The following is a 72,089-nucleotide window of genomic DNA, read 5'->3' as shown; positions in this document are numbered from 1 at the left end:
AGGCAGGTAGACTATAAGTCACAAGGATAAAGGCACAATTCAGAGAAGGACATTTTAGTAAAGCAATCCCATGTCATTTCAATAAGGAAAGATAATAAACAATATAATGCTTTCCTTGTCTCCCTGTGACTTTCTTTGGTTTTAAAAGGGCCAGAATGTTTTCCTCTGAATTTTTGTTGTTGTTGTTGCTGTTCTGTTGAGAAAGCCTGCCTATCATCCATCATTCGTTTTTGACAGTATTCACGGATGCTTTAGTTGCATGTACGTCCCAGTGCTCCTCCTAATATATGCCACAACTCCTGAACACCCCTTTTCTGTAACCCTCAGCTTGGTTCTCAGAGTCCTGAGTCACTCCTGGTGGGTCTCATTCTCTGACTTCTTGCCCTTTAGTTTTCCCTTCCTTTACTAAGGGCCAAGGTATTCCTCCCGAGGCACATATTGTGGGAAGCCATATGACATTTCCCTTTGTCTGCTTGCCTTTTCCATTTCCCATCAGCAGGGCATGGGACATTCATGTCAAGGCAAGGTCCAGGGGTTCATTTTCTTCGACGGCTGAAGAATACTGTGTTGCCAAAATGGACCGAACCTTCCTTATCCACTAGTCCTTGTAAGGGCATTGTGGCTCACTCCAAAGGTCTGCTCGAATGTGCCTTGCAAGTCATCGGTATAGGCCGTCCCTTTCATTCTGACTAAAGAGACTTGGTCTGCATGTCTATACCCGTTACCACAACAAGTATAGGTAACTAATGATGACAACGGGTGCAGTCCAGGCCTCTCCCTTAAGAGTTAGCTGTGATGCTGAAGGTTAGTCTCCTCGAAGACTTTGCAAAGGTGATTAAGGGAAAACCAGGGAGACAGAGCCCTAATCCCTGGCCATGCATTTCAGAACACTAGGAGATGAGGCCACAGAAAGCACCGCTTATTGAAGCCCTCACCTGTCCTCAAAAAGGGACTTTCCAACCTTACTCATCACTGACCCGTAGGCAAAAGATGCTGACAAAGGACGCTCTCAACCACAAGATGACAAAACCCACGGAAAGCTGTTGATACACACGAGGTCTCCTGTGTCTTGAGCTCTCTAGAGATTTTAGTGAAAAGAGGACACCTTTCCGTATCTGGGGAAATGTTGGCTTAAAGGAAGGTATACTGAATGTCATTTTCTTTCCTCTTAGTCTAGAAAGGGGAAGTGGGACATTAACCCCCAAGACAACCTGAGTATTTCATGAGACTCAGAAGGCACTTGTTCTGTCCTTCCCGGGGCTTCCTACCTAAAGCCATAGAATACCAAGGTCATTGGAGAGGGACACCTGCTTCAGTGAAGCCAGCATGTGTGATGTCACAAAGCTTTGAGGTCATAGCAACCACTCCTCATTAACCCACGCCTGATCACTACACTTGGCTGGAGTAGTCACGGGTGGGACAAGAGGACACCAAGCCATCCCAAACTGCTGGAGCTGCTTGGGTCTCAAATCAAGGCAGTTTGCAATGCGAGTTGGTGTCACTTTCTCCATGGCCCCGTTAGTAGTGTTTGGTCGTGACAGTCAGCTCTAGTACTCTGGACTCCAGTGAAAGGCAAGCATCCACCATTCCATCTTAACCACGACAGGCCAAGAAACAATGAGGCCTCAAGCAAAGCCTCAGGGGAGGAAATCTGAGCTCAGCACAAGGGTCAGGTCCTCCCACCCTATCACGGTGCTTCAGAACAGGAAAATGGCCACCCAAGGAGAGCTCCAAATGAACCCCCGCAACCGTGCCAAAGACATGTCTGGAGTCTTCCACAGTGAGGACACGAGTACCTCGAGCGTCTCCAGAAACGGTGCCAACAAGGCCTCCCAATCTTCAAAAATGACCATGCATCAAGGCAGACTATACACCCTTAACCTTAGGTCCAGGATGGACTCATGTACTTGGAGTCCACAGGAGCAAACGGAGAGCATGTTGGAAGACACACAAAGCCCAAGTGAAGCCATCTGAAAGACTTCCTAACTGTTTCAGGAAGACAACTTTTATGTCCAAAAGGACGCATTGAAGAGGATTGTAATGTGGAAGAACCTTGAGCATTCCCTCAGGTTGGAGCAGCTACCCTCTGAGGAACTGCATGGATATGTGGCAGCACAAACCTTCCTTCACCCTCTCATGATCATCCCGCAAATTGTTTCATGAGATAAGCAAACAGTGCCTCTTGCGGAAGATGGGCATGTTCTAATTGAGCCCCGAGAATATGCGCAATTGTCATCAAGGGGTCAGTACAGCGCGACAGACAGCAGATGCTTCAGGTTGGTGAGAAGATCCAGGGAGACAAAGAACAGTAGAATAAATGAGGGAGCTCCAAAAGAAGGTCGGGCATTTTAGGATGGTGAGAGGTTCTCTGTACCTGGCTACCCTCCACAGGAACCTAGGTCCAAATTCAAGAAAACATCCTCTGGCACCAATCAATCAATGTACCCTGGTTTTGTTTTTGTTATCTTGTCAAATGATGCACATGCACGTATTGAACAGATAGAGAGATCGCAATCGGGGGTTGGAGCTGGAGAGGGAGAAGCTTACTGGCCCCTGAGCAGAGAACCTGAGACCAGAGTCATAGCCAAGACCCTGGAATCATGAGTTGATCTGAAGGCCGCCTCTGAACTGATGGACACAACAAGGGACCCAACCTTTGACTTCTGAATACCTCTTGGTTCTAGACAAGAACCGCTGCTCTTTCATTGTTTAGAAATGCAAGGGATAAGGATTTTGGCTTGGTCGGCTGTTGCTTGAGCTATCCGGCCTGCTTTGAGAGCTGGTATAGCTTTTCCTCTTGAAGTCAGTGACTGGGCTATAGACAAACTATTCTCCGATGCTTTTTGCCTAAAGAGAATTCCTCCATGCCTAGATTTTCCAGGGGGAAGGACACTATGTCTTTTGGTGCTCTGCTTCTGTGGAAGGTGATGGGAGTCCTCTGTGCCTCTGATTCTGGACCTCTGTTTCAGCTCCCAGATGAGGGTCATTGACAGCCCTGATTCTTAAATCCATGTTCAGCCCTCTTTTTTTTCTCTCACTCTTACTTATCCTACAATAGGCACCTATTACCTTTCTTTTTGGATGGTGATTCCCTAAGCTCATTGTCATGTTCCATCATTCTTCCTCCTCCTTTAGAATTTGCTTCCTTATTTTCTAGGCTTGTTCTTCCAGGTCACTAATTGGATCCTCTACTTCTGCCATGTTCCCAGTCTTTGCATCCAGTCTCCTACCAATCTTTTCTTCAGGAGCTCTTTAGGTTCTTTTATCTTTATCAGTTTTATCTCTGTGGTTCGAGACTCTCTGATATCTTCTATGTTTTCTGATGTATAGGGAGGATCCGTGCCACTGCTATCAAATCCACATCGGGCGTGTTATATGTAGAAGCTTCACTCTGATTTCCTAGCCGTGATCCTTTCTTGTTCTTTTTCATTGGCATCTATTGATCCTTCCATCTATATTAGATCTAGATCTCTGTATCCTCTCTGTATTCGAAATACTTATTCTGTTTTCTATCCTGTGGGTAATTTATTTAGGTAGAAGAGATCATTGAGTGTCCAAGGGAGGGCCCTTAAGGTTTGTCTAGTGTGTGTGTGTGTGTGTGTGTGTGTGTGTGTGTGTGTGTGGCATGCATGCCATCTGATGTTTGTGTTGTGACTGATGCTGTCCTTGAGACCAGCCATTGCGGTGGATCTCCTTGCCTGCCGTTTGGTGTGTTTGGGGCCTGGGCTGAATATGCTGAGGTTTACCTTGGTGGGCTCTGGTGTGCCTGTGAAAGGAGACATTCCACAAAATCATCAGAACGCAGGCCTACAGAATGCTTTGTTCAGAAGAGATCATGTGTTCAAGGCATTCTTCTCGTTTCCTATGGGAGAGTCTGTTCTCCTTGGACTAAACAACTTGGATTGAGGAAGGCTGTCCCTCAAGTGTTCCACGGTTGGGATTTCGTGTGGGCAGAGTAGGCAGTCTTTTGGTTCTCTGAATGAGGTGAGGATGCTCTTCACCATCCTGTATTGTCCAGTAGCTCGGTCTTGATGCTCCTCATGTGGGAGCCCAATATTCCTTATGCCCCCATTGAGACAACTCCACGAAAACTGCCTCTCATGGATGCACAGCCAGGACCCGCCATCATCCCACTGTGTGTCCTGGTATTGTCGCTGATCATGGTCTCCAGGTTGTCTGCACATGGTTGCTTGTTGGTGACCTATGCCGGAAAAACACGGAGTTCTTTCAACGTTATATCTGCCAAGCCTGCTGATCTGAAAACTCCAGCACTCAAGACTTGTGTTGTCAAGAACTCGTGCCCTTCAGACCCTCTTCTCGTCACAGCCAATGGCACTGGGAAACAGGTGCCTTGTGGTTTTCCAGCGTGCCCTGCTCTCCTGTGCCTTTGCCCTTTGCAAGGGATCACTGCCATCTGATGCATGAACCAACGAAATCTCCTATAAGCCATGTCTCCAACCTCTCCCTTAGTCTCTGCGACTACCTTTCTTCTTGTCGAGTTTCCCTTGTAGGCTTCCGGTCAATGTCCACTCCGTTGCAGTTGTTCTGGTCATCTTCCTGTTGCCTTCTTGGCTGAAGACAAGCACGAGGTTATTAGATACTACTACCATCTCACTGTCCTCCATGTCACCACAAATTCTTACTGAAACATAAGAAAGAATGAATTCTTCCACTTGCCACATGTGGCAGTGTTGCGGAGAGCATTGGGCTTCGTCACATCTATCATTCTCAGAAAGACAACAAACAGATGACTTCACTCCCTCATGACAGTCAAGAAACATATGAAAAAGCAAGGGGTATAGGGACAAACAATACGACACTAATGAGGCACCCAATCGTGGTGATTGTGTGAAGGCAGTTTTATGAGAATACGTGTTAATTGAAGAGGACAAAGCACCAAGGTATTCCTAATGAGGCACATATTGTGGGAAGCCATATGATATTTCCCTTTTTCTGCTTGCCTTTTCATTTCACATCAGCCAGGCATGGGACATTCATGTCAAGGCAAGGTCCAGGGCGTTCATTCTCTTCGACGGTCGAGGAATACTGTCTTGCCAAAATGGACCAAGCCTTCCTTATCCACTAGTCTTTGCAAGGGCATTGCAGCTCACTGCAAAAGTCTGCTTGAATGGGCCTTGCAAGCCTTCGATATTAGCCGTACCTATCCTTCTGACTAAAGAGACATGGTCAACATGATTATACCCGTTACCGCAACAAGGACAACTAATGATGACAACGGGTGCTGTCCGGGCCTCTTCCTTAGGTTTAGCCCTGATGCAGAATGACACTCTCCTCTAAGACTTTGCAAAGGTGTGTAAGGGAAAGCCAGGTAGACAGAGCCTTAAACCATTAGCCGTGTGTTTCAGAAAACTAAGAGATGAGACCACAGACAGCACCATATATCTATGCCCTCACCTTTTTCCTCGAAAGGGGACTTTCTGTCCATTAGTCATCACTGAGCCATAGGCAAAAGACGCTGAGAAAGGACGCTCTCAAACACAGGATTTCCAAACCCATGGAGAGTTGTTGATACCCATGAGGCCTCACCGTTTCTTGAGATCTCTAGAAATTGTAGTGGAATTAGGACACCTTGCTGTCTCTGGGAAAATGTTGGCCTAAAGGAAGGTATACTAAACATCATTTTCTTTCCCCTTTTTCCAGAAAGCGGAAGTGGGACACTAACCCACAAGACAACCTGAGTTCTTGATCAGAATCAGAGGGCTCTTGTTCTGTCCTTTGGGGGCTTCCTACCTAAAGCCTTAGGACACCAAGGTCATGGGAGAAGGACAGCTGCTTCAGTGAAGCCAGCAATTGTGATGTCACAATGCTTTGAGTTCATAGCAACCACTCCTCATTACATCACGCCTGATCACTACAATTGGCTAGAGTAGTCGTGGGTGGGCCAAGAGCACCCCAGGCCGTCCCGAACCGCCGGAGCTCTCTGGGTCTCTCACCAAGGCAGTTTGTTAAGTGAGTCGGTGTCACCTACTACATGACCCAATTCATAGTGTTTGGTCGTGATTATCAGCACCAGCCCTCTGGATTCCAGAGAAAGACAAGTATCCACCATTCATTCTTAACCACGACAGGCCAAGAAACAATCAGGCCTCCAGCAAAGCCTCAGGGGAGGAAATCTGAGCCCGGCACAAGGGTCAGGCCCTCCCACCCTATCACAGTGCTTCTGAACAGAAAAATGGCCACTCAAGGAGAGCTCAAAATGAACCCCTGCAACCGTGCCAAAGACATGTCTGGAGTCTTCCACAGCGAGAACACGAGTACCTCGAGCATCTCCAGAAACAGTGCCAACAAAGCCTCCCAATCTTCAAAAATGACCATGCATCAAGGCAGACTCTACACCCTTAACCTTAGGTCCAGGTTGGACTCATGTACTTGGAGTCCATAGGAGCAAACGGAGAGCATGTTGGAAGAGACCCATAGCCCAAGTGAAGCCATCTGAAAGTCTTCCCTGCCCGTTTCAGGAAGACAACTTTTATGTCCAAAAGGACGCATTGAAGAGGATTCGAATGTGGAAAAATCTTGAGTACTCCCTCAGGGTGGAGCAGCTACCCCTGTGGAACTGCATGGAGATGTGGCAGCAGAAGCCTGCCTTCTAACTCTCATGACCCCCAGCCAAATGATGTCATGTGATAAGCAAACAGTGCCTGCAGTAGAAGATGGGCATGTTATAATGGAGCCAGAAGAGAATGAACATGTGTCAACAAGGTGTCAGTACAGCGTGACACACAGCGGATGCTTCAGGTTGGTAAGGAGATCCAGGAAGAGAAAGAACAGCAGAATGAACATTGGAGCTCCGAGCAAAGGTATGGTATTTTAGGATGGTGGGAGGTTCTCTGTACCTAGCTGTCCTCCATAGGAACCTTGGTCCAAATTCAATAAATCATCCTCTGCCCCCAGTCAATTATTGTGTCTGGTTTTGTTTTTGTTATCTTGTCAAAGGATGCGCTTGCACTTATTAGACAGAGAGACCGAGAGTTCACAATCAAGGGGTAGAGCTGGCGAGGGAGAAGCTTACTTTCCCCTGAGCAGAGAACCTGAGACCACAGTCATTGCCAAGACCGTGGAATCATGAGTTGATCTGAAGGGTGCCTCTGAACTGATTGACACATCCTGGGGCCCAACCGTTGACTTCTGAGAACCTCGTGGTTCTAGACAAGAACCGCTGCTCAGTCATTGTTCAGAAATGCAGGGGATAAGCGTTGTGGCCTGGGCTGGTGTTGCTTGAGCTATCTGGCTTTCTTCGAGAGCTGGTATAGCATTTCCTCTTGAAGTCAGTGACTGGGCTATGGACAAACTATTCTCCCATACCTATTTGCTAAAGTGAATTCCTCCATGCCTAGATTTTCTAGGGGTAAATGGCACTATGTCTTTTGGTGCTCTGCTTCTGTGGAAGGTGATGGGAGTCCTCTGTGCCTCTGATTGTGGACCTTTGTTTGTGCTAACAGATGTAGGTCATTTTCAGCCACGATTTCTCAAATCCATGTTCAGCCCTCTTTTTTCCACTCACTCTTACTTCTCCTACAAGAGGCACCTCTTTCAATTCCTGGAGATGATGATTCCCTAAGCTCATTGTCATGTCCGGTCATTCTTCCTTCTCTTTTAGAATTTGCTTCCTTATTGTCTAGACTTGTTCTTCCAGGTCACTCATTGGATCCTGTACTTCTGCCTTGTTCCCGGACTTTGCATCCAGTCTCCTACCAATCTTCTCTTCAGGAGCTATTTATGTTCATTTATCTTTATCAGTTTATCTCTGTGGTTCAAGACTCTCTGATATCTTTTATGTTTTCTGATGTACAGGAAGTATCCAGGCCACTGCTTTCTATACCCCATCGGGCGTGTTCTATGTAGAAGTTTCTCTCTGATTGCCTCGCCGTGATCATTTCTTGTTCTTTTACCTTGGCGTCAGTGGATTCTTCCATCTTTGCCTTGGATATAAGTCTCTCCGTATTCTGAATGCTCATTCTTTTTCCATCCTGAGGTTAATGTCTTTAAGAAGAGGAAATCAGGAGTGACCAAGTGCTGGCCTTTAAGGGATGATGGGTGTGTGTGTGTGAGTGTGTGTGTGTGTGTGTGTGTGTGTGTGATGCATGCCATCTGCTGTTGTGTTATGGCTGACCCTGTCCTTGAGACCAGTCAACTGCAATGGCCCTCCTTGCCGGGCGTTTGGTGTGTTAGGGCCCAGGTTAAATATGCTGAGGTTTCACTTAGTAGGGTCTAGTGTGAGTGTGAAAGGAGACCTTCCACAACCGAATAGAATGCAGGCCTGCAGAATGCTGTGTTCAGAAGAGAGCATGTGGTCAAGGCATTCTTCTTGTCCCCTCTGGGAGAATGTGTTCTCCTTAAACTAAGCATTTTGGACTGAGGAAGGCAGTCCTCCAAGTGTTCCACGGTTGGGTTTTTGTGTCAGCAGGGTAGGCAGCAAATGTCTCACCATCCTGTCTTGGCCATTAGCTCGGTCCTGTTGCTACTGGTTTGAGAGCCGATCATTTCTTATGCACCCATTGAATCATTTCCACAAACACTGCCTCTCACGGATGCACTGCCAGGACCCACTCCCCTCCAACTACATTTCCTGGTATTATTTCTGATCATGGTCTCCAGGCTGTCTGCACCTGGTTGCTTGTTCGTGTCCCCTACAAGAAAACACGGTGTTCTTTCGAGTCAATTTCTGCCAAGCTCGCTGATCTAAAAACTCCACCCCTCAAGAATTGTGTTGTAAGGAACTCAGACCCTCTGTTCATCACAGCCAATTGCACTGGGAAACAGGTTCCTTGTGGGTTCCCAGTGGGCCCTGTTCTCCTGTGCCTTTGTCCTTTGCATGATATCACTGCCCTCTGATGCATGAACTACCCAAATATCCCATGAGCCATGTCTCCAAACTTCTCCCATACTTTCTGCGACCTCCGATCTCTTACGCTGTGGAGTTTACTGTGTAGGCTTCAGGTCAATTTCCACCCCGCCCCCATTATTGTTGTCATCTTCCTTTTGCTTTCATGGCTGAAGACAAGCATGAGGATATTAGACACTACTACCATCTCACTGTCCTTCATGTCACCGCAAATTCTTACTGAGACTTAAGCAAGAATGAATTCTTCCATATGTCTCATGTGACAGGCTTGCAGAGAGCTTTGGGCCCTGTCATATCTATCATTCTCAGAAAGAAAACAAACAGACGATTTCACTCCCTCAAGACAGTCAAGAAACATATGAAAAATCAAGGGGTATAGGGACAAACAATACGATTCTAATGAGGCACACAAAATGTGGTGTTTGTTTGAAGGCAGTTTTGTGAGAATACGTGTTTATGGAAGAGTACAAATGATGACATTGCTTGCAGAAGATGTTCTTGAAACGGATGGAATGTGAGTTTCTAAGGCATGTCACATTGAATTGCTAAACCTTAAGAGACCCAATTCCTACCTCTGGAATTTAATTATAAGTTTTTTGTGAAACACACACAGACCACGCACACATTAAGACATGCACATGCACACACAGACGAACACACAGAGAAGACACGAGAAAGAAGGGGAGGAAGTGAGAAATCGCACTAATGAAGCATCCCCAAAGAAAATACCATAAAAGGGAAAGGCACAGAGAATTCAAGTCAGAATTCAACCGAAATGAGAAAGTGATCTTCTTACCTAACAATAATTCATTCAGCATTCAGGACGAAAGTCTCCAGTCAATACAAACATTTTGTAGGTGTGGTTGAAATTAGAAAAAATAAAATAAAATAAAATAAAACAAACAAACAAACAAACAAAAAAACAGAAAGGATCCATCAAAAAACAACAAGTATTAAACAAGCTTGACCTCTGTTGCCCATAGGAGATTTCATTTGATTATAAAATACACATAGCTTGAAAGTGAAGAAATTGGGAAATGTACGTTATGCTCTTGCCAAGGAGAAGAGAGCCAAAGTGATTGTGCCTAAGTCATCTTGAGTGATTTTATGCCTTTCAGAGACAAAAGAGAGCGGAAGGTGTTTTGTCATAATGGAGCATCAAAACGTCAGAAACCTGGAAGAACTGCCAACATATATACCAGGACATTGCTGTATCTAAACGTTGGAAGCATATGATCAGAGAGGAAGGGAGATGGGGACTTTAATCCAATATTGTTGGGGACTATGATATCCATGTTAAGCACAGCACAGATCATTTGGTGGAATGGTGGTAAGGAATAACAGATGTCCACATGGTCTCTGGAGACCACCTGAACTTTGGGGATCCATGAGTAAGATTGCGTCTCTGAGGACAATAAGATATGTTCTTCCCAGCGGCGGACCTAACTTTGTCTATCGCAGGTCATGAGCTCGAGTCCAAATCCAGTCGTAATTCATGGAAGAGAAGTCAAAACCTATCCTGGGCTCTTATGATCATGAAGGTATGAAAACGGGAAGATATCACTTTCAAATTGGAAATACAGCCATACCCTAAAGGTTGGAAAACACAACACACTCACGACCTAGCAATGAATCAACAAAGAAAATCCAAAGGAAATACAGAAATAGCCATGAACAAAGGAATGTCAAGAAACTTATGGGGTGATGCAAAAACATTTTATTGGGAAACCATAAAGGGTTAAACGCATGCATTTCCAAAATTTAAAAAAAAACGAAAAAAAAAAAAGGAACCTAACTGGACGCCTGAAGGAGCAAGTAGAAGAAGAGCCTAACTCCAAAGTTAACAGAAAAAATGAAATCATATATATGATTATCAAAATAAAGGAAATACAAACAAACCAATAGAAAAAAAATCCGGAGATCTCACACTTCAGTTCTGAAAACATGAACAAACTGCAGAAGCCATTACTGGGATACAGCAGGGAGACAAGCTCACAGCTGAAAGTATGAAACCACATGACAACTGGTAGAAAGGAAAAAAGAATAACCTAAGAGGCACATACACACATTTATGCTAGCAAATCCAAGACCGGAGAGAAAAGGTTAAACTCCCAGACACATAGAAACTCCCACGATTAGGTCAGGAAACCTACAAAATCTCAGCTCTCTAGTAGTGACTGAGGCATTTGAAGCAGTAATCAAACACCTGCCAGCACACAGAAGGCCAGGTCCAAGTCATTTTCCTGGGCCACTCTTCTAGGTATTTAGAGAAGGCAATGTCATGTCTTCTCATCAATTTCAGAAATGGAAGAGGTGGGTAGACTCTAATTTACAAGGATAAAGACCCAATTCAGATAAGGACATTTTAGGAAACAAATCCCATGCCATTTCAATAAGGAAAGATAATAAAAATTATAATTCTTTCCTTTTCTCCCTGTGCCTTCTTTAGGTTTTGAAAGGGTCACATTGTTTTTCTCTGAATTTTTTTGTTGAAAATCTTAGAATTCTTCTTGGAATTGTTTTGTCATTTTTTTTGACACAGTATTCACGGATCTTTTAGTTTCATATGCGACCTAGTGCTTTTCCTAATATATGCCACAGCTCCTGAACACCCATTAAGCATTTCACTTATTCCCTGCATGTGTCTCTTCTCTGTAACACTCAGCTTGGTTCTCAGAGTCCTGAGTCACTCTTGGTGGGTCTCCTTCTCTGCATTCTTCCCATTCAATTTTCCTTTCCTTTACTAAGAGCCAAGGTATTCCTCCTGAGGAACATATTGTGGAAAGCTACATGATATTTCCATTGTTCTGCCTGTCTTTTCCATTTCCCATCACCCAGACATGGGAAGTTCATGTCAATGTAAGGTCCAGGGGTTCATCCTCCCCGATGGCTGAGGAATACTCTGTTACCAAGATGGACCACACCTTCTTCATCACTAGTCTGCAAGGACCTTGAGGCTCAGTCCACAGTTCTGCTCAAGTGGGCTTTGCAAGACGTCGATATAGGCCATCCCTTTCCTTTTGACTAAAGAGACTTGGTCAACATGTCTATACCCGTTCCATTACAAGTACAGTTAACTAATGATGACAACAGGTGCGGTCCAGGCCTCTTCCTGAAGAGTTAGCTCTGATCAGAACGTCACTTTCCTCGAAGACTTTGCAAAGTTAAGGGAAAACCAGGTAGACAGAGCCCTAATCCCTTAACCTTGTGTTTCAGAACTCTAGGAGATGAGGACAAAGGCAGTACCATATATCCATGCCCTCACCTTTTTCCTCAAAAAGGGACTTTCTGTCCGTTAGTCATCACTGACCCGTTAGGAAAAGACACTGACAATGGACTTGCTCACCCACAGGATGACAAGCCCCATGGAGAGCTGATGGTACCCAAGATGCCTCACTGTTTCTTGAGATCTAGAAATTGTAGTGGAAATAGGACACCTTGCTGTCTCTGGAGAATTGTTGGCCTAAAGGAAGGTATAATGAACATCATTTTTTTCCTATTTATCTAGAAAGGGGAAATGGGACATTAACCCACAACACAACCTGAGTTCCTGATCAGGCTCAGAGGGCTTTTGTTCTATCCTTCCCGGGGCTTCCTACCTAAAGCCATAGGATACCAAGGTCATGGGAGAGGGACAGCTGCTTCAGTGAAGCCAGCATCTGTGATGTCACAACGCTTTGAGGTCATAGCAACCAATCCTCATAAACCCATGCCTGATCACTACACTTGGTTGGAGTATTCATGGGTGTGCCAATAGGACCCCTAGCCATCCCAAACTGCTGGAGCCGCCTGGGTCTCTCACCAAGGCAATTTGTGAAGCGAGTCGGTATCACCATCTCCATGGCCCGATTCGTAGTGTTTGGTCCTGACTGTCAGCACCAGCCCTCTGGATTTCGGAGAAAGGCAAGAATCTACCATTCCATCTTAGCCAGGAAAGGTCAAGTAACAATCAGGCCTCAAGCAAACCTCAGGGGAGGGAATCTGAGCCCTGCACAAGGGTTAGGCCCTCCCACCCATTCACCAATCTTCTGAACAGGAGAAGGGCCACCCAAGGAAAGCTCAAAGGGAACACCCCCAATCATGACATAGACATGTCTGGAGTCTTCCACAGTGCAGACACAAGTGTTAGGGTTTTTAATCAAAGGAGCAAGACTGATACAAAGCGAAGGTCAAGCAAAGCTTAATTTCATTCCAAACATCGAGAATCATACTGACTGGTCAGGGCCTTCTCTTCCAAATTCGACCCCCTCCAGCATCACAGACTAACATGTATAGATGTAGTTTAGCTGGCCTTGAGATTGCAATACACAGAGAAAACTGCACAGTGGTGCTAGGTCTGCCAGACATAGAAAAAAACTGCTAGTAAGACACGGATGGACAATTGAATCTCAATTTACCTAGTAGATATAAGCTCCCCACTGACTGGATATCTTCATCTGCCCTGACCTGCCCTTATATCTAGGCTTTGAGAGTAAATACCTTTGGAAGGGGCAGTATCAATCTAAATTTACTGCATGAGGTCAATCTATGTATACTGCATAAACACAAAATGATTCCCTCTGGCCACCCAGGCTCTTACATTCCTCCCTATTCTTTGGAGATTAGTCCAATCTTTGACTTTTCATCCAGTTCTACAATCTCTGGTTATAAAGGGTTTATTGAGCATGTAATTCTAACATTTTTATCACTCTCATTTTCTTTTGTACATGACACTAGTGTACAGTCGGCTGTATATTTACACTAGTGTAAATGACACTAGTGCACAGTCGGCTGATGACTTACCCATTTACCGCTTCATAGAACCCTTTCCATTTTTTTTTCTAATTTCCTTTATCTAATTAACTACCTATACTTTACATAAACAGGTAAAAATAGGAGCAACAACAAACTCATAGTCTTTTCAGTCTTAGATTTAGTCCACAGTGAACGGGATCTTTGGCTGTGGCTTCCACCTTTTGGGGTCATCTTCATCCTTGGCTCGTTTGATGTGACATGCGTGAATCCAGGCCCTGATGCGTTCTACTTTTACTGCTGTGGTGTGGTCAGGGTAACAGTAAAAGGTCCCATCCAGCGAGGCTCCAAGCTCCCCACTTGATAATGTCATATCCAAACCAAGTGATTGGGCTGGAAAGGAAGTGGTTCCACCTCCGTCTCCATACCAGTGTGGGCAGTCTGGATCCCTGCATTTTTTTTTTTTATTACAGACTGTAATGCCTGCAGTGACTGGAGTACAGACTGATCAGTCATTTCTGCTAGGGCAACCTTTTGTAGCTGAAAACAGAGCGGGAGCAGGGGTTCTCCCAAACATTTCAAATGGGGTCACCCTGTTTAAATAGTGTGTACATCTTGCCCTGAGTAGGGTGAAAGAAAGCAGATCCACCCATCCACTGCCCGTCTCCAGGGTTAGTTTTGTCAAGGTCTCTTTAAGAGTCCAGTTCATTCTCTCTACATGCCCAGAACTCTAGGTCTGATAGGCACAATGTAGTTTCCAATTTGTGCCTAGGGCCTTGGCCAATTCCTGTGAGACTGAACTCAAAATGCAAGGCCATTGTCTGACTCAACCGTGAGAGGCAGCCCAGACCTAGGAATTGTTTTTCTTGTAGCTTTCTGGCTATCACTCCTGCCGTCTCATGTTTCTCGGAAAAAGACTCAACCTGGCCTGAAATGGTATCTACAAAAACTAACATATACTTGTCCCCATATTTTCCGGGTTTTATTTCTGTAATATCTATGTTTCAATAAATTCCTGGTACCCTACCTCTTTCTCTTTTCCCTCTTCCAATTCTAGTTCCTCCCACATTAACTGCCTGGCACTGAGCACATCTATCAACTATATCCTGAACCATACACCGTAATTTAGAAGCCTGGAAGTTCCTTGAGTTTGAGTGACCCCAGGTGAGTACCCTGATGTATCTGGTCTACTAATTTCTTACCTAGTCTTCGAAGAAGAATTAAATTTCCTCTTTTAGTCTTAGCCCAGTCTCCTTTATAATATAAATTAGCCATTTTTGTAAATACTTTAAATATTCCTCTGAATACTCCAGTTTATCTGGTAGGGATAGATCCAGGTGTGTAACCAGCTCTTGCATTGTTTCTCAGGCTGCTTGCTTTAAATCTCGATCTGATAATTGGTTTCCTTTTGAAATCAGATCAGTCCCCTTTTGGTGTCGCAAGACATGCATAACAGCCACCTCTTTTGGGTCCCAATATTTCTCTTCTGTTTTAATTCCTTTTCCTTCTGCTGTTAATAGGCTCCTTACTTTGTAAGTAGCTCCATGTATATGGAGAGTAGCAAAGACATACCTGTGGTCCGTATTGATGTTGGTGGTTTTACCTTTAGCCATCTGCAGTGCCTTAGTGATTTCAATCAGTTCTGCTTGTTGTGCCGAAGTTCCATGTGGCAGGGTGCTGCCCAGAATTCCTGCTCAGGATAAACTACCACAGCCCTCACATACCTCACATACCTCTTTCCATGAACAGAGTCATCTCTGCATCTGGGAAGGGCATGTCTCTGAGATCCAGTCTTATTCCTGTGACTTGGTTTAGGACCTCCGCACAGTTGTGTGGATGTTCAGCCAGCTCCTCTGGGAGCAGTGTGGCTGGATTTAGCACCACTTGTGGCTGTGAGATCACTCTTGGTTTGTTGAGGAGGGCCTGATACCCTGTCACTCGGGTGTTCACCATCCATCAGTCAGTTGGAGTCTACGAAGGTCCACGATAGCGTGTGTGGTGGTCAAGATGAGATTTTGACCTAATGGTCTAGCATTATATCTCATTTGGTTAAGACCTACATGTCCAACGAATTTAATTCCATTTGTCATTCAAGCAACCCTTCACAGTTTCAGGTTACCAAAGACTTTGGAAGCCACTTTAACAATTACCCATTAAAACCTTGAGACAGACAAAAAACTTTCTCCACTTCAGATGCCATGCTCTCCCGCCAACAAGGGGGAGGGGCTAGGCAGTCCACATCAGGCCAGAGAAGGCAAAGAATTCCCCAAAACAAAGGGGGTTTCGGCAGCTGCTGGGGAATATTTTATAAAGTCTTTGGCTCAAGGTCGGTTCATCCCACAGTGCCAGTTCTGCTTACCAAAAGTGGTCCATTAGGCACTCATATTCCATGCTCAGCTCCAATGAGCATCAGCATGGGCACCTTAACTCACTCTTAGACTAACCCCAGTTGGCTACAGTCATAGCCCTTAACACACGAAATGAGTGAGTGAGAAGCCTCACATCTATTATGAAGAACAGAGAGATGAAAGTCAGAGTCCCTTTACTCTCTGCTTGCCCCATTCCTTCAATCATAACAAACAATACAACAGACAACAAAAGGACCAGGCAAAGACAACCGTAGGCCCAATGATTCTTACCCATAACCTGCCACTGGTGGGGGCTTTCTTTATCCCCTGATCGCCTAGGAGGACTCGAACCCCCAAACTGCCCAGGGGGACTTGAACCCCCTGAATGTCTAGGGGTACTCGAACCCCCCTGACTATCCAGGGGGACTCGAACCCCCTGGAGTTCACCTAGGGGTATTTGAACCCCCTCTAACCACAAAGGGGAACTCGAGCCCCCTGACCATCTAGGGGGACTCGAACCCCCTGACCACCCAGGGGGACTTGAACCCCCATACGATCTACCAGCAGAGGATGGGGCATCTCCACATCCACACCAGCTCTGGGGAGCATGGCTGCTGCCAACTTCTACCAGTGGGCCATAGCCTGCAGCTCCATGCAGGATCCCATAATCTTACCTCCAGAGGCTTTTCCAAAAATTCCAATGCTGTTTCAGTTCTCATCATTTGAATTCGGGTGGCCCTCCAAAGATAGGGTCCTTATTCAAAGGAGCGAGACTGATACAAAGTGAAGTTCAAGCAAACGTTAATTTTGCACAAAGCATCGAGAATCATATTGACCGGTCAGGGCCTTCTCTTGCAAAGAGGCGACCACTCCCAGCCTCAGAGACTAACATTTATAGCGGTAGTTTAGCCAGGCTATGCAGAGTTGGCCAATGAGATAACAATACAGAAAAAACTGCACAGTCGTGCTAAGTCTGCTACACCACAAAAACAAAAATGCTAGGTAACACATGGGTGGACAATTGGATCTCAATTTACCCTAGTAGATATATACGTGCCCCTCTAATGGGATGTCTTCTCCTGGCCTGATTCACCCTTGTATCTAGGCTTTGAGAGTAAGCTCCTCTGGGAGGAGTAGGGTCAATTTAGTTTACTGCATGGGTTCAATATAAGTTTACTGCTGAAACACAAAATGACTCCCTCTGGCCTAGTGGCCCTTATAACGAGTACTTGTAGCGTCTCTAGAAATTGAGCCAAAATGACTTCCAAATCTTCAAAACTGACGATGTACCAAAGGCAGATTCTACATCCTAGAACCTTAGGTCCAGAATGGACTCATGTACTTGGAGTCCACAGGAGCAAGCATGGAGCATGTTGGAAAAGACCCATAGCCCAAGTGAAGCCATCTGAAAGATGTCCGTACCCGTTTCAGGAAGACAACTTGTATCTTCAAAAGGACGCATTGAAGAGGATTCAAATGTCAAAGAACCTGGAGCATTCCCACAGGGTCCTGCAGATACCCTCTGGAGAAGTACATGTAGATGTGACAGCACAAGCCTGCCTTCACCCTCTCATGAACATCCCCCAAATGGTTTCATGGGATAAGCAAACAGTGCCTCTTGTGGAAGATGGGCGTGTTCTAATGGAGGCAGCAGAAGATGAACAGTGGGACAACAAAGGGCCACTAGAGAGCCACAGACAGCGTATGCTACAGGTTGGTGAGGATATTCAGGAAGACAAGGAACTGGAGAATGAACATTGGAGCTCTGAGCGAAGGTCTGGCATTTGAGGATGGTGGGAGGTTCTCTGAACCTGGCTGCCTTCCATAGAGTTCTAGGTCCAAATTAAAGAAAACATCCCATGGCCACAGTCAATCCTTGTACCCCGGTTATGTTTTTGTCTTTTTGTCAAACAATGCACATGCACATATTTGACAGAGAGACAGAGAGATCACAATCAGGGTGTAGAGCTGGAGAGGGAAAAGCTGACTTACCCCTGAGCAGGGAACCTGAGAACAGAGTCGATGCCAAGACCCTGGGATCATGAGTTGAGCTGAAGGCCGCCTCTGAACCGATAGGCACAATCCATGACACAATCTTTGACTTCTGAATACGTCCTAGTTCTAGACGTGAACCACTGTTCTGTCATTGTTCACAAATGCAGGGGAAATGGATTTTGGCTTGGGCTGGTGTTGCTTGAGCTATCTGGCCTGCTTCGAGAGCTGGTATAGTTTGTCCTCTTGAGGTAAGTGACTTGGCTATGTACAAACTACACTCCCACGCATATTTAGGTAAAGAGAATTCCTCCATTGATAGCTTTTGCAGAGGGAATGAAACTATGTCTTGTTGTTCTATGCTTCTGTGGATGGTGATGTGAGTCCTCCTTGCCTCTGAATCTGGATCTCTGTTTCTGCTCCCAGATGAGGGACAGTTTTAGCTCTGAATTCTCAAATCCATGTTCAGCCCTCTTTTTTTTCTCTCACTCCTACTTCTCCTACAATAAGCACCTCTTTCTATTCCTTGGAGTCAATGACTTTCCTAAGCTCATTGTCATGTTTCATTATTCTTCCTTCTTTCTTTGGATTTGTTTCCTTATTTACCAATCCTTTTCTGCCAGGTCAAAAATTTGGTCCTTTGCTTCTGCCAGCTTCTTGGACTTTTCCTTCAGTCTGCTACCAATCTTTTAATGATGATTCTAAATGTTATTTAGAGAGACATTCTGTTCTTAATATATTTCAAATATTCTACACAAGGCAAAGTGGATCCAAGTAATCTGTAGGCAAAATAAGATTTTAGAGAAGTATATATTTCCAACAGTATTTATAAAATATTACCTTTATGTAAGGCATCATCCTGGACTTTATGGAAAACACACAAAGGAGTAAGAAGTGGCCCTTCAAGAAACATATACAATATCAAGGTTTAACATGAAGCAGCATGTCTTCTCTAAGTAAAAAAACATTGTACCAACTGACTTTACTGAAACTTTATATTTATTGCTCTCGTTTTAGGTCATAGTGTCCTTCTGCATGCAGGCTGCTATAACGGACATGATATAGACTGAATAGCTTATAAAGAACAGGAATTTATTTCTCACAGTTCTAGAACTGAGAAGTTCAAGATTAAGGAATGGGCAGATCCAGGGAGAGCCCACTTCCTCATAGATGGCTATCTTCTCACTGTAAACGTACATGATGAATGAATCAAGAGAACTCTCTGGGGTCTCCTTTAAAAGGACTGTAATCCCACTTATAACCTACTCACCTCCCAAAGGCCCTTATGTTTTAATACTATCACTTCCAGAGTTAGATTTTGTAATATGATTTTGGGAGACATAAACATTCACACCATAGTATATATAAACAAAAGAGACACAAAAACAACAAACAACAAAAATTATTTTAACTACCTATTATTTTCAACTATATAAAATTTTTATTTGTTTCTATATAATATTAAATAACTCATTTGAGTGATTCACTTATATCCAATGCATCTGAGTGCAATTAAATTTGCTTACCCAACATATCCAGCAGCATATTTCTTCAGACTATCCCATTCCCCACCTTACAGGATTTACCACAATTAGAAGACAGGGGATAGAGGATAGATAGATAGATAGATGTATACATAAACACACTTGTACATACACATATGCATATTTTTTCCTGTTAATGATACTCATGCAAATAAAATTTAAGCTCAAGGAAACCTGTCTTGTGTGTTACTTAATATCCAGTTTTTAGTCAACATCCAAAAACAAATAATCCAATAAAAACATGGATAGAAGACATGAACAAGTGTTTCCACAAAGAACACATTCAAATGTTCAGTAGATACATGAAAAGATGTCCATCATCATGTATCATCAGAAAATTGCAAAGCAAAACTAGAAAGAGATACCACCTCACACCTGTCAGAATGGCTAACATCAACACTACAAGAAACAAAAGGGGTTGGAGAGGATGTGAAAAAGTAACACTTGTGGGGGCTGCCTGGGTGGCTCAGTGGGTTAAGCCTCTGCCTTCAGCTCAGGTCATGATCTCAGGGTCCTGGGATCAAGTCCCACATTGGGCTCTCTGCCAGGCATGGAGCCTGCTCCCTCCTCTCTCTCTCTACTTGTGATCTCTCTCTGTCAAATGAATAAAATCTTAAAAAAAAAGAAAAAGTAACAATTGTGAACTGTTGGTGGTGATGCAAACTGATACAGCCATATTTGAAAACAGTATGGAATTTCCATAAAATTTAAAAATAGAAGTCCTTTGTGATCCAACAATCCTGTTGGTGTGTATTTACCCAATGAATTTAAGAAAACTTATTCAAAGGGATGCTAGCACCCCTATGTTTATAGCAGCATTATTTGTAAAGCTAAGATATGGAAAGAACCCAAGTATCCATCAATTGATGAATAAATAAAGAATAAGTGGTATGTATATACAATGGAATATTATTCTGCCATAAAAAAGACTGAAATCTTGCCATTTGCAATAACATGGCTGGAACTAGACAGTATAATGCTAAAAGTGAAATAAGTCAGAGAAAGACAAATACCTTTACTCATATATGGAATAAAAGTAACAAAACAAACAAGCAAAGGGGAAAATAATAACACATAGAAAGAGAAACAAAGCTAGAAACAGACATTTCATAACGGAGAACAAACTGATGGTTACTTGAGAGGATCTGAAAGGAGTGATGGATTAAATAAGTGATGGGGGTTAATTAGAGCACTTGTCATGATGAACACCGAGTGCTATATGTTATATTGTACACATGAAACTAATACAACCATATATGTTAACTAACTGGATTTCAAATGAAAATTTTTTAAAATCCCAGTTTTTAGCTCACATTCTGGCTTACAAAAGGGATTTAGTCAGGAATTTGGAGATTAGTTGATGAACAAATAAGGGGTGAACAGGCAGTTGTTAGATAAAATTACTATCCTTTCTGGCATGACTTATACCTTTTATCTAGAATTAATTTTAGCACTTTAGACTCTTCCTATTTTATTTTGAGTCATTAAACAAAAATTTCCTCAAAGGACCTTAGACTCCATCCAATTTGAGCAACAGTGTGAGAGAGGAAATGGTGTCCAGGAGGAAAAAAAATAAAAAAGATAAAACTACTTTTGTTTACTAGTGAATGCATAGTTCTTCCACAGAAGAAGCTCTAAATGGTCATGGCTCCAGCTTTATATGTGTTCAGTCATATGTTCAGAAGTAGGTAACACTATCAAAAAATATAAAGCATCTGAGATTATTTTCCCTTATTTGAAAGCTGGTGTATGAGTCTGCCGTGGTTTCTTGGGTGTTGATAGAAGACACAGACTCATGGTTCAGAAATAATATAGTTTATGGGGCGCCTGGGTGGCTCAGTGGTTTGGGCTGCTGCCTTCGGCTCGGGTCATGATCTCAGGGTCCTGGGATCGAGCCCCACATCGGGCTCCCTGCTCCGCAGGAAGCCTGCTTCCCTCTCTCTCTCTCTCTCTGCCTGCCTCTCTGCCTACTTGTGATCTCTGTCTGTCAAATAAATAAATAAAATCTTTAAAAAAAAAAGAAATAATATAGTTTATTATTCACAGCATTTGAGGTAGCCAGAATATTAACAGTATTTGTGTGTGTGTGTGTTTCTGTGTTTGTGTGTGTGTGCGTGTGTGTGTGTGTGTGTGTGTAGGGGTGCGAGTTATATATCAGTTCTGAGCCTCAGTTCCCACAAGAAGAATCAAAACAGAGGCAGATAATATTTGCAAACACAACAGGTTAAGTTAAAAAAAAAAAGATACTATTTCTGTCCTCCAAGTCTATTCAATACAACCATCTTCAAAGGATGGTCTAGAACAAATAATAAATGCAGAAATGTAAGCAACCAATTGAAAAGTGTCTCCCAAGAAACACACTTTGAGAGTCTTCCTTTGACAAAAATACTATAGGATATTACATGAATCAGGTGCATTGAATACTGGAAGGTTAAAATTACAAGGGACCAAATATTTTTAAGCAGACTGGCATCCAGTAGAGTTCAAATAGATTTTATAAGATTGAGGAAAGAAGCCATCAAAACCTGGGCCCAGGGGTGCCTGGGTATCTCAGTGGGTTAAGCCTCTGCCTTTGGCTCAGGCCATGATCTCAGGGTCCTGGGATCGAGCTCTGCATCAGGCTCTCTGTTCAGCAGGGAGCCTGCTTCCCTTCTCTCTCTGCCTCTCTGCCTACTTGTGGTCTCTGTCTGTCAAATAAATAAATAAAATCTTAAAACAAAACAAAACAAAACAAAAAACCTGGGCCCAATTTTCCCAAAAGTATGATTCTGATTCTAGTCTCTATGATGTTATCCCTTGAAGCCAATGTCTCTAATTGAGTTGAATTTGTTTACTAAAGAGCATACCCCCATTTGTTGTAGGAGATGAACAATATGCAAGAGGCAAAATGCCACATGGAAGCCACCTGGTCTTCAGTGCAATATAGATTCAGTTCCTTTGGGATGAATTTGTTCCACATTTGACTTCCCACTTAAGGGAAAATAAGAGTGCCTTCCAATAGATTTTAAATAGGAAATGACAACAGAAGCTTATACAAGATTATAAAATGGGAAATTTCATTTAGATAAGCAATAATTTCAAAGTCATCTTCTTAATATTACAGACTCTTCACATAATCATAATTTTATTTTGGTATTATATGGTAATTTCAAATATAGTAAATATAAAAAATTTACCTCTGTAATTATAGCGATTCTGGTTGTAGTTTAATGGCAACAAACTTCAAGTTAGAAGTATGGTCTACCAATTATGAATACATTTGGAAATGGTGTGTCATCTTCACTCCACTTGTCTCACTAAAACAGTGAGCCAAAAAAAGTAGGTCCAAGCTGTTTACTATGTTCAAAATGAGTTGCTTTTGCACTTGGTAAAGAAGCAGTCATATTTTGGAAGAAGAAACTGAGGCTATTAATATTTTCAACTTATTTTCAGAAAAGGAAAGAAAGGATAATCTAAGCTAAAGCCAAAATCTTACACAAGGTGGCAGGAGAATGGTCTTTTCCCAGAAAAAGGGTTTTTCAACTTAGCCATGTTAGGAGGAAGAAGAGATGAGACATTGTGGACTTGACTAACGTTTGTAAACTGTTCAAAAAGTTTTCAAAATAATGTGTATTATTTTTCTTCTTTTAGTTGAGACAAAAACAAACAAACAAACAAACAAAAAACCACTAATGAGCTTACTCTTAAAAGGAGGTAAACAAGAAACTAGCAAAGATTGAGTGTTAGGTATTGTCCCCCTCCTTTTTTTTTAAATTATGTTATGTTAGTTACCATATAATACATCATTAGTTTTTGAAGTAGTGTTCCATGATTCATTGTTTGTGTAAAACACCCAGTGTCCCATGCAATATGTGCCCTCCTTAATACCCATCACCAGGCTCACACATCCCCACATCCTTCTCATCTTTAAAACCCTCAGTTTGTTTCTTGGAGTCCATAGTTTTTCATGTTTCATTTCCCCCTCCAATGCCCCCACTTCATTTTTCCTTTCCTTCTCCTAATGTCCTCCATGCTATTCCTTAGGTTCCACAAATAAGTGAAACCATATGATGATTGACTTTCTCTGCTTGACTTATTTCACTTAACATAATCTCCTCCAGTCCCATCCATGTTGATGCAAAAGTTGGGTATTCATCCTTTCTGATGGCTGAGTGATATTCCATTGTATCCATAGATCACATCTTCTTTATCCGTTTGTCTGTTGAAGGGGATCTTGGCTCTTTCAACAGAATGGCTATTGTGGACATTGCTGCTATGAACACTGGGGTGCATATGGCCCTTCTTTCCAGTAAAATAGAGCTAGCCTATGACCCAGCGATTGCACTACTGAGTATTGACCTCAAAGATACAGATGTAGTGAAAAGAATTAGGTATTGTTAAAGCACAAATGCAGGGGATAGAAGTTATGGTACAGAAGAGGGAAGGGCAACCATATGGCAGAGTAGAATAAAGTAGCTCAGGAAGAAATTAGTCATATCCAGATATTGTAAGGCATGTGGGGTTGGCAGGGAGAGCATGAGAAATCATGAGAGAAGAGAGAGAAAATGGACCAGGCAGGAGGGTTTATAACATTTTAACATCTAAGGTAAGCATATGCAAAGCAGAATAGGGAAAGAAATAAAAGTTTTTATAAGACTCAATACATAAGGAATAACGTGGAGGACACTGAGAGATGGAGAGAAGTGTGCTGGGGGAAATCGGAGGGAGAGACAAACCATGAGAGACTGTGGACTTTGAGAAACAAACTGAGGGTTTTGAAGAGGAGGGTGGCAGATGGTTGGGTGAGCCCAGTGGTGGGTTTTAAGGAGGGAATTTATTACATGAAACACTGGGTGTGGTGCATAAACAATGAATTTTGGATCACTGAAAATAAATTAAAAGAAAAAAAAAGACTGACTACAGACATGGACCTCAGTGTAACACAGATATGGAACTCACTGGAATACCAGCCACTTCCCACCGACACACACAGACTATGATAATAATAAATAATAATTCAATTAAGAAAATTGCCTGCCAAATAATTTTTATGATTATTATTTTTATTTTATTTTTAAAGTTTTTATTTAAATTCCAGTTAGTTAAAATAAGGTTAATATTAGTTTCAGGTGTACAATATAGTGATCAACACTGCCATACAACGGCTTAAATATAAAAATGAAAAAAAATTTTTTTTAAAAACCTCTACACCCAAGGTGGATTTCAAACGTACAACCCCAAGATCAAGAGTTACATATTTTACTGACTGATCCAGCCAGGCACCCCAACAAATAAAAATTTTATAAAATTGTTGAGTTTGTGGGAGTCTCATTTGCTCAGTCAGTTAAGTGTCTGCCTTTGGCTCAGATCATGATCTCAAGAGTCCTGGGATCGAGCCCCATATTGCTCATGCGCTCTCTCTCTCTCTCTCTCTCTCTCTCTCTCTCTGGCTTTTGCTCTTAAATAAATAAATAAAATATTTAAAAAAAAATTTTTGAGTTTGTTTAACTAGTTTTAAACTAGTAGACAGAGATGAAGATAAAGTATGATCTCATGGCATGGAAAAATACAACTTACACGTTTTAAAAATAAAATGTGCAATGCAAGTTACATCACTTCTTTTATCACCACACAGGGACTTTCCCTACTGAGTTGTTGTAATGTAAGGACCTATTTTATATTTTTATATTTTAGCAAGAGGCTTCCATTGAGGTTAACCCTGAAACTGTCCTTGCTCCCCTTCCCCCAGGGGATTCACTTAAAAACAAGACCTGGAAATCAGCTCCAGGTAACAAAGCCCATATACAAGGGTGGGTCAGGCCAGGTGGAGACATCAATCAGCGGGAGGGGGGGCGGTGTTTGCATATTGTCTCCCTAGATACTAAGGAGTATGCCCCACTCCTCTGCCCTTTGGGAACCGTTTTGGCACCAATCCTAATCAAGGTGTAATAGGCTGGGTCAAATGTCTATACTAGGGTAAATTGAACCTCAATTGGTCACCTAGCCTCACTGTGGAGTTTCCTGTGTGTGTTAAAATCTCATTGGTCACCTGTGCGTGGCCAGGCCTGACTTCATGGCCTTTGCCCTTAAAAGCTAGACTGTGAAACAGTGAAGGGTTGCCTTCTCTCATAAGAGGTGTGGCTCTAAACGTTCGGTTAGATTCTTGATGCTTGGCATGAAATAAGGCTTTGCTTGACCTTCGCTTTACATCAGTCTCGCTCCTTTAATCATAGACCCATTATTGGGGCATAACAGTATTAATCTTATAGTTATAAGTCCACAATGCATCCATCATCCATTCTACCCCTTAACATTCCCCTTTGGACAGACCCATGATCTAGAACAAGCCTTATTTTATAGTGCCTTGTAGGAGATTTTTGCTGCTGCCTAAATTGCCTACTTTCCTCTCACCATTACCACAGAAATTGGGTCCACTGAAACAAAGGGGTAGTGTAAGAAATTAACAACTTCCATAAATCTCTTTAAATCATAAAGTATAAGATAGTGATACCTTTTTTTCTGCCACATAACCAATTCTTGCAAGAATAAGGTCATATAAGAGAATTTACAACACATGCTAGCATTATCCTACTGGACCCAGATCATTTGTATGTTTCTCTGTCTCTGAGAAATGTAGTTATTTACATGACTGAAACCTACAAATTGTTTGATATGACTACTAATATCACCTACATTATTTTAAAGCCTGTTTAAGGCTTCTGAAATACATAGGTTTTGTAAACACTTATTAAGCATCTTGTATATATCAAACACTTTAAAAATCTCTGCTTTAAAAACAGAACAAAAAAACTCTACCTCAATGGAACTTTGAGTCTGAAAAAGATACAGGCAATATACAAGGCAACAGATAGAATAATTACATATTTGATTATATACTCCGAGGATGTCACATTAAATTGATATGAAAATGATGAGAAGGATCTGGATTTCTTGTCAAAATTTTTTGCCTTAAAAAGAAATTGATATTTAGGGAACGTTGTTACTGAAAGAGGTCCTGTGTCAACCAAAAATGTTAAACCATGATCTGAATAAATTTTCCAGTTGTGATCATTGCTTTGTTTAGCTGTCTTATATTAAGACTGAATTTAGTAATTCAGTCTCAGATTTCAGTAAGTCTTTTTTTTAATGATTATATTTATTTATTAGAGAGAGAGAGGGAGGGCCAGAGGGAGAGGAAGAACCAGACTCCTTGCTGAGCAGGCAGCTGATGCATGACTGGATCCTAGTACCCTGGCATCATGGCCTAAGCTGAAGGAAGACACTTAACCAACTGAGCCACCCAGGCACTCTAGACTGTAAACTTCTTAAAGGTAAAAAAGTTTATTCTTCTAGAAGTTCCACAGACATTTCTAACATCCATAAGAAAGCATGTACTGATGTAAAATGCCAGCAAATCAAATTATTTAGAAAAGAAAGAAATAAAGAAAAGATATATCTGGATAAAGAGAAAAACAGAAAATCTAATAATACATTGAATTATTAGAGCAAAGAGTGGAGGAAGAGAAAATAAATATGAAATAGAGATTTCCACTAAAAGAAAAAAATTGAATAAGGCAGGAGATTTAGAAAATTATTATGACAGACTTGAGAAAAAATAAAATAGGAGTTTTTAGAAAATAGCAATGAATGAAAAGGTAAATTGTTCCTACCTCTATAATATTAGCTGTTTGTTGTTGTTGTTGCTAATTTACCTATTTAAGCTAATAAACAAAGAAAGGTTTCATTTATGGATAAGGTTTCTATATATATATATTTTTTTCCATTTAGGGATAAGGTATATATATATATATATATATATACCTTATATATATATATATATTCATTGTTAGAAAATGTGTCACAGAAAGTGTTTAAACTTTAAGATACAGATGCAACATGTAAAAAACTACATTGTTTGAACGTCTAATTTGTAAATGCTGTTAGAGGAAACTTGGTGGAAATGTCCTTATGTGGTTGTGTTTCTGGAACTAAGTATATTTATTAATAAGGAATAGTTTAAAATTATGAAATGACCAGGAGTGGACAATTTTCCTAATCCTATCAGCTCTTTGCAGCTCTTTTATTAGCCCCCTTCAGGAATACCAGCTTTATTTATCTAATTAAATTTTATATTAATATGCTTTTGACTTTTGGCCTTTCTCTTCATTCTGTTCTTTTTTTTTCCCGTAAATTACATGTTTCTGCTTAACAGCTACTATCAATTCTTTGATATGAATTCTCAGCATCAATTTACTAACTCCAGAGATGAAGCAGCATCAATATTTAGAAGTGAAGAATACAAAGCCTTGGGCATCTGGATGTCTCAGTCAGTTAAGCATCTGCCTTTGACTCAGGTGGTGATCCCAGGGTCGTGGGATGGAACCCCAGTTTGAACTTTCTGCTCAGCTGGGAGCCTACTTCTCCCTCTCCCTCTGCCTGCAGCTCCCTTTGCTTGCGTTCTCCCTCTCTTTGTCAACTAAATAAAATAAAGTAAAATAAAATAATGTAAATAATACATTTATTTATTTATTAAAATGCAATTATTACACAATACATAATGTATTGCATAATTATAATAATGATTAAATAATTTATTAAATATTTATATTAAATATATCGATTTAATTAAATAACTATTTTTTAGAATTTAAAATATTTCAAATTTAGATTGTTAAATATTAAATCATTAATTTAATAAATAAACATCTAAACATAATTAAATAAAATAATTTATTTATTAAAATGAATAAAATAATGTTTTCATTATCTGAGCATGTATTTTTAAATAGTCTAAAAACAACCATCTAATAAAGTCTAAATACATTGAGATCAGATATTTATACAAGTTGACCCAGACACTCAACCCACAGACAGTTTCAAAACATTTGTTTTTTTTAAAGATTTTATTTTTTTATTTGACAGAGAGAGATCACAAGTAGGCAGAGAGGCAGGCAGAGAGAGAGGAGGAAGCAGGCTCCCTGTGGAGCAGAGAGCCTGATGCGGGACTCGATCCCAGGACCCTGAGATCATGACCTGAGCCAAAGGCAGTGGCTTAACCCACTGAGCCACCCAGGCGCCCCTCAAAACATTTGTTTTTATCTACTACTCAAAATACGATTGTAATGTATTTATTTATAACTTTGATGTAGCAAGGAAACTTGGAGGAAAAGGAGACATTTGCTTTTAATATTTGAAAATTATTTTGTTGATTTAAAAAAAATAAAAACCTTAACACATGAGCATTTCTTCTTAAATAACACTGTGAAGTTTCTGAGTCGCATTCTATTAAAAGTTCTGATAAAATGGCCTCAGTTACTCATTTAAATTATCAGCTGAATGGGTAACAAATGAAGTAGAGAGCTTTTTAATTATTTATGAATGTATTGCTTGTGGATGGAGTGCCACATAGAGTCACCTCTCTTTTTGGCTTTGTTTTGTGAGCAGCAGTGGAATCTATGAATGAGATTAAACATAAGGACATTCACAGAAATTCTTAATGAACTTCTGGGGAAGGGCAATAAGTGCAAGGAAAAACTGCAGCAAGACTAATTACAAATTTCAAGTGGTCATTGCTTAATTATAGAAGCTTTTAAGTTCAAGTAATATATCTTTCTTATGAGCCTATCATATTGTATTAATTACCACAAACTGCACTCTTGAACACTTATCTTTTCACATATTTCTTATTCTTAGTACTTAAAATTACCCTTATGATTGATAAGTAAATGGATTTTACTGACAATGCATTTATTTACATAAATAAATAATGCTGTTTATATATATAAAAACAATTGAATATGTGTATGTGTTCAATGAAATTTTTTTTTCAAATTAACATCTTAATTCTACCACATTGGTTACAAATAGATATAGACTTTATAGATTCATCAAATATTTTATTCTCAAATTTATATCTCCTTTGTGAAGTAAATGAAACTGTATATATTAAATATAATCCTATCACATGTAACAGTTACTAGTGCATCCCAGGACATACATAGGTCAGGTCCTACTCAAGGCATCACGGATAACTGGATTTAACTTTCTATCCTGGGTGTCTTCTGTATATTTCTGTGGCTTTTATACTACAATCAGGAGGAAGAATTCTTTTGCTAAAAGCTTCCAAATCACTATGTGAGTAGATTATTTGTAGACTAGTGATATAATATTATAGTTTAATATGTAAAGCATGATAAAATAAAATGCTATTGCCATATTTAATTTATTCAGAAAAGCATTCATTTAGTTATCAAGCATTCATTTGCTTTTTTAAAAGATTTTATTTATTTATTTGACAGACAGCACAAGTAGACAGAGAGGCAGGCAGAGAGAAAGGAAGGGAAGCAGGGTCCCTGCTGAGCAGAGAGCCTGATGTGGGGCTCTATCCAAGGACTCTGGGATCATGACCTGAGCAGAAGGCAGAGGCTTTAACGCACTGAGCCACCCAGAGACCCAAGCATTCATTTTCTTTATACAGAAGAGATAGAACAATATTATATAGTAGAAAATACAGTAAATAATCTAGAAACCTTGATCATTGTGTTTTGGCAATTTTAGAACATAAAATTAGCTAAAGCTCAAGTGCAAGTTATATTTGTATCCTAGGAGGAAAAGTTAATTAAAAGTTTGTTTATTACCATAGTTTAACACTTCAACAAAATGATAATGAATCAAAAATTAATGAATATATGAAGTATACAATAAAAAGAATAATCTTGAGTGTATGTGACTCACTGTAGGTATTGATAGGCTAGAAATCAAAGGGAAAGTATCTATACCTTTTGTTCAGTTCAATGCTCATCAGATTAATAGGCTTTTTCATATTGCTTCCTTCATCACATTAATTTGTCTAATGAAGTTTTCAAGAGTTAAAGACAGTGATAGGTTCATGGCTGGAGAGAAGGTACAGAATCTAAGATAGTTCAGCAGTGCTTATTATTTAAGAGAAAGACAGCATGGGAGGTGAGGGGTGGAAGGAAAGGGATAAGAAGAGAGAATCTTAAGCATCCTCCTTGCCCAGCACAGAGCCTAAAGGGGCTTCATCTCATCGCCCTGAGATAACAACCTGAGCTGAAATCAAGAGTCAGATGCTTATCTAATTGAGTCACCCAAGTGCACCAGTTTTTTCCCTGTATCTTTATTTTCATCTCTTTCTGCAACTGAGTTTCCCTTCAAAATCAGGACTTGCATACACAACCTAAATAATTATGTTGGGATTTGATCGCGTGGAAGAGGAGAGAATGAGAAGAGCTAAGTGGTCCAGGAGAAACATATATGAGTTCAGACTGAGTGGATTATGATTGTGGACAACTGAGCATCAATCCTAATGCACAGAATACATCTCAGAATTATTTTCCTGAAACAAGAAAGAATCTGTTTAACCCACTGGCTTCTGCATCCTATCCACAGTGGTTAAAATTCATCCCAGAAGTAATTAATGTCCCTGACTTTTCTATTAATGGGCATGAGAGAGGAGCTGAGTGGTTTTGGTCAGTGTCCCACCTAATGAAAGGCAGAGCAGATTCAGGCAAAAAAAAAAAAATATTAGTTCTTTCCAAATTAGATTTAATGGGATTCTGTTTTTCATTCATGAATTCATTTTACATTTTATATTTTATCGATTTTTCTAAGCTTTGGCCAATATTCACTGCATTTTTGAATAGCTTTTATCTATTATTGTAAATCATTTTTCTGCTACATTTGTTTAGTCATGGTTATCCATTTCTTCTTCCAAGTTTTTCAGATATGTGATATCAATTTCCAAATAAATTATTTAAAATGTTTATTTTTTATACTAAACTTCTATGAAAAACATTGATATATGTATTATGGCATATTGTTCCCCTTTCAACTTATTTTTTTAAATGTGAATGTGCCTTGGCAAATATATATTGTTTCATTTTATGTTTATGTAGATTCTTCATAATTTTCCCAAGTTCATTGGCTTATGGTTTATATTTTTTTAATAATTTTCCTACTTCCAATTAATAGATTTTTTTCCATTACCTTGTCTAAGTTGCTATTGCCATTATAAGTAAAAAGCATCTGGAAATCTATATCCCTGTCCAGTTTCCTCAAATCACTCATTATTTTCAGGATCTAGTTGGATTTTCTTACAGGTTCCAGGTGGACAAGCTTTTGAACTGGTGCTAATTATTATTTGTTTGTTTCTGGCTTCCTGCATTTACCAGCTTAGGGATCATTTTTAACAATTATGATGAAATGAGGCATCATATTCTTATTCTCAACTTCATTAATAATGATATTAGTGTAACATGTCCTACAAGATAATAATAGATACATGTAAAATAATTTCATTGACCAAAAAAGTGGTGGAAAATGTAAATAAAACACAGTGGCAGCCAACTAGTCATTTCAAGTTGAGCTATTTTTTCCCCCTTTATCTCCCTGTCTCTTTAATTTCCTGTAGCACATTCCTACAAAGTATTTTAAGGTGTTTTATATGCACATACATAGAGATCATCATCGAGTCTAAATCTAATAATTCCTTGTCAGTTTTAAATATTTTAAGTATTGTTCATTCCTATGTCAGTTGTCAAGTAACTTTTTCTCCACACTGCACCTAATTGCAAGGAAATATTTAATTTTAATATAAATTAATTAATTACTTTAATAAATATTTTTACCTTATGGATTAATCTTTGATGCTTATTTCTTAATTTTTTTAACTTTTAAAATTTTATTTATTGAGAGAGAGAGTGAGAGAGAGAGAGAACAAGCACAAGCAGGGGAAGCTGCAGAGGGAGAGGGAAAAGAAATAGCAGGTTTCCCACCAAGCAGGGAGTCGAGCTCAGTCTCAGGGCCTTGGGATCATGATCTGAGGTGAAGGCAGAGGCTTAGCTGACTGAGCCACTGAGTCTAATTGTTATCTTTGATATTTAAGGAAATACTTTATCATCTCTAATTGATCCCCTATGTCACAAATACAGTTTTCTCTATGGTGCTATTAATTTTATTGTCTTCAAATGAGACTCTTTTTCTAGAAGCATTTTTAATCAGTCTCTTAGGTCTATAATTTAGTTTTTATACATTTCATTTAGTATTTTATTTTATCTTCATCATCTCTGAGTATTCCTGACCAGTACTCATTGGTCAAATCTTTCTTATTAATCTATTCCAAAAACTTGTTTGTTTCTATAATATTTTGTTATGACTGCTGTCGTTCTTAGGTTTTGCCTTTATATTCTTTTTGTTTTGTTTTGTTGTTTTATGCTTTGGTGTTTTTGTTGTATTGTTTTGTTTTTCTTTTGAATTAATACAATTAAACCTTTAGATTTCTTTCATACCTTTAATTATTGTCACTTATTTTCACAAATGATATTACCGTAGTACAGTAATTCTAAATATTTCTGAATTAGCTGTATTTCTTTTTAGGTATAAAGTTGACTTCCAGTTACATGGACTTAATATTTTGGTCATTCTATTCTAGTTTTATTGCCTTATCATTGGAAAATATAGCCTGATACTTAACTCTAGGGAATGATGTGGGAGAGCTAGGTTCTTGTCTCTTGGAATCAAAGAAGGAATCTCGTGGGCAATGGAGAGTGAGGAAGTGACAGAAGTTTATCAAGTGAATATATAGAAAAAGCTCTCACAACTAAGAGGGGTTCCCACACAGTTAACAATGAGTGCCTTCAGGGTTTATTTTTTATAAAAAGGTAACCAGGCAACTTTAATCCTTTTAACATCTCTATCAATAACTCCTGCAATGGCTTACCTCCTTTTGAGGGTCTGATTATTCTTTTTTGGTTACAGGTGTTTATCATAGAGACACCCACCCCACATGACCCACTCCATACACCTAGGGCAGGGTGGTCCTCTATCCCACATGCCTAGATCAGGGTGCTCTTCCCTGGGATAGGGTGGTCCAATTTATCTCTTTACTCTGGTTTTCCCACACCACATTTTGGGGATTTCTGAGAGCCTGTTCACAAAGTTCCCTATGGATCTCTTCCTCCCTAGCCCCACCTGTCCGTTTCTCATTTTGAGAGTTGATATTACCAAAGTACTGTAATTCTAAAAATTTCTGAATTAGCTGTATTATTTCTTTTTAGGTATGAAGTTAACTTCCAATTATATGAATTTAATATTTTGGTCATTGTTTTCTAATTTTATTGCCTTATTCTTGGAAAATATAGCCTGATATTTAACTCTAGGAATTTATTGGCATATACTTCTGGCCTAAATAATGGCCTGTTTGTGTAAATGTTCAACTTATGCTTATATACTTACTGAAGACTATTGTTTTGGGGTCAGGATGGCTACATTTATTAATAGATCAGGACTATTAGATTCTCTAAATTTTGATGTCTCTTAATTTAATCTAATTAAATTATCAGTTAATGAAAGAAGTTAAATTTTTTATGTACTACTGCATCTAAACTTATCAAAGTCTTTTGCTATTATTAGACAAGTATGTCATCCTGTTTTTATACCAAGTCTTACATTTAAAAAAATCATACTATATGAAATATTACTTATTATTATTATTATTTTTGAAGATTGTATTCATTGGGGTACCTGAGTGGCTCAGTCAGTTAAGTGTCTACCTATAGCTCAGGTCATAATACCCGGCTCCTGGGATAGAGCCCCGCAGGGGGTTCCCTGCTCAGTGGGGTGCTTCTCCCTCTCCCTCTGTTATTCCCCCTCCTGTGTGCATGTTTTTCTTTTCTCACTCTCTCTCAAATAAATAAGTAAAATTTAAAGATTATCTCTCTCAAATAAATAAGTCAAATTATTTTTCTCAATGGGAGGGAGAAGCAGACTCTCCACTGAGCAGGGAGCCTGATGAAGAGCTCAATACCAGGACCCTGGGATCATCACCTGAGCTGAAGGCAGACAACTTGAACCGACTAAGTCACCCAGGCACTCCAGTTGTTTATTTATTTATTTATTTATTTTTATTATGCATATGTTTTATCTCTCTTTTCTTCAAGTCTTTTTTTCGATCTTTTTACTTTTTTACTTTTTTCATAAAACTGAATTATTTCATGATTACTTGGTCATCCTCTTTTATCCCACCCCATAGGTCATAGAGTACATTTTAACTGTTAAAATATTAGTATTTAAGTGCTGCCTACACAAATTAAGGCAAATTATCTGTGGTCTGTATTCCTGAAAATATTTTTTTTATTATGCCTTCCTATTCCAATGACATTTTATAAGGATCTAAATGTTTACATTTGTGATTATTTTTTTCAAAATAATAAAGCTATTACTTCATTCTTTTTTATATCTGATGTTATTTAAAAAATTTCTGTCAGTCGGATTCTTGTTTCTTTATTAATGAATTATTTTTTTTCTCTCTAACACTTATGATTTTTTTTGTCTTTGGTATGTATGCCCTAGTTTGGGATTCATAGAGTCAACTATAGTTATGAATATTTTCTTTCTTTTTTTGTATGTAAGTTTTAATCCAGTGTCTTGACTATTTTATGCTTGAGAAATAGATGTACATTAATATTCAAATATTTCTTTCCTTTTTCTTATTTCATTTAAAAAAAAGTCATTTATTTTATTTTATTTAAAAAAATATTTATTCATTTATTTGGAGTAGAGAGAGAGGGTCATGAAGAGTGGCTGATTATATACTTTCAATTTGGGAAGAGGTTAGGGATAGCACAAGCCTCCAAGGTATTTTATAAACAAGGTTTCCAGGACCTTGAGGGGGCTAGCTATTGTTAGGGAAAGGTCATTTATTACTATTTAGTAAAAACTCAGGGAAGAGACTCTTCTGATGTGTATCAGTGGGTATATGCTTGGGAGATGATTGCCAATGTATATCTCGAGGGCAGGGGTGGGAAATAGAGATAAAGAAGTTTCCAAAGTAATTTTTACATGTGAAAGTAGATTTTCAGTATCCTGGGGCGGTGGACTAAGAATGCTTTTTGCCCTGAGTAGATGTGTCCACATGGAAGCAGCTGAGTCCCCAGAGGAACTTCAAGGACTTGTCAACAGGCTATGAGTAGTAAGGAAATCTAATTTTTTCTCTAGCTTTTGTTCCACACGTATCACCTACATCTTACACCTCTTTTATATTGATAATTTTAATGCTTTGCTGGTATCCAGATGACTATATCCTTAAGTGACTTCTTATCTCTATTGAATCCATTATATATTCTATCCATTGTATTCTTAATTCAACTAGATTACATATATTTAATCTATTAGTACCACTAGGTTCTTATTCTTGTTTTTATTTCAAAATCTTTCCTTAATTCCTTACATTATTTATTGGGTATATTTTAAATCCCTGATATACTCACTTATTATATATAAGCTGTCAACCTTATTCTTATTTTGAGGTAGCTATATCTTTTTGGGTTTTAGGACATCATACCAACAATGCCAAATAATTTTCAGAAAACAGCAGGATATCCAAGAATTCAACTAAATTCTGACACTATCTACCTGAACATAGCATAAGATTTCATCAGTTAAGGGATCAGTCCTCCAAGACTATCTCCAACCCCATCTCAGATGCCAGTCTCACTGTAGGCCCCAGGTTATTACCTGTGCTTGTGACTGAGCAACTACAGGTTGGAGGTCCCAATGGCCTACTTCTTACGTTCTTTTAATTTGCTACAGGGACTCACAAAACTCAGAAAAATACTTACTTTATGTTTGCCAGCTTATTAAAAGATATAATAGAAGATTTAAATCAATAGATAGATAAAGAAGTGCACAGGGCAAGGTATGGAGAATGGGCACAGAGCTTCTATTACCTTCTGTAAGACTGCCACTCTTCCTGCCTTTTCATACATTTAACAAACTAAAAGCTTTCTGAACCCAGTCCTTTCAGGTTTTCTGTGGAGGCTTCATAACATAGTCATGACTGACTAAATCATTGTCATTTGCTGATCTAATCTCCAGCTCCTCTTCCCTCCCCAGATACTCCTGAATTGGGAGGAAGGGGAGGCATGTTGGGCAAAAAGTTATGAAGGCTTTCACCAAGTGGTTGGTCCTTCAGGCAAACAGCCCTTGCCTTGAGTGAGGTCTGAAGGTCACTTCATTAACATAACAAAACACACCTCTCTCACCCTTATCACAGGAAATTCCAAGAGTTTTAGGAGCTGTGAGTCAGTAGCCATGGTTGAAAACCAAATATTCAGATGACCAAAATATATTTCTTGTAAACCACTATATTACCCTACATGCTTAAGTATTTAATTATGTGATCTTTTAAACTAATATTTTTCCAAGAGTCTAAACTGTTCTGTTAGTAATCTGGATTGGGGAGTGATGTATTGCCAAATTTCTGTCGTTTCAGTCCAGGAAGTCAAAGAGAAACAACAGGAGAGCCCCTTAGGGCAGGAAGTTCAAAGTAACAATGTTGACTACTACTCCCTTTTCTTGATTTTTTTTTAAAACAAGCAAAGCATCTCTTCAGAGTTGCAGTTTAAAGCCAAGAACATGCGGAATTGGGAGAAGAAAATAGTTAAATTTGGAGACTTGCAGAGGTAGAATCAGAGTAGTGAAAGCCATTACAGTAACGAAACTAACTGAGGTCAGTCTTTGGTGAATCACAGAAACAGGTGGAGTTGTCAAACAAAGGAATCTTTGTTTACAACATACAAGGAGATCACAGGGAATAAGTTCCAAAGCCTTGACTGTTTGAACAGGAGAGAGATTTTTATTTAGTATTTAAGATGAATACTCAGAAGGGAGAGTTTTATTATCCCGTGTATGGTTGGTCATAAGGTTGTAGATGCATGCACATCCACATATGTATTTGTGCAATATGTATTGCATGTTCACCTGAATGAAGCTTGTATTCCACCGAGGGCAGAAACTTCAACGTTAGAATAAAGCAGAGGTAACTGTTGGACAAGGGAAAGGGACTCTGCAGGCTTCAAGAGCAGATATAAATTAGATGGGGTCTTGGGCTCATTTTCTGGGACAAGGAATGCAAGGCCTTGATTACTTTTGAAATAGCACTAGGAGTTTTACCACTGATTTATTGTCTCAATAGCTTAGGCTATTTCCTGGTCTGGTGGTGACTGTTAGTTTTCCCATTGCCTTGTTCCCTCAAAATCCTTAACTAGTGAGGTTTTTGCATTTCTTTGTATGAGCCTCCCAGGAAATTTTGGAAGAAGTGTGCTTGGGCAAGTACACAGGTGGGGTATAGATCATTGAAAATAGCTGGGGACAAAAAATGACTTTTCTTATGTCAGGAAAACTATATCTCATCTTTAATTTTCTGGGAACCTCTAACTCTTTCTGCTGATGTTACCAGCAGGCATCTGAGATATTACTGATTGTTCTCTTGAACCTAAGGAAAAGGAAATGTAGAAAGCAAAAGACAAAACTTTAAAATCTATCCTGCAACTCATAATTCACTGCAGCCAGCCACCTCTCTGTCTTTCCCTTTCTCTTTTTCTATTTCTCTCTCACTTTCTCTCTCACATACGCACAACACACGCAAATCAACTTAAAACAATATTTAATTTTCCCTATTCCATTTTAATATACTTGAGGCATGATCATTTTCTTAGTAAATACAAGAAAAAAAATCTAGGATTCCATCATTCTGTGTGATTAAAGTATTGAGGAATTTACTTCCAATAGCACTTATAAAAACATATTTTATTTTAAGTAATATTTTATAATCAGGTGCCTGCATTTTTCTTATTCTCCAACTAGTGTTATTTAGCAATTAATATTTTGTCAATCAATATTCCCCTATATCTGAATGTGTGGGCAGTGAGAGGTGAGTTAGAGGCAAGGATGGTGAACACTCCCAACAACTGCAGACTACATATATCTTAAGCCATGATTTTCTTTGCAAAGGTCAACATTGATAATGTTCTAGTCATACCTCCGTGTACCAGGAAAGAAGTAGCATATTTCTTGAAAGACACAGCTATCAAAGCTCCATTGAGAAACCGTAAAGATGGAGAAGGGATTTGCAAATTATATATCTGATAATGGACATCTACTCTGATTATTAAAAAATGAATAAAAATAAAAAACCTTACTAATAACCAAACAGAGTATCCAATTTTACATGTGAAGGAAATAATGGAAGAGACATGTCACCAAAAGGATATGGATGGCTTATAAGCACATGACAAATTTCTCAACATTTAGACATTAAAGAAATACAAATTAAAATCATAATGAGACATGCTTACATATCTATTAGAATGGCTAAAATTATAAAGGCTAATTGTACTTCGTCTGAGCTAGATTGAGAAGCAACAAAAAATCTAAACTGTTGTTGGCATATATCATGATACAACCACTTTGGAAAATAGTCTGAAAATTTTTTTAAATGCAAAATATGTTGCAGTTACACAAATAGCCATTTTACTTCTAGGCATTTAACCAAGAGAAACAAACCCTATGTTCATACAAGGACTTGTATATGAATTTCATAGCAGCTTTATTTTTAAGAATTGAAAACAATGGAAATGTTCATCAATGTCCATCAATAGAGCAAAGACAAATTATGATCTATTCATTAAAGAGATTACTATTCAACATCAAAATGAACTATTTACAGTTGGAGATTCTCAAAATAATGATGCTGAGAAAAGAAAAGCCAGGCAATGAATAGTATATACTGTGTGATTCCATGACTATAAAAAAATCTAGAAAATACAAATTTATATATAGTCACAGTCACCAAATATATTGGTGAGATTTTAGTGCCTTCTTCTGTGCTCCCATGGCTTCCTACACTTGGATCTCCGAGCATTTGTTACACCATGTGAAAATATGAACTCTTTTTCTTTATTCTGTCTTACTACAATAAGAATCCTTGAAATTTTATGGACATTTGAACTCTCAGTTATTAGCAGAAATTCTATCACACAGTAAGTTTCCAAATATAAAAGCCAGAGTTTTACAATGACTTCTAAGCTTTTACATGATCTAGCCACTCATTTAACCTCTGTGACCTCTTTCCCTGCTACTCTTCAGTCACTCACAGTGGCCTCCTTGCTATTCCTCAGATATGCCAGGCATGATCCAACCTTATGGCCTTCAAGATAGCCAATTCCTTTGTCTGGAGTGACCTTATTGCTGATAGTTCTGGGCAAATTCATCACCTTTCCATACCTTTGTTCAATTGTCAGCTTCATTGTAACTACCCTGATCTTCCTATTAAAAATTTTAACTCCCCATCCCCTGCCTAGCAACCTTGATTTTTCTCACCCTGATCGAATTTTTCTTTTTCCCCATTATACTCATCAATTTTGAATGCACTATGCAATTTTTATTAAGGTTTATAGCTTTTAATTGTCTCACCCATGAAAATAAAAGTTCTACAAAGCCAAGTATTTCATTTATCAGTGTAGTCTGAAGTAATATCTGCCATATAATAGGTTCAATAGACAATTGGTAAATTTCAGAATAAATTAATGTTGAGAGTATACTGAATTTCATAAGTCATTTCAATAATTTTTTCCAAAATATAAACTATGTAAAACATACCTTAAATTTACTTTCAAAATATTTTATAGTATATAATGGACAATATGCAAAGCCTTAAAGAAACAATCATATAAATAACCATTTCATACCTACTTAAAAACTGCATAATACGACACTCCTAGATCCTCTCTGAACGTTCTAAATTAACCCTTCAAAGGAAATACATTTTTAAAAATAACAGATTTTTTTGTCAAATAATTTAATAAAAGTTTCATTCATCTATGTAGATCATAATAAATGTTTTTAATAAGCATGAAATTATAACTCTGAAGTGTGCTAAAATGAAACCACCTGCGAAGGGTGAGAGAACAAAAATAAACATCATTTTTCCAAATAAGAGGAATTTATTACTTTTGAATCCAAGCATGTGGATTTGTTCAAACTGGCAATAAAGGAATATGGAAACACAAACCATAGAAAGTCATATTTTAGATTTCTAAAAGACTTTGAAGTGAAGAGTATACATTTTTTAAATGCTACATAATGCTACATAATGACAAGATGACAGGTTGTGACAAATAGCATTTTAAAAGCTCTACACATAATGGAACGGAAGGTGTCATTTCCCTATAATTTTATATATATCATTAATTTACTATATCTGGATACAACATATTACCAAACAGATGTTCATCAAAGACTAAATCATTTTTAATGGAACATAATAATTTGAACCTACATGTATTAATCATTTTTTTCGATCTAACATTTATAGTCTCGCTAAACATTTTATCAGTTGTCGACAAAATTCAAAAAAAATAGGATAAAAAGTCGTGTTCGGAAAAGTAGATTTTTTTTCAAATTTGCATTTAAATGAAAATATTTGATGATATTTTTAAAACTTTAAATGTAATTTTATATATATCTGACCTATCAGATGATATAAAATTTTTGGAGAAAATATGACATATTTTTTGATCTTGGTTGAAGGTATTAATAAAGAGCAACTGTTTGTATTATTTGTATTGTGATATCTTAGTTAATAAACATGAATAACTGGTATAAAATATGTTTTTTAAAAAATTTTATTTATTTACTTGACAGAGATCACAGGAAGGCAGAGAGGCAGCCAGAGAGAGAGGAATGGAAGCAGGCTCCCTGCTGAGAAGAGAGCCCACTGTGGGACTCAATCCCAGGAACCTGGAATCATGACCTGAGCCGAAGGCAGAGATTTTAACCCACTGAGCCACCCAGGCGCCCTAAAATATGTTTTTTTTTATATATATATAGAATTATAGTTCTTGCCAAAATATGGAACTAGCTGGAACTGAATGCCTCCTTCAAAGTCAGCTCTGGAGAAATTATGCAAGTGTAATATGGAACTATTTCAGATATTAACCAAAAACAAAGAAATGATGATAAATTCCTTAAAAGACTCAAAGTTGCTCTTGACTGGTATGTTTCAAGCTCTATTCCTGGTTTGAAGACAGGTTTTAACAGGCCTGTCACTGTAGAAATCAGCTGGATGTTTAGAGGCTATCAGAACTGTACAAAAACCTTGAAGGGGTAAGGACTTGAAAATTCTTTAGAGAGATTAGCTCCCTAAGGCATTATTCCTCCACACGTTTTCCTCCAATCAATTAAGACTGATGGATGAGGGGCACCTGAGTGGCTCTCTCATCACGTGGGTGGTGGGTTAAGCCTCTGCCTTCATCTCAAGTCATGGTCTCTGGGTCCTGGGATCCAGCCCCACATCGGGCTCTGCTCAAAAGGAAGCCTGCTTCCCTCCCTGCTTGCCTGCCTCTCTGCTTACTTGTGATCTCTCTCTCTCTCTCTCTCTCTTTATCTCTCTCTGTGTCCAATAAATAAATAAAATCTTTAAAAAAAAGGCTGATGGATGATAAATTATGAAAACTGCTCCCTCCAAATGATGCTTCTTTATAAGGATTTAAGAATTTAAAATTGTAAGAATTTAAAATTGAAACTTGATCGTAGGATTTATCTTATAGAATAACATCAAGTGAAGGCAGTTATTATTAGTTTTGAAGTATTTGTGATTCTGAATTCTTGGCCTCATTAGTAAATTTATTTTTAAATTCTCCCATGGAGTGGTGATTGGCCTTCAGTCTTTCATTGATGTACATCATTGGGTCAAATGAGATGTGTGTGCCCAGAACTATATATAATCTTCTTTGTATTTCACTGGAGATGGCATTTCTGAGTTTTCTTCAATTGAATTTGGACAGATGTTTTAATAGTCACTTCTAGAGTTGGCCCTGGAGAATATCTTCCTTTTTTTCTCTTCCCGATTCTCTGAAAAACCCTGACTAATTCACATTATCACAGTGATATCACAATTCAAGTTTTTCCAAACACTATAGCTGCAAAATAGAAGGAAGCTACTCAGAATGTAATACTATTGTGAATGATTGAGAAAGAAAACATTATTATAATTAAGCTACCAGGTTTCAATGTATTTTATTGTTGCCTAGAAAATTCTAGCATACCCAGACTTTACAGATATTTGATAATCCGAAGAGGAGCTGAACTCATGGATCAAAATAACTATGCATATAAAAAGTACAATTACTTACCTAAAAAAGATGATGTGGTTAACTTTATATGGCAATCCAAGTGTTATTGGAACAGGAATTAAAAAAATAGCTTAGGGGCGCCTAGGTGGCGCAGTGGATTAAGCCACTGCCTTCAGCTCAGGTCATGATCTCAGGGTCCTGGAATCAAGTCCTGCATCAGGCTCTCTGCTCAGCAGGGAGTCAGCTTCCCTCTCTCTCTCTCTCTCTCTCTCTCTCTCTCGCTGCCTGCCCTCCATCTACTTGTGATCTCTCTCTGTCAAATAAATAAAGAAAGAAAATCTTTAAAAAAAATGGAATGACTGTACTTTTAAAAAATAGCTTGAAAGGGGCGCCTGGGTGGCTCAGTGGGTTAAGCCGCTGCCTTCGGTTCAGGTCGTGATCTCAGGGTCCTGGAATCAAGCCCCACATCGGGCTTTCTGCTCAGCAGGTAGCCTGCTTCCCTTCCTCTCTCTCTGCTCGCCTCTCTGCCTACTTGTGATCTCTGTCAAATAAATAAGTAAAATATTTTTTTTTATATTTTATTTTATTTATTTGACAGAAATCACAAGTAGGCAGAGGCAGGCAGAGAGAGAGCAAGAAGCAGGCTCCCTGCTGAGCAGAGAGCCCGATGTGGGACTCGATCCCAGGACCCTGAGATCATGACCCGAGCCGAAGGCAGCGACTTAACCATTGAGCCACCCAGGCGCCCCAGTAAAATATTTTTTAAAATAGCTTAAAAGTATATGATAAAATAATGATAGACATATACAAAGAAAAGATACTATACTGTGAATATAAATTAAGTGAAACTTGTTGAAATAAAGAATACAATAAATGGAGACTAAGACGAATATAGCTGTAAAATGAATAAATGAGTTGGGAAAAACAAACAAACAAACAAACAAATTAATGACTTCTGCCCAAATGCCACAGAAAAGAAAAAAAAATAAAGAAAATATTTAAATAAGTACTGAGATAAATTTTGGAGAATTAAAGAAAGATAAAAATTACCAGACTTAAAATGATGCCAAACATGAGAAATCAGAAACAAAACAAAACAAAATCCACACACACACAAAACCACTCATATACATTATGGTGAGTTTTAGGAATATCAAAAACAGAGAAGAGCATAAATGATGCCCAAGAGAAGAACAGATCACCTAAAATGTACAAGAATAATACTGACAGCAGAATTCTCAATAGTAATAGCATATAAAGGAGACAGCTGGGGGGTTGTATAGATGGAAAAGATATTTGAAACTAGATATTATACATCAAGCCAAATTATTGATTAAATTTGAGAGCACAGTAAAAATACAATGAAGCATGTTAGGTCTTAGAACATTTTTCACACAGAGACACACATTTTAGAAAACTTCCTTGGAGGACAGCTCAATTTAGATAGAGAAAACAGAATTATGTACTCAAAGGCACATTTTGAAGGAAGGATTGAATATAGTCTGCACTGCAAATATTCTTTAATCGTATGTTCTGAATTTCCTAAATTTAAGAAGTATTTGTTCAAATATTTATCTTTAAATAAACCCTAGGAGACTTTTTCTTGGATTCTGGAAAATCAGTCCATTTGGATACAAATCTTTTTGTCACTGATGGAAATTTTGATAGCCCTTAACAGTGGAATGCCTAATGTATTGTTACAGCAATTGTAATTTGCCAATACATGGGTGATGTGTGTGTGTGTTGTGTGTGTTTATTATTATTTTTGATGGTTTTACTCTTCTATGAGATTTTTAAGTAGACATAATTTTAATAAATTATGATTTGTTGAAATTTATCTGAGGTTATATATAATAAAATGAAATTTGTGTGAACTAAAGAAGTGCGTCTCCATTTTTTTGTTTTAAGAGTAGACTGGTCTTTAAAAATTGTCCAAAGAAGTACATTATATTCATTATTAAATTTGATAATATACAATAAAGTATTTATGGGCATATGGAGCCATATCAAATTCTATTAATTCATATTAATAATTACCATAAGAGGAAAAAGGGATATTTTTCAAAATAAAAATTAGCGTATTTTTCAGAATATGATATAGTGTTATTCACTGAACAGAGGGAACAAATGTCAAAGTTTAACACAGTTTACAGAATGTTTTAACATAAATTGAAATTTAAATCTGACCCAATTTCACAGTTTTAAGTAAAATGGTAGCACTTATAGTTGGGGATGCCCAGCTTGCTCAGGGCGGAACACCGCCCCTTCACAGAAGCTGGGCAGCGGGGGATACCTCGCTTGCTCATGGCGGAATGCAGCCCCCTCACAGAAGCTGCGCTGGCTGGAAGCCCGGCCGGCCCAGGGCAGAATGCCGCCTGCTTCAGGAAAGCGGAGCACCTGGGAACGACAGGTTAGCTCAGGGTGGAATGAAAACTGCCTGCCTCCCTTATCCGCCATAGAGCCTTTCTCTTCCCAGAAGTGCCTGTTGTTAGTTAGAAGAGTTCTTTCAATGTGCTTGTTTAACTATAAACTTTATCCTCCTTCTTGCTTGTCAGCAAGATGGGATTAACATTTGACCTTCCTCAATCCTTCTATTGGCTATTGGTGTTCTGTTCCACTCATCTCTGCCACCGCCCCCAGGTCCTCAAAATGGTTTTCTATGGTATCTTCCAGAAAACTTCTGATGTCCTCTTTAGTATGTAGGGTACATCAGTAAGGAATAGCGTTAAAACCTCTTCTGTTCCATGTGAATATTCAAGTCATTGAGCACCGCTTGGTCAAAGTCTGCCCTTTTCTGTTGGTCTGTTTTCTCTGGTCACTTCAGGAGTCCTTTTGTAAGAAATCCTATCCCATCAGATGCTCCTCTCACTCTCTTTCTCCCTTACTCTTGCTCTGGCTTCTTTCTTCAGATTTGCCGGGGAATGACGAGTCCTTTTCATTCCTATGAAGATAGAAGAATTGGCTAATCCACAGATACCATTTTTAGTGATATACAAGTGTATATATAATAACTGATATGGAGATGTACATGTGCACCTACATATATATTCTTTAATCTATAAAGTATGGAGGTTGGATTAAGTCTGAAGTCTCTCATACAGCTTGATAACCTGTGACTCTTTGATCAATAACTTCCATTTTCCCACAGGTCAGAGAAATGGGAAAAAATGCACATATGAACATATGTAGCACGTTAAAAAAAGATCACAAATCCTATGACTCCCCATTCCCTTTGATTCACATGGGTTATGTGACTGTGTTAAACAGTGAAATAAACGTGTCAGTTTCAGGCCCAAGTCCAAAAGGAACCCCTCTCTTGGAACATTTGCTATTGGAGCTCTGAGTGGACAGGAAATAAGTCCAACAACCTTGTTACAAAGACTGCACGGAAGTGGAGGGCCATCTGAGCCTCATCTTCCAACTGTACCCATCAAAGTGACAGGCATGTGCATAAAGTCATCCTGAATCCTCTAGACCAAGCAGCCGCCTGCTGAAGGCCACCACCCACTGACTTCAGTTAATGCCGTATTAAGCATAAAAATTGCCCCATGAGATCCTGCCCTAATTTCTGACCCCCAAAACATATGTAATATGACAAAAGGGTTGTTTTAAGCCCCCAAATTTTGAAGTCATTACATAACTAATTGGGTAACATGGCAAATACGTATCCAAACTAATGTAAATCAAGGAATATGTTTAAAGGCACCAAGTTATCTTAAAAAGTTCTCTGAACACACAGAAAAACAGAAAGAGACCCATAACTACAGAGAACAAATTGATCGTTTCCAAAGAGGAGGCAGCGGGTGGACAGGCAAAATGGGTGAAATGCAGTGGGAGATAACAGGCTTCCAGTTACAAAATTAATAAGTTGCAGGACGAAAGGCACAGCATAGGGAATATGGTTGGTGGTCCAGTACGGCGAGCACAGCATAACATACAGACTTGTCAAATCTTGTTGTTTTATATCTGAAACGAATGCAACATTGTGGGTCAGCTATAATTCAATTAAAAAATCAAAGGAAGTTTAAAAAAATTAAGAGTGAGCTCTGTTATCCAAATAAAACATACGAGATGGATTTCCCATCATACCATAAATTGAAAACGACTTCTCTTGATAGAACAATGCTTTCCTTAGTCTTAGTCCCTACTCCCTTCACAAAAACAAAATTTCAAAACAAAACAACAAAACAAAAAACAAAAAAACAACTACTTTTGAAAAACATCTTGGTATTTTGAAAATTATAACTGCAGTGAGTGATGAGAGTGAAAACGAACTGATAATCCACGTTTCCTCATTTCTTATCCCTTTTATGAAGATGAACAGTAAAATCATATGTAAGAATTAACCAGAGAGAGGTCCATTTTCCACTCACTATAATCAAGCTGGAATTCTCAACTATTATTTAGTATTAGTTGATTCTGGTGGCAAATGCAAATATGGTTTCACTTCTTGGGCACATGAGGAAGATTTGGTTGGTGAAACAGACATAACAGGTTGGCCCAGGCCTGCACTGCCAGGGTTCAGAAAATTGCAAGATACAACCTGACACTTAAAACTTCCCATCAACAACTACTGCTGCCCCCCCAACATCTTGTTTCTTCCCACAGACAGCTCATACTGAGACCTGTCCACTGTCAGGGTCAAGCTAAAGGGGGATGCCCACAAACTAGGTGGGAAATGAGAGGATGCAACTGCAGCTCTCTGGGGATGCCTAAGGCCACTGAATGCCCCGTCATGATTCTCCAGCACAGATGGGGGCAGCCTGCACCACGTGGGTGGAGCTCTAGGACACAGAAAGTACTGGAGTGGCAGTCAACAAACAAATGTGTTTGTGTAATATATAAAACCCCATAGGGTTGTCAATTGGTGGGATTCACTTTTTCTAACTGTTCACCCCATGACATACAACTTCAGGAAACCCAGAGCCCATGGATTATTGTTGAAGGGCACATTCGGACTCAATCAAAGTGTAACTAAGCGTAATCATACAAATAAATACAAATATCATTAAAAAATCAATACCACCTCAAACTTTCTTTTTCATTCCCAAATGAGCTTTTATGGGTTTTAATATCAATTAATGTGCTTATAGAACTGGTAAAAAAAAAAACAGTCAATGATGAAATTTTAAAATTACCACTCTGCTTTCCCTAATTTCTGTTGATGTACTTTTATCTCACACAAAAATGAATTACTAAGGAATAAATCATACTTCACTGAACACGTTTCAGCTGAAATGATGCACCAAGATGTACAGCTTTGGTCAGGCTTATACTGTTGTTGTCAACATAGTATATGGGGTGTAAGAGCTACTGTCTTTTCCTTCTCCCATGAATATTAGTCCTAACAGATTCTTCACGTGGAAAGAAAACTTAGTCTAGAAGATACACTAATTCCTCTCCTCCCTGGTGAAAAATACTGTTAGAGGTATTAGTTTTAGATAGAGAAACAAGTTCACTTTGGAAAAAAGCACACACACACAAAACCCTCCAACATGACCTTTAATACAGTGATAAGGGTGAAAGTGTAAACTTCATTTGGAAACAGCACTCAAAATACTGTTTTGAAGGGCCTTTACAACAGCGGTATACTCTTTGAAAAGATTTTTCAGATCAACTGATTGAATCATATTTAATTTACCTAGGGACAATTAGATAAAATTTAAAATTCCAAACAAAAACTTTTAGGACACAAATAAAATTATATGTGCTTTTATTCCTGCAACTATCTCCAAAATCTAATATTCAATGGTTTAAATTGCTGCATTTCTCATTTGCAATGCAGATGAAGAGAGGAACACAGCAGACACATGTGAGATGAGGTGTGAGGCATAAAAGGGAGCACAGGAGGCAACTGACCAGCTGAATAGCGACTGCCCCAAAGATGACCATATCCTGAGCCCAAGAAGCTCTGAGTACTTTACCTTACCTGGCAAATGGGATTTAGCAAGCATGATTAAATTAAGGTGTGAGGGGGGAGAGATTATCCTGGATTACCTCGGTGGTCCCAATGTAATCATGAGGATCCATAAGGAGACAGGAGGATCAGAATCAGAAGGCAATGTGAAGTTGGAAACAGAGGAATAAAAGGTGGTGCAATGAAGGGCCACAAGTCAGGGAATGCAGGCAGCTTTAGAAGCAGGACAAGGCAAGAAAGTGGATTCTCCTCTAGAGCCTCCAGAAGGAACACAGGCTGCTAACACCCCGATTTTACCACACTGACACTGATTTTTGAACTTCTGACCTCCAGAACTGCAAGATAATCAATTTGTGTTGTTTCAAGCCACTGAGAATTTGTCATTTGCTACAGTGGCACTAAAAACTACTAGAAGAACTCACTGAGACATATTGAGTCTGTACAATGGCAGGGACCATTTCTAGGTAGGACTATCTTCAGGGTGTGGTAGTACTGGATCTGGAGAGTTGACTGCCAGCATCCTTCCTCCCTCCCCTTCCCTGAACCCCAGTGCACTGTGTGCCTCTTCCACTGCAGCCCAGGTGACTCACAGGAAGCTGGCCCCATCCACACTACAGGGAAGGGGTCTGTCATGGAAGCCAGTCATGTTCCTCCTGGGCCATTCACACAGCCAGCTGCACGACAGTCAGTGCCTTGTTACTGTTCTATGAGAGACAGTAACCTAGGTTGTCCCACACACACAAATGGGAAGGGCTTTACAGAAATATCTGGGTTGTCTCTGAATGTGAACAAGAAAAGCAGTGCCCCCACTGCGGGCAGCCATCACACAGTCAGCAGGGGGTGGAAGACAAACTGGCCAGAGGGAAAGGGCACAGTAGGGAAAAATGGAGAAAATCATGGAGACAGTGTGAATAAAACACATTCTCTGCAAGCACTGCCATGAGCTGCTTCTTCATGAGATTGAAGGTTTTTTTTTTTTGTTTTGTTTTGTTTTTTTTTTTTTTTTTTTTTAATCTTTAAGACAGTTTGAGTTAGGATGAGACAACCATCCAAACTGATTCAGGAGGTCAGACTTTACGGAAACTAAGAAATCCAGATAATAAAAGTAGATGACTCACATGTGTGAAAAGTTTCCTTTCCCACTAAGGGCGGGGGGAAAACTAGAACCTTGAATTTGTGGCTATTCCATTATTCTTGCTATTTTTCATCACTCAAATGTATTTTTCAAGAATGAGGAAATTATTCTCAATAAATACAGTGATGGTTCCCTGAAAATTTGTAACCAAGTAGGGAACAGTCAGAGTCTCTAAACAGATTGTTTTGAATTGACTTAACAATCACACAAAATAGACTGTAAAATTTATCAAAGAGTGGGGCTGAGTTTCTTATATATGATTTCATGCAAATTTTTGTCTACCTGATGATTTTTAGTTTTTGTCTACAGGGTGAGTGAATAAAGGTGTCTCAACATGGTCCAGAACTAATGGTGTTCCCTCGCTCACTATGAAATCCAGGGTCATTTCTGTTTCCTTTTCCATGAACTTCTCCTTCCTCATTTGGTCTGTTTTTCAATCGGACCGTTTGTCTTCTTCTCAATTTGTAGGCACGTCAGAGACATGAACTCCTTGAATAGCTGATATTACAGATGCTTTTCAAAGCCTGTTGCCAACATGCAGCTTTACTCGTTTTTGATATACAAATCTTTTTCAAATTTTTAAAATAAAGTGGCATGTCATTTCTTCTATGGTCTGTGGGTCTTATCTCTACCTAAGGTAGTCTACCACTTCCCAAATTTTTACATGCCCCTAGATTGTCTCCAAATTCTTTATCATTTTGTTTGTAGAGTTAGAACTTAAACCAATTTACAAGGTTAATCAATCTGACATCTGCTTACATATGTGATAGGAAGCAAGAGTTCTAAGAAAGAGAGTTCTTTCAGCTCTGAAAGATAGAGCTTAAAGTCAATATTCAATGATACTCTGTCTCATTTTCTAGAAGGAAATGGTGGTTTCTGTTTGGAACTCTGACAATTTCTTCTTAGTCCCTGAAAGTCAAATAGGTTTACGTCTGTTTTGGTTTGAGTCTGTTCAGCTAATTCTCCCTGGGACTTGAAGGCTTTATGAACTGAAGGCATGACTGTTTTTCAGCTCAAGTAAATGCTGCATTAGTTCAGTTATAACTTCTGTTATTTTCTCCTTTTGTCCTCAGGGTACTTGCAAGGTAGATTTGGACCTGACCTCAGATCTTACTTATTCGTTTCTCATTTCCATCTCTTTGAAATTTTCCTCAGTGTTCTGGGATATTCCTTTGGAAAATCAATTTTGTGGGGCACCTGGGTGGCTCAGTGGGTTAAGCCACTGCCTTCAGCTCAGGTCATGATCTCAGGGTCCTGGGATCGAGTCCTGCATTGGGCTCACTGCTTGCTGGGGAGCCTCCTTCCTCCTCTCTCTCTGCTTGCCTTTCTGCCTACTTGGGATCTCTCTCTGCCAAATAAATAAAATCTTTAAAAAAATCAATTTTGTTCTCAGCAGTGATCATTACTGTTTGCAGGGTTCCTATTACATGTTACAACTAGTGAATTTAAGTTTCAAATCTTTCTTGTATTTTTATGTTTTAAAAGATTTATAAAATTTATTTGACACAGAGAGACAGAGAGAAAGTGAGCACAGACAGGGAGAGTGGCAGAGGGAAAGGGAGAGGGAGAAGCAGACTCCTCACTTAGCAGGGACTCCCCACCCCCCACCACAGGGTTTGATCTCTGGCAGACATTTAACCAACTGAGCCATCCCCGCACCCCAAAGCTCCCTTTCAAAATCTTCAGTAAGTATTTTGCTGCTCTTTACTGTAACTGTATCCCCCTCAGACTTCTTGACAATAAGTTTGTCTAGCTCTGTAGTCAGTTCTTAATCAATGAGGACACGTGCTCTGGACCTCAGTTTGGTGCTCCTCCACCAAGATGCTACCTGCCACTCAGGTGTGTGAACTCTTGCAGCTCAGGCCTAGTCACACTTTTGGGAACTCTGGGGCATCAGCGAAGCTACTCTAAGGGGACCATGCTTTGTGCATAAAAGCAGGCCCCTGCCATGAAGCAGCCCCTCTCAAACCTCCCCATGTTGTCCTTCCTTACACAGCACAAAGTCTCTAAGAAACTCAACCTGCTGGGAAAGCCCATTTCTCTATGACCAAGGACCACAAGAGAGGGAAGGTATACCATGGGCCCCACACAGAAAGAGGTCTTCACTGAAAGCCTTCTAAAGAGAGTCTGCCTTTTCTTCCAGGCATTCCATCATGGCACCTCAAAATCCTGAGATCTCTTCCACTGCTCCCTCTGAGATGCCAAGAGGCACTTGGCAGTCAAATAGGTCCTTCCCACAGCCCACCTACATGATTATTGAGGGCCTGCCTGGTGCTGGGGATGGGTGAAGGCAACACGGGCCCCTGGTCTTATGCTCTGATGTCACTGGCTCTTGAGCAAAGGAAGGAAAATGAGAGGGTCCAGGAGACTGCACACAACATCATGTTTTCAGAACATCTCCCTGGCCCCCAAGATCACCTTGTCATGGCAATGTCAGCAGGGCATGGCAAGTGCTATCTCAGAAGTCCCTCTGACACCTCAGCAACAGAGAGAGAGCCCACCCATAAACATAATCCCTAGAACCAGCATCCTTTAGGAACCAAAACCCCTATGAGTCAATTACTTTGGTATGTGTTAGTGTATTTTTACCTATGTAAAATAGAAGAAAAAGAGGAATGACATACCTGTATGATTTGGGGCAGTACAGCAACTCGATTTTGAGTGTTTTGGATTATAGCTAGATACTTTTTTCCAAAAAGAAATTTATAATCCATTTAATAAAAACAATGTGAATTGCCATGTATGGAATTTTTATACTATAAATGTTTTCATTGTCTTGAGTTGTAGTAATGTACATACACTGGCGCTGGTCTCAAATGGGGGATGTCTGGAAGGAAACAGAATACATGATTAGGGGAGTGAGTGTAAGCCACCACCCTAAACAGTTCAATTTCTCACAAACATATACCTCAGCTATATATTTGTTTGGATGAATATCAACTAAAACCTTAAAATTAAAGTACCAGAAATTATTAGGGATGACATTTTTTTGGTAGACTTGTTTCTGATTCTGCCTTGTGACCTGACAAAGGTGGGATGGTGACTCCTGTTACTGCTTGCTTATTATAGCTATGGCATACAGCGGTGGAAGTACTAAGTACTAAGCCACTAGAAAATTTGAGAAAGGATAAGCAATTCTAATAGTAAGGATATTTTCACATACATTATAACTAATTTAATATTTTAGGACTGAAACAAATCTAGAAGAATGTACAGACATTCTTCATCATTTCAGGTACTTTAACATCCAATACTACCCTAATCAAATCCATGAGGCTTTAGTTTTATAGCCTTTTCCTTGTAGATGAATCTGAAGAATAGAATCAGTATAAACTACTTTATGTCTGAAAAAATTCATCTTTGAATTTTGACTTGACCAGCTCCACAGAATTAATAACAAGTCCCTTTCTTGGTGCAGCCACATTGGGAAACAGTGTGGAAATTCCTCAAAAAAATTAAAATGGAGCTGCCCTATGACCCTGCAACTGCACTCGGTATATACCAAGAAGATACAGATGTAGTGAAAAGAAGGGCCATCTGTACACCAATGTTCATAGCAGCAATGGCCAAAGTCACTAAAGTGTGGAAATAACCAAGATGCCCTTCAATGGATGAATGGATAAAGATGTGGTCCATATACAATATGGATTATTATGCCTCCATCAGAAAGAATGAATACCCAACTTTTGTATCAACATGAACTGGTCTGGAAGAGATTATGCTGAGTGAAATAAGGCAAGCAGTGTCAATTATCATATGGTTTCTTACTTCTGGAGCATAAGGAATAACACAGAGGACATTGGGAGATGGAGGGGAGAAGTGAGTTGAGGGAAATTGGTGGGGGAGACAAACCATGAGAGACTGTGGACTCTGAGAAGCAAACTGAGGGCTTTAGAAGGGAGGCAGGTAGGGGGTTGGGTGAGCCTGGTGATGGGTATTATGGAGGGCACATATTGCATGAAGCACTGGGTGTGGTGCATAAACAATGAATTCTGGAACACTGAAAAGAAATAGAATAATAAAAAAAAAAGTCCCTTTCTCCTTTAAATTTCATAATCAGTACAAAAAGTTACATGGTATTGGACTTGAGCTACTACTTGCTGTATGTCCAGCTCTCTTACTTTCTTTTTTTTTTATTTTCAGCATAACAGTATTCATTGTTTTTGTACCACACCCAGTGCTCCATGCAATCCATGCTCTCTATATTACCCACCACCTGGTACCCCGACCTCCCACCTTTTATATACCTGGAGGCACTTGCATGAGGCAGACAAGTTCTCAATAAAGAACTTTAATTCAATATATTAAAGTATACTATATACAGATAGCTAACAAATAAACAGCCCGGTACCTCTAAAGGTTAGTACTTCTACATATTTCAAAAGGCATCAAGTTTTTGCTGCTTTCCCCTGATCCAAGCATGCACATTTGTGTGTATGTAAGTAAACACCCAAAGACAACTGAATTAGTAGTCCACATTCACCACATGGATTAATGCCCGTTGTGATCTCTTTCCCTCCCAAATTGTTTCTGATTATTCACTTTAACTAATTTTGCCTGCTTTTCAATAATAGGGAGAAGAAAATTTGCTTCCCCACCCCAGCACCAATCAAAGGGATACTTGTGTCCTGTGAGCCTTCATTTTTCATAGGGGAAAACAAACAAACAAACAAACAAAAACCCAAAAAACCCTGAGCAGTGAAACTAGAAATTCCCTCATGTTTCCTTCCTTTCTGGAGCTTACTGCCCTTAGGTTGCACAGTTGCCCAAATATTGGCCCCTCCATAAGAAGCTGTAAGTAGCACGTAGTGGATGAAAGATCCAGGATATAAGGAAGGGCTACTCTGGGCAGTTGCATGGCCTGGGATGGTCTGCCTCACCACTGGGCAAGGTCTGGGGTCTGGGGTCACCGTACCTCAACACCGTTAAGAGAAGACTTCAACGAGAATGTTTATTTCAACATCTTTGCATGAGAAAATAAACACTGCCTTCAATAAACAGTTTCAATTAAAAATTAAAATTTTAAAACTTAATTTTAAATATAATTATACCAAGAAGAATCATGACACATGTTGAATTATTTTAGGAGCCACAGTCTTCCTGAGGTACAAATAAATAGTTTGTACAAATAGGTAAAATCATTTATTAGGAAACTTTAAACCTCTTACAATAAAGTTACCATTAAATATAAGAATAAAGTGACTATTTTGCTTAAAAATAAACAAAGGTCACTTTGAAAGAGAATGGCAGCTTCCCTGTGGACATCCTCTATACCCAGCCCAATCAGTACTTACCAAGTACAAGTTTGTAGATTTTGCTAACATGGTAAATGATGGAAATAAATGAGGAAGACAATATTTTCAAAACAGTGTAAAAAGAACTTTAAAACAAGTATCTTGATTCTCCTTATTCTTCCACTCTAATTTGTAGCCTTTGGATAATATGTGGGAAAGAACATATATACATTTAAATTTTAACTTAAATGTCTACTGAAATAAAATGCTATCTTATTAAAATTCCTATCCGAAATTAAAAAAAAGTCATGGTGACAAATAATGTTGACAATCATGTAATGTAATCCTATCTTAAAACTCAAATTATGCTAAGAATGAATATTTCAAAACTAAATGGTTCACTTTGTTAAAAATATTCTTACTGAGTATTAAAAAAGTCACCCAATGGTATCATGTTTTTAAACTCATTCTACTCATCATGCCTGTATTTTATCCTACCAGTTCTCTCTAATGACTTAGCATTCTTTCTTGTCTGCTGTCCTCTCTCATTTCCTTTCACCAGCACCAAAAACACAAAGACTCCAAAGTCCTGAGAGCAGACTGGAGTATCCCTTTGCCTTCTAGAAGCTGTGCATTTTGACCCTACTGGTCCATTCCACCTGCCCAATAGGCAAGATTGCCCAATAGGACAGTGCAGTCAGGAAGGGAGGCAAGGACAGAATCTTGAGGGATAGCAGAGAGAAAGAATCACCTTAAGAAAACTGGCAAGAATTCCTATCTTACATTGAGGTCTTCCATCCATTTTGAGTTTAATATTTTGTTCTAATAACACAACTCTGGGTGGGCTCTGAGATGGCTCCTCAGTGGGGACACATCACCAGGAAGACCACACCATGATTAGAATTTAGAATCTTCGGCACCCCCACCCCAACCCCTACATTCCCCCAGAGAGGGGAGGGGGCTAAAAGCAGAGCACATCTATGTAAGGAAGCCTCCATAAAAATCCTCATAGCAGGGACGCCTGGGTGGCTCAGTTGGTTAAGCAGCTGCCTTCGGCTCAGGTCATGATCCCAGCGTCCTGGGATCGAGTCCCACATCGGGCTCCTTGCTCAGCAGGGAGCCTTCTTCTCCCTCTGCCTCTGCCTGCCATTCTGTCTGCCTGTGCTCGCTCTCTCCCCCTCTCTCTCTTTGATAAATAAATAAAATCTTTTAAAAAAATCCTCATAGTAGGGGGTTCAGGAAACTTCCAGGTAAGTCAACATATCCAGGTACCAGGAGGGGGATAAAACCCAGCTCCACAGGAATAGACATTCCTGTGCTTGGGACCCTCCCAGACTGTGCCCTTTGTGTCTCTGCATCTGACTGTTCATCTGTATCCTTTATCATATCTTTCATAAATTGCAAATGAAAACAAATGTTTCCCAGAGTTCTGCGAGCCACTCAGTTGAACCGGAGGAGGAGTTGAAGGAACCTCTGATTTGTAGCCAAGTTGTAGAGAAGTTGTGGGTAACCTGGGCTCCTCCTACTTATGACTGACACCTGAATGTGATGGAACAGTCTCACAGGACTGAGCCCTTAACCTGTGGGATCAGATGCCATATCAAGGCAGACAGTGTCAAAGCTGAGTAAAACTACAGGACACCCAGCTGGTGTTGCAGAGTTGCCTGGTGAGGGAAAAATCCACAGCCTCAGCCACAGTGTTAGAAGTGAAGTGTTCTGTGTGAATGTGGTAATATAAAAGCCGATGGGAGAACTGAAATGTTTGCTTGACATACACTCTCACACAAAATATTATGTATGCCAGGTCTTTGCTGATGTGATATAGCACATATTCAAGTTCTAGTGAAATATCATAAAGAGTCAACTCAAAAAACAAACAAACAAACAAACAAGCAAACATACAAAATATGGATGAGCTGGGAGAAAATAAGCAATGTTTCCTCTTTCCTATCAAGAGAAAGACCATTCCTGAAGTATCCAAGATTTTGCTTTTACCTGAATAACCATACAGTTCAATAGTACTTGAAGGAAAAAGCATGTTTGGTCCTCAGCGATCCTTTCCCCTGATATGGCCGGCAAGAGGGGAGTGATTCTTGTGGATATATCTTTGCTCCAGAGTGGGGAAAAAAAGGAGTTCTTTCACCAACGTTCAAAGGGTTTTTAAAAAATGGCCTTCATTAAAATACATCTGCCCCTCCTTTGGAACCTGCTCACGCTACACTCCAGGATAGCGAGCATCAAGGGGTTGGAAATACGGTACAAACTCCCATGAAGCCACCTCTCCCTCTAAACGATTCTTCTCTCTGCCAAATTCTGCTTCGGTCAGCCTAAGGATCAAATACCTGTCTTTGGGCAATAAAGTGATGTGCATTAATCAATCATTGGCCCTAACTGGCAAGTTCCTTAAAAACTCATGGGACACAGATGGTTGCCATGACTTTCCCAGGAAGCAGCTACTGTCTTTCCATGAATGCGGCATGAAAATACAGGGCTGGGTGAGCAGATGAATGTCCACTCGTGAAACAATCATGCTGAGGACAATAAACAGTAGTTTTGGATGGCAGATTTAAATTTCATTCACAGCCAAGAAAACACTCCAGATACATGATGTGTCTCCACTTCCTGTTGTTTCCAACATCTGAGTCCTCCCTTCCATTCCTGTTTCCACCACTTCAGTAAATGTCTCCCATCCTCATTGCATATAAAAAAGGCTCTGATTCTTTCTATTCTAATGTCTGTAAGACATTACTGTGAACAAGAGCAGGGGATAATTCCTCCTCCAAACCCATCTACGAAATAAAGGGTTCTATTCAGGATCATGACAAGCTGAGGAATCCCTCAAGAGAACTTCCAGAGTCATTTCAACCTGTAAGGCTGGCTAAAATGTTCCTCACCATCCGCCACACCAGGGCTATAACTGATGAGTGTCTCCACCATGCAGGTCCCTAAGGATGACATGATCGCTGGGAAACCAGGCACGAGGCAAGCAAAAATAAGCACCTGCTCTTCTGCAAAGTTTGTCTGAAGTGCTTGAAGCCACAGAAGAAACAGATTGACTCCTTCAGATCTTACCTAAAAACAAAATTAAAGGTGACAAAATTAAACACATGTTTATGCAGAGATGCACTGCAATGCAGATTCAGTTCTGAGAAAGAAAAACTAGAAATTAAAGGTACTGTTAAACTCCTGCACCAAGTTCTTAGTGACAAGAAATCAGGCGTGCTGCAAGAAGCCCAAGGGTGAAGAGTTGGGGTCTGGAGCCACAGTGCCTGGTTCCAATGCAGGCTCTGCTTTTTGCTTTTTGCTTGCTTAGCTGTGGCCAGTGGAGAACCACCAAACTTCTCCCTTTGCATCAGTCTATACCTCTGAAAAATAAGGATGATAAAAGAATTTACCACAAAGTGTTTGCACAGGGATAAGTGACTTACAACAGTGCCTGTATCATCAACTGTCATTTAATCACAAAAATAATACAAAGACAATCATCCTCCAAATTTACAGTGTGCTTTGAATAGGGTTTTTTCTATAATATGCTTATGTATCATGGAAAGTTCTTGAAAAATCTCCGAGCTAAATAAGACCTTAAAGACCTGGCTCAGTTATTTGACCTTGAAGCCCATTCATCAGGCATTTCTACACCAGCCCTCCTTTTTTTTTTTTTTTTTTGCCTGTGTAGGTAGCTACCTTGAGGGCTGCCGCCAAATCATCACTTCCACAAAGAACCATTCAGAAATTTCTGGAACTCATATCATTGCTGGACTTCTGGCACAAGTCCATTGTTCCTGGTGGATGCTTCCAGTAGTAGGAAATGGAACATGCTCAATGAAAGCAGGGGGTTGTGTTTGGCTTGCCCACTGCCATATCTCCAGCACCTAGAAAGGTGCCTGAAACACATAGCTGGCATCCAGTAAATGTGTGCAATAAATGAGTGAACTAGACAAAAATAGATATGCACTGGTAGACGTGGCCTGTGGCGTACAGCTTCAAAAGCAGGAGAGTATTGAGAGTCCTACATGGTAGGTTGCATGGCACTGAGTTAAAGAAAATGGGTCCTACAATCAGACCAAAGGTTAAACCTCGAAAGTTGTGCGATCTTGGACAAGTCACCTACAAGAACAAAGACCCCTGTCTTCTATTGATAACAGCTGGGAAGAGAGAATCCATTTCAGAACGAAAGGGGACACAGGACGGCTGTGTACGACACTTATATTGTGGTCAAGATAGCAGTGTAAATTCACTTCATGGAGTCCCACACCATCATCCCTCACTACCATTTGAAATACATGGTAATAAGAGATGAAATATATATATATATTTTTTTCAGTGTAACAGTATTCATTGTTTTTGCACCACACACAGTGCTCCATGCAATCCGTGCCCTCTCTAATACCCACCACCTGGTTCCCCCAACCTCCCACCCCCTACCCCTTCAAAACCCTCAGATTATTTTTCGGAGTCCATAGTCTGTCATGGTTCACCTCCCCTTCCAGTTTCCCTCAACTCCCTTCTCTCCATCTCCCCTTGTCCACCATGCTATTTGTAATGCTCCACAAATAAGTGAAACCATATGATAATTGACTCTCTCTGCTTGACTTTTTTCACTCAGCATAATCTCTTCCTGGAAGAGATTATATATATATTTTTAAAAGATTTATTTACTTACTTATTTATTTGACAGAGAGAGATCAAAAGTAGGCAGAGAGGCAGAGAGAGAGAGGAGGAGGAAGAGGGCTCCCTGCTGATGCAGGACTCAATCCCAGGACCCTGAGATCATAACCTGAGCTGAAGAAACAGGCTTAACCCTCCCACTTAGCCACCCAGGTGCCCCTAGATTAAACACATATATTTTTTAAAGATTTTATTTATTTATTTGGCAGACAGAGATCACAAATAGGCAGAAAGGCAGGCAGAGAGAGAGGAAGGGAAGCAGGCTCCCTGCTGAACAGAGAGCCTGATGTGGGGCTCAATCCCAGGACCCTGGGATCATGCCTTCAAGCCGAGCCAAAGGCAGAGGCTTTAACCCACTGAGCCACCCAGGCACCCCTAGATTAAATATATATTTTTTTAAGAGAAGAGAAAAGTTAGCAAGTGAACCTCGGTAAAAAACAAAACAAAACAAACAAAACCCAAAACTGACAAACATCTCCATGAAGCAGCAACCGCAGAAATTCTCAGTGATGCACAGATGTGTAGCGACAGGAAAAGATGTCTGGAGGCTGACTTCAAGGAGGACAAGCCGCTCCCACTGGAGATAAAGGCAGACAGAAAGGCCTGCTCGCTTGCTGCCTGAAGCCACAACTTCAACTGGGCTGCGGACTTGATTGCACACCACTTGCTTCACCAGAACACTGTGAGGTTTCCAGTAGCTCATTACATCTAAACACTACTGCCTCCTTTAACAAGGTTTCCCTTCCAGATTGCCCCTGACTTACAGGGATAGGCAGTAGGTGTCCCTCCACGTGCTCCTTCCAAATTCTCTCCTCTCTCTGCTTTCTTCTGATCCACTTTTTATTTATGGGCTAGCTTTACAGGATATCCCTTCTGTGATTAAACAGGTCTTAATAATTCTACCTTTTGTAAAGGAAGCCTTCCACAATTATTTAGATGTTGATAAATATTTACCTCTGAATCTCCATAAATCATCACTTTATATGGCACCAACATGTAGAAAATAAGAATGAAGTTACCCAATTTTCAGAATGAAGCATACAAATGACAACCTACCATCTAAAGCCAGAGACAGAAAGAGAACATCTGCATAAACTAAAGTAATGCGGGTTCCTTATTCATTCATATTTATTATGCAAAATGGAAGTTTTAGGAAGATTAGAATAATGCATACTTGTTCTATTATATAGGCAACTAATCCTCTGTAGATGGTAATGTATCCATAACTCCATCTCCAATCTAGAATTTCTGAACACGAGGAGAGGGTATTAAAATCTCCTCTGTGGAAGGCAGAGCATTACAGTGTCTGGCTCTGGCCTTCCTGCTGCAGGATGAGACTTGCAATTAGTGATGGCAAATGGAATTCACAAAACATTTCTGGGCTTTAGAAGACATCGGAAAACTAGCAAAGGACTTAGTAAATGGTAGGAAAGGAAGCAGGAAGAGGGAGGTGGCAGAAACAAGTGAGCCAAAACCTGATCTGTAAGCAACAAGCTCAAGAGAAACAAATCAGGGTGCCAGAGAACAAATGCCATTTTCACTGCAGGATCTCTACAGGCCTGTGCCCTCCAGACCCCGTTCCCACCACACGGTAAGTTGGGGGAACTGAACCTGAGATTTCCTTAATAAACCAGGACCCTCAAATGGAACCAAAGTGATCCCAACCAAGAACACTCCCAGCCTCCTGGCAAAGGAAAGACAAACCCTCCAGGAAAAAACATACAGACAAACAAACAAACAACAACAAAAAAAAAACACCAAAAAACAGAATTAAAAGAGATTACATCTATGTTCCAATAAATCTGGTCTCAAAATCCCTTCACAGAGCATGCAAGAAATGAGGCCACTGTGAGAGACAGAAGACTGAGGGAAAATGAAGACTTTAGACACTGGAATGATCAGATACAGAATAGAAAATATTACATGTTAATTGTTTAAGAACACAAAAGAGGTTTAAAAATGAAGAAGGATCAAGAGCCTATCAAAAGCAGCAGGCCAAGTGTGAACATGGAACTGAAGGAAGTTAAACAGGGACCAAAAATCACTGAGACGTAAAACACAACAGAAAACACACCAGAATGGTGGGGCAGTAGATGAGCCCCGAATGAAGGACTTCACAACACTGCACCAAGAAGTGAAGACATTCCCCAGAATGCAACACAAGGAGGCAGGAGAAGAGGATGAACGCCAGCTTGAGAGACACGAACAACAGACGGGAGGTTTAAATAAGAATCCTGGGAAGTACAGCAGAAAGACAGAGTCAGAATTTCAGAAGAAAACAGCTGAGGATATTACAGAAATGATAAATCCAGAAATACAGGAAATGCACAGATACCAAGCAAGATGAGAAATCTTCAATTAAACATTTTGTGGTAAAGCTATAGAACACCAACAACTAAGAAAAGGTTTTAAGGAAAAGGCATTTAAAGGAATGAACAGGGTGGAAACAGGGTTTAAAGCTGCTACAGTGGTAAGGAGATGCTAGTAAAATGGTACCTGTAAAGGGTGACAGGAGTATTTTTACTGCCACTACTGCTAATACTGTGTCTAATGCACATAACAACTGAAGACTGCGAAGGTTAAGCTGGAGCAGAAAAAAATTAAACGAATTATGACCCTCAAAAGAAGGATCATGTCGGGGCGCTTGGGTGGCTCAGTGGGTTAAGCCTCTGCCCTCAGCTCAGGTCATGATCCCAGGGTCCTGGGATCGAGTCCCGCATCGGGCTTTCTGCTCTGCAGGGAGCCTGCTTTCTCCTCTCTCTGCCTGCCTCTCTGCCTACTTGTGATCTCTGTCTGTCAAATAAATAAATAAAATCTTTTTTTAAAAAAAAAGAGGGATTATGCCAATGAATTTCACAACTCTGGTGATCACTTTAAAAGCATCTCTTCTTTTTATCATAGCATTTCTATCATGTCCAGGATGAGATATTACAGCACACATGATAGAATATTTTAAAGCAATAGTCCATTTTGCTCAAACTCCATGTTGAAAGCAAACGACTCTGTCAAACACTTTGAAGAAGGTAAAAGTAGTGGAACCATGTTTTGTCAAGAAAGCCCAGGGAGAAAAGCAGGTAGTAAAACCAAGTAGCAGTATCGAGGAAGGGCAGCCTCAGGAAGAAAATGAACACCATTTTCTTCTGCTTTGTTCTCTTTTTTTTTCTTGTTGTTGGTATCTTTTTTTTTGTCTTTCCCAGAAATCACTTCATATATATACATTTATCTGTTCAACTTCAGTGAAAGTTGGGAGGAAAAGGTGCCAGAACTTTTGAATGGTTGTCTTCAGCTGAGTGCTTATTTTCTTCCTTCAGTTTCTCTTGGGTTTCCCACTATTCTTCAATAAACATGTGTTGCTTTCTGGCAGGGTAAAGCCAAATGCATTTTTAAAAGAAGTAATGGCAGGTCATCCGTCCATCCAGATCAGGAGAGAGCCCATACCAGAAAAGGCAGAGAGGGTAGTAGACTCCCCTCTGTGAGTTCCTGCCCTCTTGGTCTTTCCTCAGCCCTTGCTCTCTGCTATGTCTCTCCAGTCACACCCCAAACCCAGAGAAACAAAAGGACTCTTCAAAACTTAAACCCTGTGAGAAGGGCCACGCGGAGGCAAGGAGAGCCCTGTAAGACTCTGAGCCATGTGGTCTGTATCTGAGACTGCACATCTCCTTGAGCCACGTTCCATTCCCTCCATGCCTAATGTTGGCCTTGTGTTCTACAGAAGCAGTCAGGGCATCCATACACTCCTCTCTGTGTGCTTTTCTGTATACCTGATCCCATCTCAAACCACAACATCCAGCAGCATGCACCATCTGTCATCTCCCTTCAGTCAACCTGCAAATAGGTAAACACAGCCTGTAAAACCCACCCTTGTCCAAGCTATGTCTGGAGTTATGATCGTCTGTGTCTTTACCATCAAACTTTCTAAAAGGCTATTCTTGTGTGTGACCTCCATGGTATCACGCCCAGTCACTCTATCTCTATGTCTGGCTTAGGACTCCACTACTCACCTCCCATTTTCTTTCAGTACTCAGTGACAACCTCCTCGATCTACCGCCACCCCCTAATCAAGCTGCTTTGCAACTTTTCACATCATCGCACATTGCTGACATTTCATTCCTTGAAATCTCTCTTCTCTAGACATCTGTGCAAAAATGCCTTCCTGGCATCAAAGCCACGTCCCTCGCCTTCCATCCACTACTCCTTTATTCTTCCCCTTTATCTGCCCAAGAAAAGAAGGAATTACCCTAAATCCTTAACTGTCACTCTCTCTACAAGGAATATATCCCTTGGCAACAGCATGATTGCATCTCTCTTCCCCCAAGCACCCATTCCTACATTTTGACTGTCCAACCAGAACCTACACCTGCACGTCCAACAGACACCTCAACTCAGATTGCCTAAAGCTGCACTCCTCCTCTTACCTCCTGCACCTGGCTCCCTTCCTGAGTTGCCACGATTGTTGTGGCAGTTGACACATCAGACTCAACATTCTGAAAGCACAGAGGCACCCCTAAGCCTACTGCAGCATTTATTTTTCCATAGCCGAGATATGGAAGCAGCCCAAGTGTCCAGCAACAGAAGACAAAGTGGTACATACACACAATGGTATATTACTCAGCCATCAAAAAGGATGAGATCCTGATATTTACAACAGTATGGATGTACCTAGAGGGTATTGTGCTAAGCAAAATAAGTCAGACAGAGAAAAACAAATACTGTATCTCCAGGGATGAATCCTTAAAAAATGCCCTACATATTCAAGTTTTAAGGCAGGACCAGAAGCAACAGTTTTAGCATATATCACCACGATATAAAATAAAATCTTTAAAAAAAAAAAGGAAATAATAGGACAACAGCAATTAGGGTAAAAAGACTTAACAACTGTCTTGCTCAACATCACCAGCACCACACCAGCTACACGTCTGACCCCCAGACCAGCATAGCAGGTGTGAGGACAGGTCCAAGCAGAGAAAGTGTTACTTGTCACATTTTTTGAAAAATGATAAACAGAAGGGATGCCTGGGTGACTAGGCTGGTTGAGCGGCCAACTCTTGATCTCAGCTCGGATCTTGATCTCACGGTGGTGAGTTTGAGTTCCACACTGGGCTCTGCACTGGGTGTGGAGCCTGCTTTAAACTAAACTAAACTAAACTAAACTAAAATAACACCTCTATCAAAATTACGTGAATTCACAACTTACATGTAAGTCAAGTTCTACTTGTTCTAAGACAGCATGAAAACCAAGATGTCGTTATCAAGACAGGAAGCAAGATAAATTGTGTATTCCATGTGCCGTGAGATGACTCCGACTGCATCCAAGTCAGCCATGGCCCTCCACACATCTGCAAGAGAGGGTATATTATCCACATTAGCACAGAGGAAACCAAGGCTCAGAGAGGTTAAAAAAAAAAAGAGTCCAAGATCATAGCATCATTTAGCAGCATAGCCAGAATGTATAGGAATTACCTCAAAACAGGCCACACTAGTGGAAGAATACCTTAGTGTGGAGTTATGAAAACCCAGGTAGAACGCTGCCTCAGAAAGGCAGATAATCAATAAAGGAAAAATAAAGAGGCGCCTGGGTGGCTCAGTCGGTTAAGCATCTGCATTGGGCTCAGGTCATAAATAATCCTGGGATCTTGCCCTATGTCAGACTTCCTGCTCAGCAGGGAGTCTGCTTCTCCCTCTGCCTCTGCTCCCCATTCATTCTCATAAACAAACAAATCAATAAAATCTTACCCCAAAAAAAGAAAAAATAAAGATTATAAGCTTACAATAAAGATATGAATGACGAGTCAAAGCTTTCAGTGACACACCCACAACTGCCTACAGTTCTCTGGCTAAAACATGGGTGGAATTGATGGGGTTAGAAGAACAGGAGGCACATAGGCCCGGACAGCACAGCCCCAGCAGATGCAGAATCCTGGTGTAGGTTTAGCTAGCTTTCATTGTCCTTTAAAATGTCAAAGCTAAAGAAATCTGGTAGGGTTATTGAAGTCTGATCCTGGGGGATGCCTGGTTGGCTCAGTCTGTTAGGCAGCAGCCTAACATGACTCAGGTCATGATCACAGGGTCCTGGGATCAAGTCCGACATCAGACCCCTTACCCAACCAGAAGCCTGCCTCTCCCTCTGCCTGTTGCTCCCCATGCTTGTGCTCTCTCACTGACAAATAAATAATCTTTAAAAAGAAAGAAGAAAGAAAAAAAAGAAAAGAAAAATAAAATCTGATACACAGTATAGAACAACTCAAAGGATGGTACTTTCTTGGGCTGATTTCTGTTTGTTTGATTTTAAGTAGGTTCCTCAGCCAGCATGGACACTAGTGCAGGGTTTGATCTCAGGACCCTAAGACCATGAACTGAGCCAAAGGCAGACAATCGATTAAGCCACCCAGGCACCCCACTTTCTTGGGTTCTAATGGGACTTTTCCTAGGTTCTAATCCTAGCTGTACTGGCTGCCAGGGGGAATGAAGTCCAGCACCACAAGAAAAGCATCCCAAGGCAGCAGTCCTCTGCAGAAGATTTGCTGGTGGCTGCCATCATCAAAGAGTCAGTGGGTGAAGTTGTTGAAGCACAGTGGGAACAATGATAGCCACTGCCTTTTGGGTGTCACTGAATCATCCTACTCATCTTCAGGAAGCCTGGCCCTTCTCCAGTCAACGCAGCAAAAGCAAACTTGTTAGAAGAACAGGGGAGGGGGTCATCTCCCTCCCTCCCAGAAACTGAAGCAACCAGCCAAACAGTGCAGCACTGGAGTAAAAATAAAAATATGAAGGAATGTGGCTGCACCTGGGTAGCTCTGTCTGTTAAGCATCTGCCTTTGGGTCAGGTCCTGATCTCAGAGACCTGGGATCTGAGACCCACATCAGGCTCCATGCTCAGTGAGGAGTCTCCCTTTCCTTCTCCCTCTGCCCCTGCTCCTAGCTCATTCTCTCTCTCTCTCAAATAAATAAAATCTTTAAAATAAGAAATTTAAAAATGAAGGAATGAATCAAAATGCAGAATTCAGAAACAGAACTACAGATATAAAAACTACATATAAAAACCTGAAATATGACCCGGTGAGTGAGGAAGGATTATTAAATCATGATACTGTATGAATTGATTGCCAATTTTTTCTTAGAACATAGAGCACACTGCACTACACGAAAACGAAAACACAAAATTAGGATTGAATACAAAAACAAAATTATCAGTGTTATTCCATCAAGTGTTTCTCTAACCTACTGATCAAAACCTCAGTTCATCCTCCAAAAGAATCTGGGCACCACCTCAGCACACATGAACACATTTTCAGGCCACAGTTCACACTGCTCCAGTCCCCACTCTAAGTCCTGAGCCATGGGCTCTTCCAGGCAAAGCCACCACCAACTAGGCCCCGGCCCTAGAAATCCCCAAACCCAACCACTTCACAACAGGGAGACTCAGGGAGATTCAAATGGGCAGAAACGTGGGACTTTGACTTTTTTTTTTTAATTAAAAGAAAAATACAGCAAGAAACATTTCTAGCACAAAGTGAAGAGCTAATCTTTCACAATGTCGAGAGTATTAGAATTATCAATACACCATCAGTAGTTTGATAGGTCAAACAGGCCAAAAGCTGGAAACACAAGAGGAAATGCTCACAGTAAACAGACCTGAAAGCCAGGGCCTGGACTGGCTGACATGGCTCTGCCGCTTACCACAGCGAGAAAGTGTAACTTTCCTGGGCCTCAACTTCCCTCCTGGCCAGCAGGAAAGTGGCAACACCACAAAATTCATATCTGGTCAGGGATTACGTGAAAGGAGACTGCTCAGTGAGAGCCCCGCCACACCGCCCATCCAGCCACAGTCTGTGCCCAGTGAATGGGAATTTCCTCTACTGCAGCCACACGAAGAGCTGAAGGATCTGCACAGGATGCCTGTTTATTTACCAGTCACAAAACCACGTTCTGCCATAAACAGAGAGGGCAAGAGACCCCAAGAGATGGGAATATCCCTCACCCTTGCCTGGACCAGGCTTTCAAGACAAGTTGGAAAGCCCACAGCAGCTCTGCCACTGACTCTGAATGAGCCTTTGGAAGACAACACCATCCCAAACAACAGTTTAATTTACTTCTCTTTAAAAAGCAGTGAGACAAGGTCTTGGCCACATCTTCATAAATTAACAGCTTAGGAGGCTAAACCCCAATGATTTAGTTATGTCCCCAGCAGGCACACCTCCACTCGTGGGCAGCTTCAGGGAGAAAGGGTGCCTCCCCATCCATGAGGACACCCTCTGACATTCATCTGAAGATGCTTCCTACCCATGGGCATTTACTCCCTGGAACTCCCCCATCTAAGTTCCTCTCTGGATGCTGCACGAGGCAACTTCCTCACACCCCCATCACCACTGGTGACACCGCAGCTATCCCCGAGCCTTCAAGCAGGGTGCACCTGTCTTTGCTGCCAAGCGTCCCATCAGCTCAGCTCCATCACTGATTTCTGTACCCATAATTAATTAACTTATGCATGTATGTATTTATTTATTTTTACAGCTTCATTTATTTTAGGGAGAGATAGACAGAGAGAGAGATACAGAGAGAGCACACACACACAAATACAGGGAGATAGAATCTCCAGCAGATTCTACACTGAGAGCAGAGCACACCTCAGGGCTCAATCCCACCACCCTGAGATCATGACCTTAGCTGAAACCAAGAGTTGGATGCTTCAACAACTGAGCCACCAGGCACCCCTCTGTACCCTTAATCTTAAGAAAAGACAGACACCGCTTCTTTCTGTCAGCCACGACCTCATAAGCCATCTGTCACACAGCCAAAGTTTCCAGAGGGTAGGACCAGGTCTGCAACACCAGTGATGCCATAGTATCTCCATAAAACTACAATCTAGTGAGTACCAGGCTCTGCTCTAAGCTCCTAATATGGCCTTCTATTTTGTACCCCTCACAGACCTACATGCTAGGTATTATCCACAGTGCACAGAGGAAGACACTGAGGTCCATGGCTTACCCAAGCGATCTACTTTTATGTGGCAGCAGCAGGGGCCTGAACCCAAGTCTGTGACTCCAAGGCCCCTCCATCAACTCTGTTACTCATGCAGCCCCAACATAGTCATCAATTACCTCCCTAAACCCTCATCCCTCCTGTGAAAAAGCATGGTCTTCTGCCATTTCCCAGATGGGAAGAAAGCCGGCGTGAGCCAGATATAGTGACCTGCCCATGATGGTACAGGCGATGTCCCCTCTGTTCTCCCCCCAACACCCATGTCATTATGCACGAGGCCCCATGGTGTCCTTCATGCTTCCAGTGGAAAACTCTGGTGAGACCACCAGTCTCCTGGCAGGCCTTCAACTTGACCCTGGAGGACAGGACCAGTTAGGAGAAACCGGCTAGTTAAGCCTCTGAAATGGGGTCCTACCACCCAGGAAAACCCCCTTATCTCCAGGGCATCGCCCGTGTGAATTAGCTGGATTTGTAGAGGGCTCCACAAGCACCAAGCATTGCTGAGTCACTTTCTCTAAGGTGGTGGCTGAGACAAAAAGGACCCAGGAAAGAAAGGCATAGGCTGTTGTGGAACTCCAGTGCCTTGGCATCAACAATTAATGTGAGCAGCTGCCTCTGCTCACCAGATCTGCATTTTATGTGGGGCACACTGTTCAAAGTTTACACCCCCCATCTCTGTAACCTTCACGACAACCCCTGGAGCTCCCTGCACCATCATTACCACCTCACAGACAAGGAGACAAGGCATGAGGGGTTTGTAGAATGATGCAGCTCTGTGCTGGGGCCAACCGGGGGAGGACTCCCACAGGCTTGCTCTTCCCACTGCTGCAGAAGCAGCTGAAAACAACGAGTTTTTCAGTTTGCATTATGTAGAGTGGAAAAGTCAACCATAAAGGTCATTCAATTTTTAAATGGGTTATTCCTCAGGATAAAAACTGTTCCAAAAAATAATTTCCGAGAAGTTCAACATATTCCTCCTTCCAGGTGCCTGGAATGTGATGGAGTGTTGTTAAAATAAGTTCTGGCCCATCAGTATGCCAGACAGAAACTGGAAGTAAGCTGTTGCAGGTCCCCAAAGGCTCCGTCACAACCCTAAGAGAAGACATATAACTTTCACTGTCCCAAAGTGGTTATGTTTAAAAAAAAAAAAAAAGGCACAGGTGGAACATTTTAAATTACAGACTTTCAATGCAGGGGCAGTGGGGGCGGGGGGGGTGTCCCCCAACTACCCCCAAATGTTTCAGCTATATATAGTGACTTACCAAAGTGACTCATCACAAGTACCTACAAGGCGACTGACAGGCAACTGACCGATGAGGAAGGTATTCGGACTGCTTAACAAAACCAACACAACTTAGAATTTTCATTATTAAGAAGAGAAAACCATTTATTAAACACTCACCAGGCACCAAACCCGCTAGGCACTGTCACACGCTCTACTCATCACAAGGCTGCCAAACTCAGTGCAGAAACTGAGGCTGAGTAAGTCACCTAAGATCATGCAGCACCAGAAACTGGATTCCAACCAGTTCTGACATCAAAGCCCACCCCACCTTGCTGCAATGCTTCAGAACCTAAGCTTTGTGATGATCAATAAACTACATGCTTAACAATGTTTACACATCTCTGTTAGAATTCAGGGAAAGGTTTTTAAAAATGACATACACAAGGGGAAAAAATAATACAGTTTCTGGAGGCAGGCTGCCCAGGGTTCAAATCTTGGCTCCTCCACTTGCAAGCTGTGTGACCTTGGACTCCTTTAGCTCCCCTGTGCCCATATTTCCATGCATTAAAATGGTAGCCATAACAGACCCTATCTCCTAAGGCAAATAAAGCATTTTGGTGTTGTTGTTCTTGTTTTAAGATTTTATTATTTATTTGACAGAGAGAGAGAGACAGGGTGAGAGGGAACACACACAGGGGGAGTGTGAAAGGGAGAAGCAGGCTTCCCACTGAGCAGGAAGCCTGGTGAGGATTAGATCCCTGCACCCTGGGAGCATAACCTCAGCTGAACAACTGAGCCACCCAGGTGCCCACAAATAAAACATTGAGAATCATTCCTGGCATGAGTTAAACCTCAGAAGGTGTGGGCTGGTGTTACTTCTTGCTGGCCACTAGATAGAGTCAGCAGCCTCAGGCCCACTGTTTTAGCAACTCATTTGCATATACAAAGACCAGGCTCAGCCACTTTGTGCTTACCCTATGATTTCTTCCTGTCACTAACATCTCTCCTCACTCCTGCTCTGTGGCACTAAGCTCTGGGCCTCAACTTCCCATCTGTCAAATGAGGTGAGGAGCCCAGCTGATCTATCTGAGGTCCTTCCAGCTGGGCAACCTAGGGTTCTTGGTAACTCAGGGCCCAGAAATTTCAGAACCATCCTAACACAAACATTACCAGATGACACTCACTCAATTTCCTCAAATCTTCTCTTCCGTGTTATGTATAAATGCTTATTTTCATGGCAAATCTTCTCCAAGATCCCAGATCTCCACGAGCACCCAGAATAGGCTGGGCAGGCATCCCCAGTGCTGAGGCTGGGGACATGATGGTCAGAAGCTCTGACCTCCAGGGGAGATAGATTCCAAATCAAGCTGCTCTGATAAGCACGTCTTCCCTGTTAGAGAGGATTTCAACAGAGCACAGTTAAGAGGAAGTGCAGGTAAGAAACTCAGAACTTGGCCCACCGGACAGAGGGCAGTAGGACAGTGGGCCGGAGGGGTGACAGAGGGATTGAGAGGAATGGCACGATCAACAGAGGCCAGCCAAGGCAGCACTGATGCTCAATGTGAGAGGGTGGGCTGGGGATACACTGTGAAAATGGCTTTGCACAAAGCAAAGTCCTGAGCAGGAACCTTCTGGGACCAGGTTGGACACTAAGGTGAGCTGAAAATGGCTGTGGCACCCAGTGCAGTCTGAATCTCACCCATGCCTCTCACAGGCTGGGTGACCCCGGACCAGTTATGCTATGTCCTTTAATGTTTCCTAAAGGGTATATTCACTCCATAACCCTGAGCCATGTTCTCATTTCGGTGAGTGTGGGAGGCCGCAATAAGGCTTGAGATGAGAACCAAAGCAGACCCTGACTTGTGCCTCCTTTAAAGTCCAAATAACCTAACAAAAGGTTTAGGACGGGAAAAGTTCAGGAGCACTGGGCAAGAGTCTGTGCTATGTGTTGTGCGCTCGCCTACGTGACTTCCCACACGCTTACTAAACAAATGAGAACAATTCGGTTGGGCTAAAAAGTTCGTTGCTGGTCCTTGCTGCCTTAGTACAACCCATAATTTACTTTCAGGTTTGCTGTATTTGTACTGGCATCAGCCATTTGGCGTCATGAGGAACCATAGTTGCTTAACTAAACACAGATGTAATGTCACTATATATATGGCCTTAAGGCTTTGAATAAACTTAGCACTGTTGGACATCCTCCACAATGCTCCTCCTGTCCCCCATCTCTTTGCTTCTCGAGTTCTTTTCTTCATCCTCTTACCCTCATGTTCCTGGTTGATTTGTTGCGCTGGCCACGACAGGTGAGGATCTGATGGTGCCCACTATCTACAGAGATCCAATATATACAACTAGGACAGCCTGGAGGGGGGTGGGCAACCCAGGCTGGACAGGGAGTTAAGAAGGAGTCAGGAAGGGCGCCTGGGTGGCTCAGTGGGTTAAGCTGCTGCCTTCGGCTCAGGTCATGATCTCAGGGTCCTGGGATCGAGTCCCGCATCAGGCTCTCTGCTCACTCTCTGCTTCCTCCTCTCTCTCTCTCC

This window comes from Mustela nivalis, assembly GCF_964662115.1.
Source record: "Mustela nivalis genome assembly, chromosome: 3".
In the NCBI taxonomy this organism is placed as follows: Eukaryota; Metazoa; Chordata; class Mammalia; order Carnivora; family Mustelidae; genus Mustela; species Mustela nivalis.
This window is presented reverse-complemented; position numbering follows the sequence as displayed.